Source organism: Oncorhynchus mykiss, chromosome 17 (assembly GCF_013265735.2).
Source record: "Oncorhynchus mykiss isolate Arlee chromosome 17, USDA_OmykA_1.1, whole genome shotgun sequence".
Lineage (NCBI taxonomy): Eukaryota > Metazoa > Chordata > Actinopteri > Salmoniformes > Salmonidae > Oncorhynchus > Oncorhynchus mykiss.
In genome coordinates, this window is record NC_048581.1 from 47,262,604 (window position 1) to 47,334,692 (window position 72,089).

At 42.9% G+C, this 72,089-nt stretch overlaps 3 protein-coding genes across 4 annotated transcripts in view; 2 read left to right on the forward strand and 1 right to left on the reverse strand.

Moving 5' to 3' along the window:
• Positions 1-24,323: 24,323 nt before the first annotated feature.
• LOC110493983 (syntaxin-18) lies at positions 24,324-45,586 on the forward strand. Of its 2 annotated transcripts, XR_002469224.2 has the most exons (12): positions 24,324-24,566; positions 34,069-34,136; positions 35,308-35,423; positions 41,249-41,326; positions 41,434-41,500; positions 41,832-41,944; positions 42,386-42,483; positions 43,896-43,954; positions 44,082-44,151; positions 44,274-44,354; positions 44,580-45,229; positions 45,312-45,586. XR_002469224.2 is itself a non-coding variant. In XM_021568627.2 (11 exons), the coding sequence occupies exons 1-11, from the start codon at positions 24,414-24,416 to the stop codon at positions 44,673-44,675; spliced, it is 999 nt and encodes a 332-aa protein (XP_021424302.1). In that variant the 5' UTR covers positions 24,324-24,413; the 3' UTR covers positions 44,676-45,586. The 2 variants fall into 2 exon arrangements, 1 of the variants encoding a protein (XP_021424302.1); XM_021568627.2 differs by having other exon boundaries at positions 44,580-45,586.
• Positions 45,587-45,837: 251 nt separating this feature from the next.
• LOC110493984 (neuronal vesicle trafficking-associated protein 1) lies at positions 45,838-55,449 on the reverse strand. The gene is made up of 5 exons (XM_021568628.2): positions 55,275-55,449; positions 54,796-54,949; positions 54,377-54,493; positions 52,667-52,777; positions 45,838-47,437 (listed from the first exon to the last, which is right to left on the reverse strand). Exons 2-5 carry the CDS (start codon positions 54,922-54,924, stop codon positions 47,246-47,248), a joined length of 549 nt encoding a protein of 182 aa, XP_021424303.1. The 5' UTR covers positions 54,925-54,949; positions 55,275-55,449; the 3' UTR covers positions 45,838-47,245.
• Positions 55,450-65,698: 10,249 nt separating this feature from the next.
• Positions 65,699-72,089, forward strand: part of lyar (Ly1 antibody reactive homolog (mouse)) — a 12,930-nt gene continuing 6,539 nt past the window's right edge. Inside the window, exons 1-4 of the mRNA XM_021568629.2 lie at positions 65,699-66,274; positions 71,247-71,361; positions 71,450-71,557; positions 71,726-71,809. Of these exons, the coding sequence (XP_021424304.1) occupies positions 66,153-66,274; positions 71,247-71,361; positions 71,450-71,557; positions 71,726-71,809 (429 nt within the window). The 5' untranslated portion in view covers positions 65,699-66,152. The remainder of the gene's footprint in view (positions 66,275-71,246; positions 71,362-71,449; positions 71,558-71,725; positions 71,810-72,089) is intronic.

Genomic DNA, 72,089 nt, shown 5'->3' on the forward strand with positions numbered 1-72,089 from the left:
TGCATTTGACCACAACCATTTTTGTTCACACACCCTTCAATCCAGTTCTTCTATCCTGCACTCATTGCTTGCAGTGTAGACACATATATCATTGCTCCCTTACCAATGGTCTCCAGCACTACAGCTGTCTTCACTTTGCACTTTATTGTGTACTCTTTTCATTGGCCTGGCAGCCATAGTACACTAATAGCCATCAGGCTGACTTTACACAAACCGCCATTCTCAAAATCATATATAACACTCAGCGCAAAAACTGAGGGCTCCATGGACTCTCACCCCTTTTGAGTTGTATAGCGAAAGTAGCTGTAGACGCGAAAAATATGTATTTATTTGGTGACAGCGTCTTTCTCTCTGTCTGTATTCCCCACAATTCAAAAAGTGACATAATAAATGGTCAGATGAAAGTTGTGAAAAATAGACACTGAAAGAGATGTTCTACTGCCAGACGTTTCACAATTCTCAGCCATAAAACTGAATTATTATGCTTCAAAAAACATCTCATCTCATCTCAAATGACCGTGACTTGATCTGCTGTGGTGTGGACAGATACATTTGAAGATTTAACACATCTGGGACACTGAAGTGGATATCAGGTTGTGTTGATGTTGTTCTGTATACAGTTGATCATTATTGCTGTCATATATGACGCAGTCAGGCAGTGCTTTGACAACACCAGCCCCTGCCCTTCTCTTACACATTGAAACCGTACCTAGGTGTGCGTGAGTAAACATTGACTCTATTTCATTGGCCCAGAGTTATTCGCCCCTCTGTTTCATAGCCTCGTCATTGTGCCCCACTGCCCCTTCCTTTCTCATTCATTCCAAAGGACCCCTTATGACTTTGTCCCACCCCCCAGCCCTTTAAAGTCCTAAAGTCCCCCCCCCCCCCCCCACTACCCCCATGAGTCTGTCAAGCACTGAACAGGACCTGCTTTGACTGTCAGTTAATTACACACCGTTTTACTCTGCTGTTTACCAGTCAAAGGTAAGGCTGGCGGGGGCTGCATGGGGCCTGCGTGGCATTCCTTCTATCAATGTCGGCAGGCCCACAAAGGCCACAATGGGGATGAGTCCCTTAAAGCCGTGGCGTGTCCACCGCTCAAAGCCACCCATTCCTAATTGCCTTCAGAGATGGCTGATAATACCTACTTTGAAGTGAAAATGGGCCCTAATGAGAGGAGAGGGAGAAGGGAAGAGGAGGGAGGGATGGATGGAAGGAGAGAGGGGAGTATCCAGTATCATGAAGTGAAGGAGTGGAGGAGGGGGAGGCAGGGGGCGTGGTGGGAGAGGGAACGGTATAGGGACACTGTCCTGCTTGCAGCCCCCACTCTGTGCTCATGGGAGCGCGGAGGAGTCGAAGACGGGCCCCTGAGACGCACTCCCAGCGGGGGTCCTTCTCCATCCATCTTTCGGGCCCCTGTCAGCCCCTGTCTCCTGCCATGGCCCACAGGCGCCTGACCCCCCCCCCCTCCCCGCCATCGTTAGCAGCGCCTCTCTCTTTTCTCGCCCTCTCTCTCTCCTTCGGTCCCACCCTCTTCCTCCTGCCCTCCCGCTCTCTGTGTGAAAGCCTCAGAGGAAAGGGTGACAATAGCACTGCCACTAGGTCTGGCGACTGGAGTTCCCATCAGAAGTACATTCTCTTCACCGTCTTGCACGGTGTTCAGGAGCCTTGCAGTTGTAGACTGCTGAAGTTGCATGCATCACATTTTTTATCCTCACACTTCGTTATCAAGCTCTTTGTCTGCTCTTCTTACCTTGTTGTTGTTCTCATTTAGCCCACCCTTTAATCTTCTCTTTTCATCTGACTTGGTTTAACTCTCAATAAAAGACTATGCTTATCAACATAAATCTTCCTAATCTTCCCAAAGCATATCCTTACACACAACAGATACAATTGGGTGAGATGACACATCCTACAGGTTTAACATCTACATTTTCCTAACGTTAGACCTACGAAAGGACAACAGAGTCAAAACATACATGTACAACCGCCGCTTTCTAACCTGATACAACCCAACAATAGGGTTTCATGGACTGTGTGGCAAGATGCAAGTCATCCCCCTTTGAACAGGGAGTATTCGTCAGTTAAGAGCCTCTGTGTTGCGACCTGCCCTTGTTACGCCATAAAACAGAACTTGTTTGGACAATGAAAGACTCAGTTAACTATAATCTCCCTTTATCAGGCAAAATCAGCCATTGTGATCCACCTCGGGTTGTGTTTTCCTATGGCCTGCCAATTCAAAGGAACTCTCTGCTCAGACAAAGACCAGAGCCACTGGGTTTTAAATGACAATGCTTTCAAGAATCAGTCAGTATTTACTACCGGAGCAGTACAGTGCATTAAGGCTCAGGCCTGATTGTCTGCTCTGTTTGCCTGTACTAATTGCTTAGAAAGCAGTAATCAGAAGGAAGGAGAGGAGAGGGAGGCTTACGTGGGGAATGTATGCAGAAAACTTGCAACCGCATAAGGCGTGACCCATACAGAAGACAGAGCCTGAAACAGTTCTTATACAAAGGTAGATGCGTCAGGCTCCAAGGTGTGTAAACCCGGTTCATTGCATGTAGAGGGGAAGCGTGGAGGTGAAGCATAATGCCTATGATGATGCATGCGTCAATGCATGCGATTATGAGACCCAGTGGCCATAACAGGTTCAGCGTTTTCTAACACTGGCCTGACAAAGCAGATGTATGCTGTAAGTAGGTCCTCAGAGGGAAGGTCAGAGGTGATATTATCCTTACGACTGTGCTTGGTTTCTGTAATGGGTAATTCAGTGAGAAAACCATAAGTTGCCTTCTGAATCATTATTCTTCATACTTCATAACTCAATCATTTACATTAGGACTGAATGATAATATTTTCTTTCTCTGTGTGTTGCCTTTGCAACACTTTCAGGGGTCCCTTGTAGTCACATGCCCTGTCCTTCAGGAAACCCTTAGAGGTTGTCACGTCAAAACATGAAGGAAGGGAAACAAACGGCCAGCGGACCTGGTTCCATCTAACCACTAGGCTCTAGTCTAGTTGGTAATCAGGACAAGCTGTGCGAAGACTTGGCCAAGATCCATAAAAGTCCAACCACAATTTCTGGCTCCGGGTGGGAAGATGAGGAGAAATAGTAGAAAGAAAACAGTTGGAAAATAGTAAAGAATTATGCTGGAAGAGCAGAAAAGTAGCCATTCTTGTGATGTTTATGGAGAAGGCAAGCCACAGGTCTAGACTGGGGAGGTGGGGTGGTATGGAGGCGTGCATCAATTCATTTTTTTGCTGACGCAAGCCCCTGGAAAACAGAGAAGCTACTCATCAGATTCTAGGTCAGAAAGAGCCCAAATTGACTGTGTGACATACAGTGAAGGGTAGAGATGGGGGGGGGGGGGGGGGGGGGGGCAAAATAAATCTATGCTAAAGCCAAAAAGGCGGGTTCCAAAATGGTCATGGTTGAAACTAGTATTCACAGCGAATTTCCGGCCACAGTGCCATGTCTAAGTCCCCTGATTATTTTCTGGTTCAGAGGTTGCTTCATTTCAAAGGCCCTCTCTACCCTCATCTACAATTTGGTATGTTTAAGGGGCCTATAATTCATTGGAGAAACACACAGAGAGACTAAATTAAATTAAAAGTGACTATCAATCACACAGGGTCCACTGTACTCAGTTGCGGTGCAGTGTATACCTCAGTTCACAGTCTGTCTAACATGTACTAATACAGGTATTTGCTGAGTGGGGTTTTGCAAGAGAGATATATAATATATACATACAAAGGCTTAAATTCAACCTTGTTACATTTTCCAGTTCAGATATTCACTAGTGAGAGGGGTGATATATAAAGCGTGATATAAAGCTTATTTCAGAGGATTCTTTTTATTTTTTAAATAGGCCCTATCAATTTTGTCTATTCAGACCTAGGGCCAGATCAGTGGCAGTCGGTGCCGTTTAAGATCAGGTAGGAAAATTCTTTTTTTTTATGAGCATGTCCTTATTTTAGGGTTAGTATCACATTCAATACTGCCTTGCACACTCTTGCTTGCATCTAGATGATCTAGGGTGTAACCGTTAGTCCAACAGTTGCAAACGAGTTTCTATTGGACAAATTCAAGTATGTTCATCCCCGTTTCGTTCCGTTTGCTTCTGTTTAAGAAAAGCTTTTTTAAACAGAATCGGCGGAATGAATACACCTTTGATCACATGCAAACAGTTCACTTTCATAACAACATACAAACAGCTTGTTGTCTTCCTTCTCGAATATACGCGTTCTCCTCTTCTCACCTTTCCCTTCGCTTGTGGACTTTAATGCACAACACATCAGCTGTCTGTGACCAGGTGAAAAAACCTTTCCAAGCCAATCCGTCAAATTATAACCGCTACCCACAGCCAGTCCACCTGGCCGTGCTGCTGCTCCAGTTTCAACTGTTCTGCCTGCGGCTATAGAACCCTGACCTGTTCACCGGATGTGCTACCAGTCCCAGACCTGCTGTTTTCAACTCTCAAGAGACAGCAGGAGCGGTAGAGATACTCTGAATGATCGGCTATGAAAAGCCAACTGACATTTACTCCTGAGGTGCTGACCTGTTGCACCCTCGACACCCACTGTGATTATTATTATTTGACCCTGCTGGTCATCTATGAACATTTGAACATCTTGGCCATGTTCTGTTATAATCTCCACCCGGCACAGCCAGAAGAGGACTGGCCATCCCTCATAGCCTGGTTCCTCTCTAGGTTTCTTCCTAGGTTCTGGCCTTTCTAGGGAGTTTTTCCTAGCCACCGTGCTTCTACACCTGCATTGCTTGCTGTTTGGAGTTTTAGCCTGGGTTTCTGTACAGCACTTTGTGACATCAGCTGATGTAAGAAGGACTTCATAAATACATTTGATTGATTGATTGACATCGTTATCACCATATTAACTAAAGTAACATCATAGTCAACATACCTAATAGAACTAATACGTTAGTAAACCTGCCACAATCTTGCAGTACAGTGTACAGTCAGTAAGAAGTTCAGCAGTTACACCGACAGTTCCCGGTGGCAATACATTTGAAAAACCAAAAGCTTACCTTGACTTGGAAGAGTTCCAGTGTTGGATAGTCAAAGCCAGCTAGCCAACATAGCATCCCTCTATTTGAGCCGGGTGTTTGAGTAGGCTAAACTAGCTAGCTGCATTTGCTAGCTAAGTAAGTGATAGTGAAAGTTTTAAAAAATTACGAAATATAGCTACATATCTCTCTTTCTCTCTCTTCACTCTTTTTATTATTTATTATTATTATTTATTATGACATTCACTGAGGAGGATGGTCCTCCCCTTCCTCCTCTGAGGAGTCTCCACTGAGCCAGATTCAATCAGATTGCATTTTGTCTGCTATGCATATTCATGGTAAACGGTAATTCATGTGTTCTGGCTCAATCGGGAAAATGGCCTTTAAATGTCAATCGTGCTATAACGCGATCTTCCGTGGTCCGGATTGAATCTAGGCTCAGTATTGCCACTGTAAAATTTGTAGAAGTGAAAAAAGGGCAAAGGAGTGCTAATTTGTTATGGCTAGAGATTGTCTTTCTCCAAAGGTCATCACAGGGTAAAGGAACGGCACTCCAGTGAGTGTGGGAAAACATATCAAACTTTAAACGGCAAAGCACAAGTCATCAAGAGATAAAATGACAAAAATGTGCCATTCAGATGAAGGTGGCAAAGCCATTTCCTCCTCAGATCCCACATGTACTTTTAAAATCATGATCACTATGTTCTTTGCCTAGCCACGGACTGACCTTCTCCGCTTGCAGTCTGTTCATGAATGACTCTGACATGACACAGAATGGAGATTGCTCAGCTCTGAGGGACGGCCACGCTATATTGTCACAAGATTAGTTACTTTCTTACCAATACCCATGTGGTTCTAGTCACATATTCGGGTTCCTCTCCACTCTCTGCCTATTTATAAATACATTGAGTCTCTAGCAAATATTTAGCCTTGGCCAGTGGGGGCCGGCCTGAGGTTAAAAATGAGAGAAATCACGTAAACACAAATGAGTTCTAGTTTAGTTTCCTTGTGCTGCAGAGGGCTTTGGTTTTGCAGCAAGCGATTTAGTCGAAAGTGTCCATATAACTTTAATATCACTCACTGTTTTCTTAATGTTACTTAGGTCCTTTTTCACTGAGAGAAGCCTACTGTGCATTCGCGGAAACAAAAGAGTTCTACTTTTACTGACCTCAAAATGGGCCTGTTGTAGTCGTGGTAGATTGAAGTGCTGAAGTGACTGTGCTGTTCAGCATCATGTCTTGACATGTCTTAACTTGTCCCGTCTGCTCTAACGGATCAAAGACTCAACATACAGTAGCTCATAAGAGGGGTGGCAGGTAGCCTAGTGGTTAGAGCGTTTGGTCAGTAACCAAAAGGTTGCTGGATTGAGTCCCCGAGCTGACAAGTTTTGAAAAAATGGTTCTGTCCCTGAACAAAGCAGTTAAACCAACTGTTCCCTGGGTAGGCTGTGATTGTAAATAAGAATTTGTTCTAAACTGACTTGCCTAGTTACATTTTTATTTTAATAGAATAGTATTCCATTATCAGAATAGATATAGATTTTATGTGCACCTTGTGCTCTGATGTTTGACTACAATCATACTTTCTGTATGTACTTTTTTGCAGCCATCAATGCACTGAACACTGTAGCTACCTTTTCTTTGTCACATACATGCAGTGAAATGTGTTGTTTTACAGGGTCCGCCATAGTATTACGGCACCACTGTAGCAAATTAGGATGAAGTGCTTTGCTCATGGGCACATTGACAGATTTCTGACCTTGTAGGCTAGGGGTATTTGAGCCAGTAACTTTACGGTTACTGGCACCATGTTCTAACCGATAGGTTACCTGTTTCCCATTGACTTCAGTAAATAACCGTAAGTGCCTAAATGAGTTCATATTTCAACCATTTGTTTTATGTGAAAGCTGTCCTATTATGGTGAGGCAATGGGACAATCTATGATCCATTCTGTACATTTCTCTGTAGAACAGTTTTCCCTCTAAGGGTATTTTGTCATAATGAATAAACACTGTGTGCTAATTTAGTTGTTACAGGTAGCTCACCAGAGACCTGTTAAGACGTAGCTGCCCTCCAGGAAAAAAATGGATTGAGTCAACATTGTTTCAGCATTATTTCAACTCACCTTAGTGAGGCTAGTTGGTGAGAATTTGCAAGTCATCAATGCACACAGGTTTTGTTTAAATGAGATGTCAACCACAAATAAACAATAGGGTTTCAAGGTTTTATTTACATTATAGTTGAATTCTGCAGTAAAACAAACTTGCTGCAATACATGAAATTGCTGCATTTAAAATTGGTACATGAAGGAATGAATGAAGGAATGAAGGAAAGAATGAGACAAACATAAAACTCAATACATTTTGTGATTAACAACTATATTGCGTGGATTAGTACACCACATCTCTGTAAAACAAGTCAGTGTTGTTTGCATTGTGAATGAAGGTAGTGCTCTCATACAAAGGCTCATGTCAATTACATTAATTCAGGACCAAAAACATGTTGCTATCGAGGATGTCAGACCATTTTCTCACGATTGCTTGATGAAAGGTATCATTTAGAACTGCCACGGGAATTCAAATTCCCCTAATGTCATACTACCTAGGAATGTGAAAAAATACCATGCATAAATTATGCTTTTTATTTTTACATACATTTTTTTTTTAAACATTATATAGGGGGAAATGATCTATTAGTTTAATTACAAAGAGGATCCCCTATCATTGGTGGGCTAATTGCTGTCCAGTTTTAGGACTGACTATTCCTATGAAAGATCAAGTAAGGCACAACTGATCTGCTCTGCCTGGATGTATTGCATTGTACACTACCAGTCAAAAGGTTTAGAACACCTACTCAAAAGTGAAAGTGAAGTGAAAAAAAAAAAACGAAATATAGCTACAGTGGGGAGAACAAGAATTTGATACACTGCCGATTTAGCAGGTTTTCCTACTTACAAAGCATGTAGAGGTCTGTAATTTTTTATCATAGGTACAATTCAACTGTGAGAGACGGAATCTAAAACAAAAATCCAGAAAATCACATTGTATGATTTTTAAGTAATTAATTTGCATTTTATTGCATGACATAATTATTTCATCACCTACCAACCAGTAAGAATTCCAGCTCTCACAGACCTGTTAGTTTTTCTTTAAGAAGCCCTTCTGTTCTCCATTTTTATTTTTATTTTTTTTATTTTTTATTTCACCTTTATTTAACCAGGTAGGCTAGTTGAGAACAAGTTCTCATTTGCAACTGCGACCTGGCCAAGATAAGGCATAGCAGTGTGAACAGACAACACAGAGTTACACATGGAGTAAACAATTAGCAAGTCAATAACACAGTAGAAAAAAGGGGAGTCTATATATACATTGTGTGCAAAAGGCATGAGAAGGTAGGCAAATAATTACAATTATGCAGATTAACACTGGAGTGATAAATGATCAGATGGTTATGTACAGGTAGAGATATTGATGTGCAAAAGAGCAGAAAAATAAAAATAAATAAATAAAAACAGTATGGGGATGAAAATGGGTGGGCTATTTACCAATAGACTATGTACAGCTGCAGCGATCGGTTAGCTGCTCAGATAGCAGATGTTTGAAGTTGGTGAGGGAGATAAAAGTCTCCAACTTCAGCGATTTTTGCAATTCGTTCCAGTCACAGGCAGCAGAGAACTGGAACGAAAGGCGGCCAAATGAGGTGTTGGCTTTAGGGATGATCAGTGAGATACACCTGCTGGAGCGCGTGCTACGGATGGGTGTTGCCATCGTAACCAGTGAACTGAGATAAGGCGGAGCTTTACCTAGCATGGACTTGTAGATGACCTGGAGCCAGTGGGTCTGGCGACGAATATGTAGCGAGGGCCAGCCGACTAGAGCATACAAGTCGCAGTGGTGGGTGGTATAAGGTGCTTTAGTGACAAAACGGATGGCACTGTGATAAACTGCATCCAGTTTGCTGAGTAGAGTGTTGGAAGCAATTTTGTAGATGACGTCGCCGAAGTCGAGGATCGGTAGGATAGTCAGTTTTACTAGGGTAAGTTTGGCGGCGTGAGTGAAGGAGGCTTTGTTGCGGAATAGAAAGCCGACTCTTGATTTGATTTTCGATTGGAGATGTTTGATATGGGTCTGGAAGGAGAGTTTAGAGTCTAGCCAGACACCTAGGTACTTATAGATGTCCACATATTCAAGGTCGGAACCATCCAGGGTGGTGATGCTGGTCAGGCGTGCGGGTGCAGGCAGTGAACGGTTGAAAAGCATGCATTTGGTTTTACTAGCGTTTAAGAGCAGTTGGAGGCCACGGAAGGAGTGCTGTATGGCATTGAAGCTCGTTTGGAGGTTAGATAGCACAGTGTCCAAGGACGGGCCGGAAGTATATAGAATGGTGTCGTCTGCGTAGAGGTGGATCAGGGAATCGCCCGCAGCATGAGAAACATCATTGATATATACAGAGAAAAGAGTCGGCCCGAGAATTGAACCCTGTGGCACCCCCATAGAGACTGCCAGAGGACCGGACAGCATGCCCTCCGATTTGACACACTGAACTCTGTCTGCAAAGTAATTGGTGAACCAGGCAAGGCAGTCATCCGAAAAACCGAGGCTACTGAGTCTGCCGATAAGAATACGGTGATTGACAGAGTCGAAAGCCTTGGCAAGGTCTATGAAGACCGCTGCACAGTACTGTCTTTTATCGATGGCGGTTATGATATCGTTTAGTACCTTGAGCGTGGCTGAGGTACACCCGTGACCGGCTCGGAAACCAGATTGCACAGCGGAGAAGGTACGGTGGGATTCAAGATGGTCAGTGACCTGTTTGTTGACTTGGCTTTCGAAGACCTTAGATAGGCAGGGCAGGATGGATATAGGTCTGTAACAGTTTGGGTCCAGGGTGTCGCCCCCTTTGAAGAGGGGGATGACTGCGGCAGCTTTCCAATCCTTGGGGATCTCAGACGATATGAAAGAGAGGTTGAACAGGCTGGTAATAGGGGTTGCGACAATGGCGGCGGATAGTTTCAGGAATAGAGGGTCCAGATTGTCCAGCCCAGCTGATTTGTACGGGTCCAGGTTTTGCAGCTCTTTCAGGACATCTGCTATCTGGATTTGGGTAAAGGAGAACCTGGAGAGGCTTGGGCGAGTAGCTGCGGGGGGGGGGGGGGGCTGTTGTCCGAGGTTGGAGTAGCCAGGCGGAAGGCATGGCCAGCCGTTGAGAAATGCTTGTTGAAGTTTTCGATAATCATGGATATATCGGTGGTGACCATGTTACCTAGTCTCAGTGCAGTGGGCAGCTGGGAGGAGGTGCTCTTGTTCTCCATGGACTTCACAGTGTCCCAGAACTTTTTGGAGTTGGAGCTACAGGATGCAAACTTCTGCCTGAAGAAGTTGGCTTTAGCTTTCCTGACTGACTGTGTGTATTGGTTCCTGACTTCCCTGAACAGTTGCATATCGCGGGGACTATTCGATGTTAGCGCAGTCCGCCACAGGATGTTTTTGTGCTGGTCGAGGGCAGTCAGGTCTGGAGTGAACCAGGGGCTATATCTGTTCTTAGTTCTGCATTTTTTGAACGGAGCATGCTTATCTAAAATGGTGAGGAAGTTACTTTTAAAGAAAGACCAGGCATCCTCAACTGACGGGATGAGGTCAATGTCCTTCCAGGATACCCGGGCCAGGTCGATTAGAAAGGCCTGCTCACAGAAGTGTTTTAGGGAGCGTTTGACAGTGATGAGGGGTGGTCGTTTGACTGCGGCTCCGTAGCGGATACAGGCAATGAGGCAGTGATCGCTGAGATCCTGGTTGTAGACAGCGGAGGTGTATTTGGAGGGCCAGTTGGTCAGGATGACGTCAATGAGGGTGCCCTTGTTTACAGAGTTAGGGTTGTACCTGGTGGGTTCCTTGATGATTTGAGTGAGATTGAGGGCATCTAGCTTAGATTGTAGGACTGCCGGGGTGTTAAGCATATCCCAGTTTAGGTCACCTAACAGAACAAACTCTGAAGCTAGATGGGGGGCGATCAATTCACAAATGGTGTCCAGGGCACAGCTGGGAGCTGAGGGGGGTCGGTAGCAGGCGGCAACAGTGAGAGACTTATTTCTGGAGAGAGTAATTTTCAAAATTAGTAGTTCGAACTGTTTGGGTATGGACCTGGAGAGTATGACATTACTTTGCAGGCTATCTCTGCAGTAGACTGCAACTCCTCCCCCTTTGGCAGTTCTATCTTGACGGAAGATGTTATAGTTGGGTATGGAAATCTCCGAATTTTTGGTGGCCTTCCTGAGCCAGGATTCAGACACGGCAAGGACATCAGGGTTAGCAGAGTGTGCTAGAGCAGTGAGTAAGACACACTTAGGGAGGAGGCTTCTGATGTTGACATGCATGAAACCAAGGCTTTTTCGATCACAGAAGTCAACAAATGAGGGTGCCTGGGGACATGCAGGGCCTGGGTTTACCTCCACATCACCCGCGGAACAGAGAAGGAGTAGTATGAGGGTGCGGCTGAAGGCTATCAAAACTGGTCGCCTAGGGCGTTGGGGACAGAGAATAAGAGGAGCAGGTTTCTGGGCATGGTAGAATATATTCAGGGCATAATGCGCAAACAGGGGTATGGTGGGGTGCGGGTACAGCGGAGGTAAGCCCAGGCACTGGGTGATGATGAGAGAGGTTGTATCTCTGGACATGCTGGTTGTAATGGGTGAGGTCACCGCATGTGTGGGGGGTGGGACAAAGGAGGTATCAGGGGTATAAAGAGTGGAATTAGGGGCTCCATTGTAAACTAAAACAATGATAACTAACCTGCACAACAGTATACAAGGCATATTGACATTTGAGAGAGACATACAGCAAGGCGTACAGTAATCACAGGTGTTGAATTGGGAGAGCTAGCTAAAACAGTAGGTGAGACAACAACAGCTAATCAGCTAGCACAACAACAGCAGGTAGAATGGCGATAGATTAGGCAGAGAGGGTCGGATTAACTACACACAGAGCCTAAGTGACAGATAAAACATAAACAAGCAGAATGGATTACCGTGAATTAATGGACAGTCCAGCATGCATCAGCTATGTAGCCAAGTGATCAGTGTCCAAGGGGCAGCGGTGGATGGGGCAGGGAAGCTGGACTGGCGAGTGTTATCCAGGTTAGAAAACTAACAATGACTAAATAGCTTGTAGCCAGTTAGCTGGTTAGCTTCTGAAGGTTCTTGAGTGTGTTCTAAAAATGTAAAGATAATAGCGGTTCCGTATCACATTGGGTGAGGCAGGTTACCGGAAGGTATAAACAAATTAAAAATCGAAAAGGGATAGAAAGTAAATATGGGTTCAGTGAGTGTTTGGGACGCGGCGATTCAGATGGTTAGCAGGCCTGTGCTAACAAGCTAACAGTTAGTAGACGGTGCTAAACACGGTAGCAGTTAGCGGACCGGGCTAAACAAGCTAGCAGTTAGCAGGCCGAATTTGCAAGCAAGGCGATAGCAAGGGCTAGAGAGTTAGCCTTTGGGGACGTCGCGATGGGGGGAGTCTGTTTATTCCTCCTCATGCGGTGACATCAATGGCCCGGTCGTGGGTCTGGATATTGTAGCCCAGGAGCTCAAAATGTTCCGTTTGCGATGGGAATCCGGGGGTGAAAAATAAAAATAAAATAATAGATAGGTCCGTTATGCTCTGGTTAGAGTCGCGTTGTTCGAACTGGCGAGAGCTTTCCGAGCTAAAGGTTAGCTGATGACCGGTTAGCTGAAGACCGCTAGCAATGTTTTGCTGAAGCTGGTAGTTAGTTGGCTAGTTGGCTAGCTTCAGTTGAGGGGTTCCAGATCCGAAGTAAATATAAATACTTTAGGAAAAAAGCTACGTTGGGTGAGGCGGGTTGCAGGAGAGTATTTAGAAGAAGTTGAGGTTCAGCAAAAAGTTTTAAAGATATGTGAAGAAAAAAAACCGAAAACGAAACGAAAACAAACGATATATACAAGGGACACGACAACACGACACGTCCTACTGCTACGCCATCTTGGACTACTACATTCATTACCTGTATTAACTACACCTGTTTGAACTCGTTACCTGTATAAAAGACACCTGTTCACACACTCAATCAAACAGACTCCAACCCCTCCACAATGGCCAAGACCAGAGAGCTGTGTAAGGACATCAGGGTTAAAATTGTAGACCTGCACAAGGCTGGGATGGGCTACAGGACAATAGGCACGCAGCTTGGTGAGAAGGCAACAACTGTTGGCGCAATTATTAGAAAATGGAAGAAGTTCAAGATGACGGTCAATCCCCCTCGGTCTGGGGCTCCATGCAAGATCTCACCTCGTGGGGAATCAATGATCATGAGGAAGGTGAGGGATCAGCCCAGAACGACACGGCAGGACCTGGTCAATGACCTGAAGAGAGCTGGGACCACAGTCTCAAAGAAAACAATTAGTAACACACTACGCCGTCATGGATTAAAATCCTGCAGCGCACGCAAGGTCCCCCTGCTCAAGCCAGCGCATGTCCAGGCCCGTCTGAAGTTTGCCAATGACCATCTGGATGATCCAGAGGAGGAATGGGAGAAGGTCATGTGGTCTGATGAGACAAAAATAGAGCTTTTTGGTCTAAACTCCACTCGTCAAGTTTGGAGGAAGAAGAAGGATGAGTACAACCCCAAGAACACCATCCCAACCGTGAAGCATGGAGATGGAAACATCATTCTTTGGGGATGCTTTTCTGCAAAGGGGACAGGACGACTGCACCGTATTGAGGGGAGGGTGGATGGTGCCATGTATCGCGAGATCTTGGCCAACAACCTCCTTCCCTCAGTAAGAGCATTGAAGATGGGTCGTGGTTGGGTCTTCCAGCATGACAACGACCCGAAACACACAGCCAGGGCAACTAAGGAGTGGCTCCGTAAGAAGCCTCTCAAGGTCCTGGAGTGGCCTAGCCAGTCTCCAGACCTGAACCCAATAGAAAATCTTTGGAGGGAGCTGAAAGTCCGTATTGCCCAGCGACAGACCCGAAACCTGAAGGATCTGGAGAAGGTCTGTATGGAGGAGTGGGCCAAAATCCCTGCTGCAGTGTGTGCAAACCTGGTCAAGAACTACAGGAAACGTATGATCTCTGTAATTGCAAACAAAGGTTTCTGTACCAAATAGCAAATATTAAGTTCTGCTTTTTTGATGTATCGAATACTTATGTCATGCAATAAAATGCAAATTAATTACTTAAAAATCATTCAATGTGATTTTCTGGATTTTTGTTTTAGATTCCGTCTCTTACAGTTGAAGTGTACCTAAAAATTACAGACCTCTACATGCTTTGTAAGTAGGAAAACCTGCTAAATCGGCAGTGTATCAAATACTTGTTCTCCCCACTGTAGCTAGCTATCTCTCTCTCTCTCTCGCTCTTGCTCCCCCTTCATTTTTGAAGAAATGTATTTGTTCAAAACTGTTCAACTATTGTATTTTTCTCTCTTTGAGTCAACTACTCACCACATTGCATATACTACAGTGCTAGCTAGCTGTAGCTTATGCATTCAGTACTAGATTCTTTAATTGGGTGGACAGCATGTCAGTTCATGCTGCAAGAGCTATGATAGGTTGGAGGATGTCCTCTGCAAGTAGTCATAATTACTGTGTAAGTCTATGGAAGGGTGTGAGAACCATGAGCCTCCTAGGTTTTGAATTGAAGTCAATGTACCTAGAGGAGGTTGGAAGCTAGCTGTCCTCTGGCTACACCTTGGTGCTACCCTACAGAATGCTGTTGAGGCTACTGTAGACCTTCATTGCAAAACAATATTTTTTTATCAATTATTTGATGACATTAATATATTATGTATATTTTCACTATTTTTATTTTTATGGAATTCACTAAGAAGGATGTTTTTCTCCTTCCTTCTCTGAGGAGCCTCCGCTGATCTGATGGAGTTGTTTTTGAACATGTGTGATATGTGACATAGTCAACATATTGCACATAGGACCTTTCGTAGATTTATTTATCGAAAGTTCCTAGAGTAAGATGTGTAGCAGAGGAAAAACGCATGGTATTGGAGACAATGAAGAAATTATCTTCAGGGTTCTTAATGAAACATGGGCCATTGGAAAGTTTGCATTCATATTAAGCATTTTGTTTGTGCGTGTGGTAAGGCATTAAGACACAACCAATCAAGTATAGGCATACTTTGTTGTATAACCTCGTGAAGGTTTTCTTTCATTTCAAATTGTTTTTCCTATTCTTGGCTGTCACTGGGGCCAACAAACAAAAAAAACGTATAAATTACAGTTAACCTGGAGAGCGACAGCAGTGCGCCTGCAGTCTATTGGTAATGTCTAGTAAAAGGCAATGCCCTTTTAATCGAAGTAAAGCTAAGCATTTTTAACAGCCACCCTTCAATGTAAAATCCTATTTGTGATTGCAACATCTGCTAACCTATATGGTTAAGCAACAGATTCTTCGTTCATCTGAGCTGCTGAGCGACATGTCTTTTCCATTCACATTTTTTACAGCACACTGTGTGTCGCTGACCTTGCTCGCAGAGATTTGTCATACTGTACATGCAAAACACGGCCCAGTTATTATGGCATTACGCATTATATTATTACATTATACAGTGTTATACATTGTTGCGTTGCATTATATTACATTGAAAAACATGTAGACGTGCAACAACAGACATGTATTCATACGCGTGGGAAAACAACTCGCAATTGGTCATATACTTTGTTTTTAAAAATAGTAATCAATGTGTCAATATGAACAGTTTGGGAGTTTACAGGGATTGGTGTCTGGGTACCTGACAGCTATGCTCGTGCCAACTCAGTTCATCTATGACCTAACTCTCTGAAATGACTACCATGACTTCCTTTCCTCATCTCCTTGCTGTCATGACAGTTGATCTGAGGGGACTATAGATGGGTTCAATCCCATGACGGCAGGGCGGAGTCGCCACCCCCGCTCTCACCTGTCAAACACTGTCAGACCATGGGCCACGAAAGGAAGCAGACGGAGAAAGGAGGTCATTGTAAGACTATTGGGACTAAACCAAGAGTTGATTCGTCAGTCGCTGAGGCTGGAGGGGTGTGGCGACTAAGCATCCACCTCAACGTCAGTGGACGTCAACGCCTTACCAGGTAATCGGTTACCATCAGATCTAACCGCATGGAATTCCTCAGGAGCTTGCAGAAACTTAAGGAAGCCATTAACTCGAACCAGGGAAGGTGTTGGTTATAGGGATCACTGTCTGCATTCCAGTAAAGGTCTTTGAACACCCATTTCAGTCTATGTATGAAGAAGAAACTCAACTTAATCTTGGGTTTAGATCGTTACCATTGTTTTAGCTATTATCAGGGATTGAAAGGTGACAAAAGTGTTTTGGTTGAATTCATACCTTATTCCCAACTCTACCTCTACCTGCTAATGTTCTGAAGTATGTCTTCACACAATTACATATGATGTATATCCAAAATATGAGATGAACCAGCAAACAATATCCATCCCAAAACGTTGCGTTCAAATCCTGAAACCATTCCAACTGGTCAGAAACAGGAGAACGTAGCTGCAGGGACCAAAGATAAGGGCCTTTGATATAATCTAGCCATGTTGAAACAGTCAATAGATGAGCCCTCTGAAGATAAAGTGGCCAGGACTGACAGGCCAGATAATAGTCCAGACAAAGAGAAAGTGAAGATTAAGGGTAGGAGTTAGGGCTCCTTTTCAGTGAGTTAAGTGGTCTGCCCAGAGGACACTCAACAACATGGCTCATCTGTCACAGAGAGAGTGACTGAATACTATGACCAAACTACGCTTGTCAAAATAAAGATATATATCAGGGTATTTCTCTATCAAGCATATCACCTACTTTTCTTTTTGGCAGTTCGTGGATTTCATGTCACATGGTACTGTAAATCAGTCCCACTCAAACCTTGTAGAGGACCATTTTTGTTTGGGATTTATATGAAAATACTAGAAGGTGCAATTGATAGAATCCCTTTCTCTATTCAGCGAATCTGCAGTTGATAGCCTGTATATGGAATGTAAAGGCATATCTTGATATCCTGCTCTGCAATTCATCTACCTTCTTTACTTAGTCATAGACATGACAAGGCGGAGGTTGTATGTTGTCATGAGAAATACTTTGTCTGCAATCAAGTCAGATAATTAACAATGGTACAGTAGGTTAGGCTGCCAGTGCTAATTTGTTGCCAAGCTAACCACCCACCCTGACATATCATGACAGAACATAACTGCCACATCTACTATGCTAACGTCAAGCAGCCTTGAAGTTGGAGTGATCATGTAAATAGTTTTCTTTTCCTTTTTGTCTTTATATTCCAGGATGGTTATTTCTCCGCTGGGCATTCTTGACACCACTGAATGGTCAAGGTGGCTTAGCAAGAACTACCATGGCTCTTAAAGAATGCATGAGTTTCCTCTATTTAGAATACCATGGTTGGATACCCCTCCAATGAACATATTGGGGGTCAAACCACCAGTCTTGTCACAGTCTTGTGTCCATATAGCCTCGTTCATTAAAGGACTATCTCTTTTAACAGCTCTGGTTTTCTTTCAATATTTGAATACTTCCTTTTTTATGTGTTCAAAAGCATGACATTCAAAAATGTAAATTCAATCTAATATACTGGGTTTCATTTACTCCGTTTTCGTAATATTTACTCTCAACTTAAGAATTGTACGTTTTTGCATGTGGCTCCGTTTTTAGAGGGTTGTGGGTAATTCAACATTTTTAGACTTTACTATACTTTTACACAACGTTATGTGGACGTTTGAAGAAACAAAAGCATACTTCTATAACAGTATTAAGCAGAATGTGTGCTATGAGGCAGTGTTGCATTACTCGAGTCCTAGACTAGGCCTCGAGTCCGTCTCAAGTCTCGATTTTCATGACTTTTGACTTTTGGTGACTCGCCTTCCCGTGACTTGTATTTGTACTTGGACTGGATAGGCTACTATGATAAACAGAATATTAGCAGCAGTGGGGTGTGCAGCAGAGCAACAAGGTTCTCTTGCATTCATCCCTTCAAAACATCATTAGGCCACCGTTCAAAAGTTTGGGGTCACATACAAATGTCCTTGTTCAAGAAAAAATATATATATACTGTCCATTAAAAAAACATCAAATTCATCAGAAATAGACTGCAGACATTGTTAATGTTGTAAATGACTATTGTAGTTGGAAACTTAAGATGTTTTATGGAATATCTACAGAGGCCCATTATCAGCAAACATCACCCCTGTGTTCCAATGGCATGTTGTGTTAGCTAATCCAAGTTTATAATTTTAAAAGGTAATTGATCATTAGAAAACCCTTTTGCAATTATGTTAGCACAGCTGAAAACTTGTGTTCTGATTAAAGAAGCAATAAAACTCAACAGTGAAGAGGCGACTCTGGGATGCTGGCCTTCTAGGCAGAGTTGCAAAGAAAAAGCCATATCTCAGACTGACCTATAAAAATAAAACATTTAGATAGGCAAAAGAACACAGACACTGGACAGAGGAACTCTGCCAGCATCCTGGAGTCTCCTCTTCACTGTTGATGTTGAGACTGGTGTTTTGCGGGTACTATTTAATGAAGCTGCCAGTTGAGGACTTGTGAGGCATCTGTTTCTCAAACTAGACACTCTAATGTACTTGTCCTCTTGCTCAGTTGTGCACCGGGGCCTCCCACTCCTCTTTCTTTTCTCGTTAGAGCCAGTTTGCGCTGTTCTGTGAAGGGAGTAGTACACAGCGTTGTACGAGATCTTCAGTTTCTTTCTATTTCCCGCATGGAATAGCCTTCATTTCTCAGAACAAGAATAGACTGACGAGTTTCAGAAGAAAGTGCTTTGTTTCTGGCCATTTTGAGCCTGCAATCAAACCCACAAATGCTTATTCTCCAGATACTCAACTAGTCTAAAGAAAGACAGTTTTATTCCTTCTTCAATCAGGACAACAGTTTTCAGCTGTGCTAACATAATTGCAAAAGGGTTTTCTATTGATCAATTAGCCTTTTAAAATGATAAACTTGGATTATCTAACACATTGGAACACAGGAGTGATGGTTGCTGATAATGGGCCTCTGTACGCCTATTTAGATATTCCATTAAAAAAATCAGCTGTTTCCAGCTACAATGGTCATTTACAACATTAACAATATCTACAGTCTATTTCTGATCAATTTGATGTTATTTTAATGGACAGTGAGCCCAGTGATCTCAAACTTCTGAATGGTAGTGTAACTATATTAAAATAAAATGTGTGTGAGCCTGTGCATGAAGGACTTCTTTGTTTCATAGGCTATTATTTGTTTGCGGGCAATTATGACCAGAGGAAAATCTTTGCTTGACTTCAATGGTCACATAAAAATCTTCCCGCTAGCCCGCCACTAGTCGTTGCTAAGCAGATTTTCTCTACCAAATCCAGGCCAAATCAATAAAAGTGTGAATCTAGAAACAGACAAGCATCGAACCAGCAAGCCGGCAGTCTAAGCAAACAAAAAAACAGCAGTAACCAAACTACCAAATATGTCTAAAGTACACAGAATCAGTTGTTTCGCTTCCAAAAGTTAAAAAAATATATATGTGCACACAAACCAATGCTAATGTGGTATTTTTTGTTAAACAGACCCAGCGACTCAGACTTAAGCACTTGGACCACTGGGACTCGGACTTCAGCCATAGAGACTCATGACTCGACTCGTGACTCGACCATTGATGACTCAAACTTAATTCGGACTTAGCCATAGGGACTCTTGACCCGACTCGAGCACAGGAGACTTGGGACTCGACTTGGACTGGAGGTTTAATGACTCGACTACAACAATGCTATGGTGTAACGGGTCATGATGAATAGATATCAAAACCATCCGGCAAATTGACATTCAAAGATGAGACCCCCCAGTCCCACCATCAACAACAAGCTCATTGGCACAACTGCACACAACCTTTAATGCTAAAGGCACATGCAGCATCTTAAAATGCTTTCAGTTCTACCTCCACTGACTACTAGTGGAATGAGAGCTGTGTTCAGCAATGCCTGCTTAAGTGGGGAAAAAAGGCAAATAATTGAAGACTTTTTTTTTACAAACATTAAGACATGATCACTGAAATTAACTGATCAAAAAGACGAAGTAGATGTTGTGAATAATAACAATTTTGGAATTGATCAAATTAAGTTGGATCTCAGCAGCAACAACAAATATGCTGGACTCAATATATTAGTGTTTGTGAAACACCAAAAGCTAAGTATATTATACACAAAGAACACCTTATGTTGGAAATACTCAAAAAGCTGATACAAATTGTTACCTAATTTTTTTTTTTAAAGTAAAAGTAAAACCAGCTAAATGTTTTTTTACAGTGCAGACTCCTTTAGGGGAAAAAACATCTGAGATGTAAGCAGCTGAGTGCTGAAGCTGCAGAAGAGGAGACAGTCGCACCACTCTACTGTTTGGCACAACACTAACAAAGGAAATGAGCAAACCGCACAGCAAATAACAGTATTTTATTCAACACGTTGGGCTTCTACACTTACATCTAGGTGCCAACCCAAGTGAGAAATATTATATACAAATTACTACATTCGTCTAGACAGGACATTATTTTAGTTTTACTTAACTTGGTAGCGTTGTAGTGTCATTTTTTAAATAAATATCTGTATTGGTGTATGTCAAACATTTACAACGTCCAAATATGCACTTAAGTATACATCACATACCTTAGCAATTAAATGACTTCAGCATTCAAAATTCTACAGTGTACTTAGGTAAGAATCCTATAGCAGCACTGAAACTCTTTGTCAATTGCCTGAATTCCTAGCCTGGTAGCCTGGTAGCCTGGTTGCCAAGCTAGCAACAAACTGGTTACCATGTTCTCAGAACTTAAGATATTAATGTTCTAGAAATGCTTCATGGGTCATTTTGCAAGAACATTTATTTGTCCAAATAAAAGGTTATTACACATCAGGTCTTGTTACTGTGTTTGGTAATCCACTGATCTATTCATAGATCCTTGTCAATACTCAAACACAGTGCTTTTTACTTACATGTATGTATTTATTTCTCACTGTGTCCTTCCCTGGGATTTGAACTCACAACCTCTTGATTCACAGTATTCTGAGCTTCCTGTAACCACCATGTCCATGTATCAGTTAATCTGACTATTCTCATCATTTGATTTGATTTACTTATTTCAGCAATTGAGGTGCTTTCTGTATAGTTGTCTAATGTTGGTGGGGGATATGAACCTGTTTAAATGACACTCCTGAATCCATATGATCAATAAAATATTTTTTTCTGGGGTGTACTTTTAACACAGCTACGATTTACAGTACTTCAGAGTGCATTCTCCCTATTGCTTGCACCTATCAAGTTGTTTCAGATCTAAACAAGTGCCTAAGGAGGATGGTTTCTGGTTTCTTCTGGTTAAATATAGTTAAATAAAGGTTACGTAAAAATTCAAAAAAATACTGGCCCAATAAGCACAGGGCTTGGATATACTGTGTCCCTTATTGGGACAGTGGTTAGGGTGTTTGTTGTTGGTTCTGGTGGCCTTGGTTCAAGAGCTACGAGGGGAGTCTCACATTTTGATTGTTTATTTGGAAATATTAATTATGCATCTTTGTTTATTAGCATAATGTGTATAGATTTCTCTTTTTTTTATGTATATAACACGACGGTAGAGATATGCATCTGAAAGTAATATACGGGTTACTTGAAAAAGTAACTAATAATATTACAATATTTGAAGACAGTAACTCGTTATAGCTCTGTTACTCATAAAAGTAAAATATTGCCGTAATATATTCTGTTGCAATTTTGTGAAACTCTGTGTTGTGTATTGTTTTGGTATAACTGGTATCATCATTGCTTAAATGGCAAATGTGAGAAAGTACAAATATGCTACTGTAAATGTACACATTTCTGGTATTCTGAGAATATGGCATCCATGTTCTGGGTATGTTTCTATCAGGAAGACACACTACCACCTGGGCCATGTTTCGGCAACAAATTAGGAACGTTACAGATAGAAATGCAATGATGATAGCTGATGATTCCTTGAGACACATGTTTGTTCTACGTGGTATTTGTGGTGTGGATTTCAAAAACACGATAGAGAGTTCTCTGAGATGCTCAGCTATCTAGAATTATACCAATTCCCATTTTTTTCAATGAGAAACCATTTGAATTATATCAGATAGGTGTGTTGTAACTGTTGTGAAATAATGACATGAACATACAGTATATTACTAAGAATGTGAGAGTAGGGTGACTCAAACCCAGGCCAACAGCCCCCATGACAAACACCATAACCACTGTGCCAATAAGGGATATCATTAGGGTATGTGCTTATTGGGCCAATATCGTGAGGCCCTGTCCAGTATTAACCCTAACCTCTACTCCTTGGGCACTTGTGCAGATATGAAATAACTTGTTAGGTGTAAGCAACAAGATGAACGCACTTTTAATTCAATCTCAGCTCTGTTAAAAGTACATTCAATATTTTTTTCTTCTGTATTTTATTGATGTTGTATAATAATTACTGTATAAATGAACATGCACAATGTAATCATGTGTGTCAAAGTCTGTCAAATATGTGTGTGTGTGTGAGTATCCCTTGCCAACAGACAAAAAGAGCTGTGAATAGATCAGTGGTTCACAAATCAGGGCTTGGCAACAGTAACAAGATGTGATGTGTAGTGAGTTTTTCTGGGGGGGGGACGTTTCTTTGGGACCATCAGGCAACTGACAACTGATACACAGAAATGTTCTTGCAACATTCCCACGAAACATGTCTATTCTCAGAACATTGTAACCACATTGTAGATAAGTTTGGCTTGACATTAAGGCAATGTTCTCCTAACTCTAACACCAAAACCTGCTAAAAAAGCTTCTCAGAAGGTTTTTAGCTATCATAAATAGAATGTTCCCCTAACTAACAGAAAACTGGAGACTCAAACATTAGGGGAACATTACAGATAACATTACAAAAACATTATCTCCCTAGAATTGTTAGCTTGGTCTATGCTTTAGCAAAATTCATTCATTAATTTTAAAATGTGGTTAATGTACATTCTAAACATTAAGACCACCCTTGCATAATAGTCAGCAACTCTTCCACAGAATATTGGGGTGAAATACATGCTATTCATTTTATTATTTTTCTGTTGCACTTTTGATCCATCAATAGTCTTTTACTGGAATGCTGCACACGTGTCAAAGATTTTTTATAACTCATTGTTCTACAGTATCTGTGCTTAATTATACAACGGGTGGTTCTAATCCTGAATACTGGTTGGTTAAAACCACATTCCCGCTTATTTACTCTGTTCCATCTGACTGCTCAATCCACTGTCTCATCAGCCCAGCCAGGCAATTTATAAACTTGATCTCCACTGTAAAAAGCATCTAGACATTATCTCACATTGCACACTAACATTTAGTTTTCAACAGTGGACATTTGTGTATAAACCTTGCTATCTGTCTCTCCGACATTTGCAACATTGTTTCAATATTCAAATTTGATCTCCAGCTGTCCCATAGTAATGAACGTGTAGGCAGTCTGGATGAGACAGACAGGCATTTTTATGGATATATACAAATAAATGTAAATTAAAAAAGGTAAAACAAAATGAAGTGCAGCTAGTTTGAATTCTTTCCAGCTTCAGTTTGAAGTGATTGTGTTAGCTGTGTTGTTGGCTAGCTCCTCTGAAAAATAGTGTCCTGATGAAGGATCACATTTTCTATATCAGGCGAAATTGCGCTTCATTAGCTCATTGTAATGGATGCGTTGAAATAAATCTCACTAGAAAGCAGGTTTAAACAAATGCAAATGCAGCTACTGTTGTTATTCTGGCTGCACTGTTTGACATGACTGTAAATTAACTGTAGTTGGCTAGCTAGCAAGCAAGGGATAAGAACGTTGGCAGCCAGTATGGCAATGGAACATTTAGAACGAATGACTGGGTCGCGTCCATAGATACAGAACAAAAAGACTGAACAACTGGGTCGCAGCTCTGGCAACTGAATCGATAGAACGAATGGCTTGGGTAGCAACCCTAAATTTGTGTCAGGACTGTATCATGTGGAAGGATAAAATACTATGAATAAATTCAACAAAATAACCTTTTTTTAATGAAAATATGTCAATCATTATTTAAATATGTTGGTAACCTTTTGTATAAAAGTAATAATGCCCTCGAACCCAGTGTTTGGAGGATATATTTGCACGGTTTGCCGACCATCCATTTAGTCTCGGGCCTAACAACATCCTGCCAATATATCCTCCAAACACCGGCATCTCCGGCATTGTCACTAAAGTGGCCAACCATGCATGTTTCGAACGCACCCATACGTCGCAAAAATATGACGTTGAATGTGGTGACGTGTCGCTGTTGACAGTGGCGTGTGCTGCCGTGCTACTGACAGAAATGGCTGTTGATATAACTGTACTGTTCAAAGCCAGTGTCAAAACGGTAAAAACACGAAATAAAGCTATCGGAGTAGGGTTTGATTTGCCTAAAGATGAAATCTTCAAGAAGAGCAGACCCAAACATGGATTTTCTCTCAAGGCGAAGGAAGTGGTGAGTGACATTCACTGCACAGGCTAACGTTAGTTAATGTAGCTAATTTATTTTAATAACAGTTGTGTAGAGATGGAAATTGATAGAGTTCGCGTGCCGTTATAGCTAATGGTAGCTAGCTAGCTCGTCAGATAACGTTAGCCGAGTCAGAGGCTAGCGTGCTAACGACATTAGTCAAACGTATCTGGAAGTCGTGAAAGTTAACACCTAACGTTAGCTAACAACTAGCCAGCTATCTAAAAAGGCCTAGGTCTATGATGTGCTCGCTACTTATATCGACCTCTAAGTAAACAATAATACTTTGCTCAAACGTTCAGAACTTGGCATGTAACTTAGCTAACCACCTACTACTTTTTGCATTTGACAGGTTAGTGGTGCGTTCCAGATCGCTTACATACCGTCAGTGTATTCTACTAGCTAGATAGCTACACATTTTCTGCGCAAAAGTGGACAGTCACAGATTGTTGGACTGTTGCCTCATGTTGTTGTGGTTCATGAGACTAACATATTCTTGAGCACAATTCGATTTACTGAGTACCACTCTCCATATTTTCAAGCATAGGTGTGGCAGCATCAGGTTATGGGTATGCTTGTAATCGTTGCGAATAAAAAAAACGGAATGGAGCCAATCACAGGCAAACTCCTAGAGGAAAACTGCTTTCCACGAGACACTGGGAGATTAATCCAACTTTCAGCAGGATAATAACCTAAAACATAAGGCCAAATCTACACTGGAGAAGTAGAAGACTGAATGTTCCTGAGTTAGTTTTGACATGAATCTATTTAAAAATCTATAGCCAGACCTGAAAATGTTTGTCTTGCAACGATCAACAACCAATTTGACAGAGCTTGAAGACATTTGAAAATAATAATGGGCAAATATTAGGCTTGGGTGTATTTGGAAATAGCCACAGGATGTTTTTTCAATACTGTTTTGAAATGTTTCTATACATTTTACTACTTGTAGCTACTTTTTTAGGAAATACCTGCCATCAACTTGTGCAATATGTTAGAAGATAGAAGATGACCGATTACCTTCTTCATTTCACCTGTCACATTATTTTGCATTATGAAGCTTACCATAGTTCCCCAGAACAGTTGAGCCAGTCACGTGTTTGTTTGTAAATAGCACAACTGGGGAAAGCAGGAGCAGTCGAGTCCAGCTGTGTATTGACAGGGGTCACATTTTATATTGAAAGTCGTGTTTTTTTTGTTGTTGCTTCAATAGAGTTATCGGATGTACAACTATAGTTTTTCTTCACAGAAAGTACTTTAGTGCAAGCACAAAATTAGTCTGATGCCGAGCAGAAATTACAATAAGAAGCATTTTAGATCTGCGTTTACAAAACGCAGCAAGATATGTATTATGCGTTTAGAAAAAAAAATACTGCATGAAAAATGAAGAATTCTGCGTTAACATGACCCCTAAATGCTACAAGCTTGGAACACCTGTATTTGGGGAGTTTCTCGCATTGCTGCACAGCTATTTTCATGTCTGTCCGGAGATGTGTGATGGGGTTCAAGTCCAGGCTCTGGCTGGGCCACTCAAGGACATTCAGAGACTTGTCCCGAAGCCACTCCTGCATTGTCTTGGCAGTGTGCTTGGGTCGTTATCCTGTTGGAAGGTGTACGTTTACCCCAGTCTGAGGTCCTAAGCGCTCTGGAGCGGGTTTTCATCAAGAATCTCTCTATGCTTTGCTCCGTTCCTTTCCCTCGATCCTGACTAGTCTCCCAGTCCCTGCTGCTGATGCTGCCACCACCATGCTTCACCGTAGGGATGGTATTGGCCAGATGATGAGCGGTGCCTGGTTTCCTCCAGATGTGACACTTGGTATTCAGGCCAGAGTTCAATCTTGGTTTCATCAGTCCAAAGAATCTTGTTTCTCATGGTCTGAGAGTCTTTAGGTGCCTTTGGGCAAACTCCAAGCAGGCTGTCATGTGTTTTGCTACCCATCCCCAGATATGTGCCTCGACACAGTCCTGTCTCAGAGCTCTACGGACAATTCCTTCGACCTCATAGCTTGTTTTTTTTCTCTGACATGCACTGTCAACTCTGGGTCCTTATATAGACAGGTGTGTGCCTTTCCAAATCATGTCCAATCAATTGAATTTACTACAGGTGAACTCAAGTTGTAGAAACATCTCAAGGATGTTCAATGAAAACAGGATGCATCTGAGCTCAATTTCGAGTCTTATAGCAAAGGGTCTGAATACTTATGGAAATAAGGTATTTGTTTTTTTATATATTTAATACATTTGCAAAAAATTCTTAACCTGTTTTCGCTTTGTCATTATGGGTTATTGTGAATAGATTGCTGAGGATTATTAAAAAAATATATATATATATTTTAGAATAAGGCTGTAACGTAACAAAATGTGAAGGGGTCTGAATACTTTGCTGAATGCACAGTATGTAGTGTGTGTTGGGTTGTCAGGGTAAGTATGTGTGGGTCGAGTTCAGTGTATGTGCATAGAGTTCGTGTAAAAATTGGGTCAATGCAGATACTCCGGGTAGCCATTTAATTAGCCTTAACCTGTCTCGTTTGGTAGTCTTATGGCTTGTGGGTAGAAGCTGTTCAGGGTCCTGTTGATTCCAGACTTAGTACTTAGTGCATTAGTACCGCTTGCTGTGCGGTAGCAGAGAGAACAGTCTGGCTTGGGCGGCTGGAGTCTGAAAAAGTTTTGGGCCTTCCTTGATTAAAGCCAGTTCCAATGTTAGCCTAATAGGAAACACCCAGTGATGGACCGTCCTGATGAGAGGCTGTGTTTCCCCCCCCCCCCCCTCCCCCACATCTTCCTCTTTTTTCTTACATGTCATTCAAATGCTGTAGGTTGGGGATAGATCCGTGGATCCTAGATCTGTGGTCTTCCCGGACTTTCAGACTCTCACCACCACATAGTCGCGACCCATCATTGGTGTAGAAATAAAGAGGACTCATTGAAAGCGACTGGCAAATAGAATAAGTGCGCCTCATGCAGCGTGACCACTATGCAGAAGTGAGTATCATGGATACAAGCCCTATCAAAGGCACCTTGAAGAACTCCTCTGGATTTCCCCAGGGACATCAGCTCTTGATCCATACCTGATGTCCCCACCAACCATAGCCAGGAGAAACAAGCCCAGTCACTCAGCTCCACACAACTATGCTTTGTTATGCCTCTCGCACCCCTGTTGCAACGATATTGGAAATGATGGTTTAATGAAAGCAGGGATGCTGATTTGAGGAAACTCAAACCTAGCCTGTGGTGCCCACCCCCCGACCCTGGGCCCCCACCCTCCCGCTGTCTCCCCTGTGCTACCGATATCATCTGAAACAATCTTGGTGAACCAATGTTTGGAGAAAATGAAATTTTGGAATGTCCTCACTGCATACAGTTATGTGGTGGTTTTCATCTGCCCCCACCCCCTCATCCTTTTCTCTGTAAGACTTCAGATACAGGATCCATTTTTTTTCTGTGTGCTAGCCCTCTCTTCACATGTTTGATTCCATAAACATGCTGCAATAACATTTTCTTTCAGCTTTCTAACAATTTCTTGAGGAAAGCCGATCCTCCCAAGAGCCAGTGATTAAAGGTGGAAGATCAAAGCAGAGAAAACATTAAATTAGGTCCCAAGTAACAATGTTGACGGCCGGCCCCTAATGCTGAACATATGTGGGCGCCCTCCAAGACATGCACTGCCTTCTCAGTTCCCAGTGACACTTCACAAAACAGATAGGGAGGAAAAACTTCAAAGTAAACAAATTTAAAGTAGCATGTATGGGTTGTTTTTTTTCTCTTAAAACTTTACCCTTTGCAGCAAGTGAACTTTTTTTATGGCGAAGCAAAATGCTTGATGGACTAGTAAGAGCGGCTAGTAAGTGTCTGGGGTGCGGTGATCGGGAGGGAATCTTTTACCTCAGGGGTCGGTTTGGGGCACTATGATCTCAGTTTCACCGCTCTCCTCCTCATCTCCACAGCAGGCTGCTCTTCTCGTGTTTAAATGCAGGAGGTCACCCCGAAATTGTTCAAGTCAGGAGCGCCGTTCCACAATGGACTGCTTTTTACTGTGTTTTCTTTGAATGTCCGAAAAGTGAGGTGATCAGCCAGCACTTAGAAATATGTGTTTATTACCCAACTCGAGCGAGGTAGGGGTTGCCCTCTCATGGCGTATTTTGAAATGGAAATTATAATCTGGTATATTCTCAAAACATTGAGTTACATTTTGATAACCTGGGTGCATTTTCAGACTTTATTTTTCTGTTCGCAAGTGAACTGTCAATGTCTGAGAAATTCCCTAAAGCAGTCTCTCCTATTGGGGGAAAAACACTTTCTGTCAAAATCGAAGGATTTGAAGTGCTTACACAGGGCAGTAAATGTGATGCTTTGATGGAATGTAGCTGCTCTAAAAATAGAAAGCCATAGTCTAACTGTTAGGTTAAGAGATAAGGTACAAGCCTAGGCTATATTTTTTGGCCCCATTACCTGAGAATCACACACCTAATTTGAACAAATCTCTTCACCCCATTTGCTTCCTCTTCTCCCTTTTGACACAGAGCAAGTTTTTGCATGTCACCCCACAATAATTGCCATGAAGCTGCATCCGCTGTCCTGATCAGTGATTTATGTTTTATAGTCTCACTAGTCTTATCTCCCACAAAGTTATTTTCTTTATTTTTTTTTATAAATATATCTATATTTCTCTCACTCACTCAACTGCATTCTCTCACCATCAGGTTGGGATTTGAAGGGATTTACCTGATCTGAATGTCCTGCTAAACACTGTCTTTACCAGTTGGTTTAATCTCTGCTCTGTTTTCGCACGGAGGCCAGGAAAATATCATTTTGAGGCATCAAATGCAAGTGCGGAATACAATCTTATCTAGCATTTCCCCACAGACATTTCAAGAAAGGGGATTTTGCCCTTTTAAAAATAAAGTGTAAAATATGGAGACGTAAATGCACAAACACAGGTCTGTGGACGAGTGTCAAACTTAGGGGGCAGCGAGATGAAATCCAGATACTTGGCAGACTAAACAGTGTAATTGTAACAAAAATACTGTACTGCTTCAGAGACACAGGCTTTATAGGCAAAATTCAGATTGATATGAGCCATAACGTCATTATTTAATTAAGCAATGAGGCTCATTTCTTGACAAATAGGCCTAGGTCACATAAGACAATAAGTCATCAATAGGACAATTGATTACTCAAACATTCTCAATTAGGTTATTATTTAACATGTCTGTATTAAAATAGGCAGAAAAATGTCCTCAATCACAAACTAGGGAACATCCACTCTCCGGCTCAGGGACAACCAGAACAAACCTTAGAGGGGAAAGTGACTTTTCTCAAAACAATTGTAAACTTTTTCAGGGCTTTTGTAATAGGACAAACAAAAAGGAGTGGCGTAAAAGCTTACTTCATTTAAAAAATATAGATTTTCACCTCATCATTTGTTCCGTACAAACCTTTTTCACAAAGACACAATAAACATTGAACATGTGTCAAAGAATTAGGCAAACCTAATTACCAGTTAACATTTGCACTTGGGTAGCCTACATTAGTTTAATCTAGTCTGTTCTACCGTGGGCACCATATACACAGGCCTCGAGGGGAATGTGTTCATCTGTGTGTTTCATCAATGAATCCCTGAAGTGCAACAAAACCAACCATTAGTGTTGCTCAACTACCCAACAAACAACACAACATTCAGGTTTGTTAGTCATGTTTTCCATTAAAGTTCAAAACAAAGACTGGGCTACAATAAGTGAAGGGGTAGAGGTTCTGAGGGGAAGTCTGATGTGTTCCCAATTTCTTTCTCTCTCAATGAAGCTCGAATATGACATTGTTCGCATCCATTGTAGTCAGGAGAGAGCACTGCTTTGAACAGGATTAAACCTCAGAGCCTTTGTTCATCAAGTGAACACGTTCAAAAGGAAAATAATGTCTTTAAATACAGTGCTGTGCACAATGTGGATGCATTTGCAAAACAAGATGCTGCTGTTGAGTTTTCAGAAACAATTTACTTATCGAGGGCAAAAACTCGACATCTGACATTAGAGCAACAGGAGAACGACAGTGGTCTCCTCGTTAAACTTATGCTTTTGTTCTTTGTTTATGCTGCGTTGAAGTATGTGACTCTAAAAAGTCCGATTGGATGGCATGAAAACTCGTGGACTACCGTACGTTGCTTGGCAGTTGGCCTGGCTAGCTGGTTAGAAGAACACGCTAACTTACGGCCAACATTTTTAACTGAATAAATAAAGCACTTTGAACCACAAAGTGGACCCAGGGGATGGTATTTTGTGGCAGAATTTGCTGTCGTCATCTCATTGAAAACAGTGACATCCGGTATCATCCTGCCGCCGTGAGTCTGCTATGGGAACACCGCAGTATTCATAGGCCTAGTTTTAACTAAAACAATAAAACTTATTTTGGTTTTAATGTATTTTTCTCTATTTCTTTTGAAATCTGAGATGTTTAGGAATGATTGCTGTAGTCCAGATTATTACCCTACAAAATGCACATTCTTTGACAATTTTTTTTTTTTTTTAAAGCTCCTAGATTGCCTTTGAATGCGAGTGTAGATTATTGACTGCGTTGCTGTGACTGACCAGAAATCTCAATTTCTAATACTCAAGAGTAAATGCAGTGAAAAAAATCAATGTGGCGACGTCCCCTCCACTGCATAGAGCTTTAAGTGTTTCTCATAGTGTCTTCTTTGAACAATTAGGCTAGTTATAGTCTATAGATCTCAAATCAGATTTGGACAGGCTTCAAAATGGACAGCTCGGGGTCAAGCAATGGAGTCTGGGTGATCATTATCAAATTGTCTCAGTTACCTGGTTTTAGTCAAATAAAGAGCCTACCCAGACTGACTTAAGAAAAAATCAGCTGACTAAGTATTTTTTAATTTTTTTTATAATAATGCACTGTGATGGTTTGTTTGCGCTTCGTACAGGCTGAGGGGCAGGAGAGAGTGAGAAGATAAAGTGGGGGTCCTTGATGATGATGAGATTAGATGTAGCCCGGCAGACTGTCTCCTCCTGCTGCCTCGCTCCAAACACAACATACGCGCACAAGCACATTTCATATACATTCGCATACTTTGGCAGGGACACACACGCACTCTCCTCCAGCCGCAAGCACAAGGCTACCCCCTTCCTCATTGTTTAGGTATTACTAGCTCTTTAGAGTCTTAAGTTACAAGAGCAATTGATCCCGGTGACCCCCTGCAAACCCTGGAGGTTGCAGTGGGAATCTGAGCCCAAATGTATACACACAGGAGACAGATCAACCCCCCCCCCCCCAAACCAGCACTTTTGACATCTTCTCTCTTCTCCTCTGTTCTCTCCTGAAAGCCAGTGGGGCTCCAATACTGGCAGCCTATTGCTACCTGCTGGTGAGAAGGTGTGATACAAAAGCAGAATGTAGCCCATTATTCAAATAGCACATTAGTAATCTAGTGTAGACCAAAATAGGTTTATATATGGGTTTATAGCTGTGATTTATATAGTCAGTGTCTGGGAGAAGAGGAAAATAAAGACACTCAGGCCCACGAGGATTGGAGTTGCCCATCCCAGACAGGGCATTCATCTTGAATCTAACGACACAGACAGCAGACAACGACACAGACAGCAGACGACGATAGACAGCAGACAACAACACACTCCTGCCTTTCAACCATGGGAACATTGTGCTTCACTCAACCCCTTCACAAGTGCTCTGAACAACGATTAACTTTTGACCCCTGATAATTGTATTATTACAAGGGTCGACTCACCGCCACAGCCCTTTACTCGGTTGTCTTAAACCTGCTCTGTTCTAATTGCTCTGAAGCAATGTCACACCTCGAGTCATCTATGCTTATTTGCTTCCTAGGAGAGGTGATGGGTTTCAAGCAAATTGTAGCTCTGTATTTTATTTTTTATTTTTAACCTTTTCTTTTCAAAGTCCTGTCGTTTTCTTCTCGTTGATATTTTTAGAGTCGCCATTAGAGACCAAGACCCAGGTCGTGCTTTTACCACTGCAGCAATTTGGTAATTACGGTCATTAGAAGAAAAAAAAACTGGACCGAAGACGGCGTAGTTTGGCTTTAGAAAAATAATCCCGCTCGCCCTGGGTCTCTGTCACAGTCGAACTCATTGTGTCATTTTCAACATGGCGCTTGTCTGGATTCTCTCATAAGAAAAAAAAGACCTATATTTTCACAAACAGAGCCTGCTGTGTGTGTAGTCTGTCCTTCTTGCGCCCCACTCTGTGGATGGGGAAGCAATTAAGGGTTTTTCGATGTTAACCGAATTATAGGAGCAAATATTGGATTCCACAGAGTTTCCTCTGGTTTTCCTGTGCACACATCTTCCCGGACATTTTTATCTGTGATGCATAGTCGACAGATTATACATTTCAGGCGTATTTAAATGTTTTCTGTCAGGGAGCAACAGTGTATAGAAGAGTATAATTTTATTTACATGAGCTAGGCTAACAAGAAAATTGCCAGTTTGAATTTGGTATGTCCTGCGGTAAACAAATATGAATTTGTAAAATTCAGAATGGATAGAGCGAGACAGATGGACAAGGTGGCCTGTCACAGTCAATGACTGCTAAGTTTGGTCATTTTTAAAGGAAGGCCTAACTTGAGACATGCAAGCAGGGCCTGAAACTAACTCTTTGGTCTACCAGTGAATGAATGAAATCCACCAACCTCTCAGACGTCTTTGCAGCATTCGGCTGTGCGAGACATATAATATTGTCATCTTCAACCTAGCGTTGTTCCTATGGATACACTCATAATGGCTACCAGTCCACCCATTATGCCATTATTGACTTGAATGGGGACACCCATTCTATTCATTCTATTTCTATGGCAGCACATGCAGTCAGGAGCAGAGAAAATGTGTAAAAATAATAATAATTATATACATACATGCATACAGTACCAGTCAAAAGTTTGGACACACCTACTGAGTCAAGGGTTTCTCTTTATTTTTTAAAACTATTTTCTACATTGTAGAATAAAAGTGAAGACATGAAGACATCAAAACTATGAAATAACATATATGGAATAATTTAGTAACTAAAAAAAGTGTTAAATCAAAATATATTTTGTATTTGAGATTCTTCAAAGTAGCCACCCTTTGCCTTGATGACAGCTTTGCAAACTCTTGGCATTCTCTCAACCAACTTCATGAGTTCGTCACCTGGAATGCATTTCAATTAACAGGTGTGCCTTGTTAAAAGTTAATTTGTGGATTTTTTTTTCTTTCTTAATGCGTTTGAGCCAATCAGTAGTGTTGTGACAAGGGTGGTATACAGAATATAGCCCTATTTGGTAAAAGACAAAGTCCATATTATGGCAAGACCAGCTCAAATAAGCAAAGAGAAACGACAGTCCATCATTACTTTAAGACATGACAGGGACAAAATCATGAAGAGGAAAAGAGATGTGGCCCACAAATAGAGAGCGAGACATGAAGACATTGATAGACTTCTGTAATGTGTTTTATCTTCATTTTGACAGATCTCCAACATCACCAAGCTGAAAGACTTTCTGCTGCAGCACAGGAAGGACTATGTGAATGCTGGAAGGTAATCCTCGTCTCAGGTCACCAAACCCTGCCCTTTTTACTGTCTGTTTTCAACTGTGACTTTCATGTGGCTATAAGATGTAGGGCTAATCCCTTTTCACATGTTTGTCCTAAAGAAAATCCTCCAGGAAAGGTTCAGCTCGGCCTCCACGTGGATTGGGATGTATCTAACCTTTTGACAACTTGATTGAGCTTTTTCCTCTTTGAAACATCAGTCTCATAAAGGATACAAAAAAGGTTTTAACCTTCTCAACCCTAGAGCCTTCATTGTCAAAGAAGTAGATGGCATTAACTAATCACCATAAGCCTAAGCAGTAGTTATATAGGCTTAGGGGCTTAAAGTGGGCGGAGCGTCTGTCCTGTCTGTCCTGTCTGTCTCTGTATGTCTCTGTCTGTCTCTGGCTGGTCTGTCTGTCACTCTGTCTCTGTCTGTCTGTCTGTCTGTCTGTCTGTCTCTCTGTCTGTCTACAGAGTTGACTGCAGGCTGTGTTGCAGGCTCTAAGGTCTGACTGGTCTAATTGAGGTGGGTGGTTGGGAAAGGCAGGCGCTGGCACAAGGTCAGTAGCGAGTGGGGTGGTCTTTTGGAGACTCAGTCTAATTGGGTGGAATAATTGAGCTGCAACCAAGTGAAGAGCAAATCACGCCCTGGGACTAATCATAGGCTTCATCTGGTCAAGGCCCCGAGGGCAGTGTGTGCGCGCTCACAGGGCGGGCCTTGAAAAACGTTTTCACATTTTCTTGCCTTAGTTTAGAGCCATCAATTTGGATCTATTAGCCCCCCCCCCAAAAAAATTGTGATTAAAAACCTGTCACATGCATTAAAAATGTAATAAATTAAAACATATTAGTTTACATGGGAAGAAGTACATTATGTGATCTTCCCATATAATTGACTTAAGTATTTGTTTGGATTTTTTAAAATGTATTAAACACTGCAAACAGGAAAGGTCTGGGTGCCTTTTTTCATGTTTCTTTGACAGAAAATGAAAAATGAGCATGTCAGTCATCCTGAACTGAGGGAATGATCTATGAGCTGTAAAGTAGGAACCCACTAGAGGGCAACATAGGCTTAGCACTTTGATTTAACTGCAGAGAATCTGCAGACCTAGTTTACAGCAGACCTGAGTCCAAATATGATTTGTTTCCTTTCAATTGCTTTGTGTGTTTTGTAGTCTCATCTCGTCAGACCTAACCCGGATGACAGACAATGAGCGAGACCAGATCGACCAGGACGCCCAGATCTTCATGAGAACCTGCTCTGAGGCCATCAAGCAGCTCCGCTCTGAAGGTGTGTGTGTGTGTGTGTGTATCCATTGGGTTGCATGTACTGGGCATTTTTATTTTATTTATTTATTTCACCTTTATTTAACCAGGTAGGCAAGTTGAGAACAAGTTCTCATTTACAACTGCGACCTAGCCAAGATAAAGCAAAGCAGTTCGACACATACAACAACACAGAGTTACACATGGAGTAAAGACAAAACATACAGTCAATAATACAATAGAAAAATAAGTCTATATACAATGTGAGAAAATTAGGTGTGATAAGGGAGGTAAAGTTTTTTTTTTTTTAAAGGCCGTGGTGGCGAAGTAAATACAATATAGCAAGTAAAACACTGGAATAGTAGATTTGCAGTGGAAGAATGTGCAAAGCAGAAATATAAATAATGGGGTGCAAAGGAGCTAAATAAATAAATACAGTAGGGGAAGAGGTAGATGTTTGGGCTAAATTATAGATGGGCTATGTGCAGTAATCTGTGAGCTGCTCTAACAGCTGGTGCTTAAAGCTAGTGAGGGAGATAAGTGTTTCCAGTTTCAGAGATTTTTGTAGTTCGTTCCAGTCATTGGCAGCAGAGAACTGGAAGGAGAGGCGGCCAAATTAAGAATTGGTTTTGGGGGTGACCAGAGAGATATGAGATACCTTCTGGAGCGCGTGCTACAGGTGGGTGCTGCTATGGTGAGCTGGGATAAGAGTGGACTTTACCTAGCAGGGTCTTGTAGATGACCTGGAGCCAGTGGGTTTGGCGACGAGTATGCGAGAGCGAGGGCCAGCCAACGAGAGCGTACAGGTCGCAGTGGTGGGTAGTAAATGGGGCTTTGGTGACAAAACGGATGGCACTGTGATAGACTGCATCCAATTTATTGAGTAGGGTATTGGAGGCTATTTTGTAGATTACATCGCCGAAGTCGAGGATCGGTAGGATGGTCAGTTTTACGAGGGTATGTTTGGCAGCATGAGTGAAGGAAGCCAATTCTAGATTTAACTCTGGATTGGAGATGTTTGATGTGAGTCTGGAAGGAGAGTTTACAGTCTAACCAGACACCTAGGTAGTTGTCCACATATTCTAAGTCAGAACCATCCAGAGTGGTGATGCTGGACGGGCGGGCAGGTTCAGGCAGTGATCGGTTGAAAAGCATGCATTTAGTTTTACTTGTATTTAAGAGCAGTTGGAGGACCTGGAAGAAGAGCTGTATGGCATTGAAGCTCGTCTCGAGGGTTGTTAACACAGTGTTCAAAGAAGGGCCAGAAGTATACAGAATGGTGTCGTCTGTGTAGAGGTGGATCAGAGACTCACCAGCAGCAAGAGCTACATCATTGATGTATACAGAGAAGAGAGTCGGCCCAAGAATTGAACCCTGTGGCACCCCCATAGAGACTGCCAGAGGCCCGGACAACAGGCCCTCCGATTTGACACACTGAACTCTATCAGAGAAGTAGTTGGTGAACCAGTCTAGGCAATTATTTGAGAAACCAAGGCTATCGACTCTGCCGATGAGGATGTGGTGATTGACAGAGTCGAAAGCCTTGGCCAGGTTGATGAATACGGCTGCACAGTAATGTCTCTTATCGATGACGGTTATGATGTCGTTTAGGACCTTGAGCGTCCTAAACTGAGGTGCACCCATGACCAGCTCTGAAACCAGATTGCATAGCGGAGAAGGTACGGTGCGATTCAAAATGGTCGGTAATCTGTTTGTTAACTTGGATTTCGAAAACATTGGAAAGACAGAGTAGGATAGATAAAGGTCTGTAGCAGTTTGGGTCTAGAGTGTCAACCCCTTTGAAGAGGGGGATGACCGCGGCAGCTTTCCAATCTTTCGGAATCTCAGACGACACGAAAAGAGGTTGAACAGGCTAGTAATAGGGGTTGCAACAATTTTGGTAGATCATTTTAGAAAGAGAGGGTCCAGATTGTCTAGCCTGGCTGATTTGTCGGTGTCCAGATTTTGCAGCTCTTTCAGAATATCAGCTGACTGGATTTGGGAGAAGGAGAAATGGGGAAGGCTTGGGCGAGTTGCTGTGGGGGGTGCAGTGCTGTTGACCGGGGTAGGGGTAGCCAGGTGGAAAGCATGGCCAGCCGTATAAAAATGCTTATTGAAATTCTCAATTAGAGTGGATTTATTGGTGGTGACAGAGTTTCCTAGCCTCAGTGCAGTGGGCAGCTGGGAGGAGATGTTCTTATTCTCCATGGACTTTACAGTGTCCCAGAACTTTTTGGAGTTTGTGTTGCAGGAAGCAAATTTCTGCTTGAAAAAGCTAGCCTTGGCGTTTCTAACTGCCTGTGTATATTGGTTTCTAACTTCCCTGAAAAGTTGCATATCATGGGGGCTGTTTGATGCTAATGCAGAACGCCATAGGATGTTTTTGTGTTGGTTAAGTGCAGTCAGGTCTGGAGAGAACCAAGGGCTATATCTGTTCCTGGTTCTAAATTTCTTGAATGGGTCATGCTTATTTAAGATGGTGAGGAAGGCATTTTTTTAAATAACCAGGCATCCTCTACTGATGGGGTGAGGTCAATATCCTTCCAGGATACCCGGGCCAGGTCGATTAGAAAGGCCTGCTCGCTGTGTTTCAGGGAGTGCTTGACAGTGATGAGTGATCGCTTGACCGCTGACCCATTACGGATGCATGCAATGAGGCAGTGATCGCTGAGATCTTGGTTGAAAACAGCAGAGGTGTATTTAGAGAACAAGTTGGTTAGGATGAAATCTATGAGGGTGCCCGTGTTTATGGCATTGGGGTGGTACCTGGTAGGTTCATTGATAATTTGTGTGAGATTGAGGGCATCAAGCTTCGATTGTAGGATGGCTGGGATGTTAAGCATGTCCCAGTTTAGGTCACCTAGCAGCACGAGCTCTGAAGATAGATGGGGGGCAATCAGTTCACATATGGTGTCCAGAGCACAGCTGGGGGCAGAGGGTGGTCTATAGCAGGCGGCAACGGTGAGAGACTTGTTTATAGAGGTGGATTTTTAAAAGTAGAAGTTCAAACTGTTTGGGTACAGACCTGTATAGTAGGACAGAACTCTGCAAGCTATCTCTGCAGTAGATTGCAACACCGCCCCCTTTGGTCGTTCTATCTTGTCTGAAAATGTTGTAGTTAGGGATGGAGTTTTCAGAGTTTTTGGTGGTCTTCCTAAGCCAGGATTCAGACACGGCTAGGACATCCGGGTTGGCAGAGTGTGCTAAAGCAGTGAATAAAACAAACTTAGAGAGGATGCTTCTAATGTTAACATGCATGAAACCAAGGCTATTGCGGTTACAGAAGTCATCAAAAGAGAGCGCCTGGGGAATAGGAGTGGAGCTAGGCACTGCAGGGCCTGGATTCACCTCTACATCACCAGAGGAGGAGTAGGATAAGGGTACGGCTAAAAGCTATGAGAATTGGTCGTCTAGGACGTCTGGAACAGAGAGTAGGATGTGAATACAGTGCAGGTAAACCTAGGCAGTGAGTGATGATGAGAGAGATATTCTCTAGAAACTTCATTGAAACCAGGTGATGTCATCACATGTGTGGGTGGTGGAACTGAAAGATTGGATAAGGTATAATGAGCAGGGCTAGAGGCTCTACAGTGAAATAAGCCAATAAACACTAACCAGAACAGCAATGGACAAGGCATATTGACATTGAGAGGCATGCTTAGTCGAGTGATTATAAGGGTCCAGTGAGGTTGGTTGGGGTCACGGCGATTCAGACAGCTAGCCGGGCCATGGGTAGCAAGCTGGCAGAGGATGGAGGTCTGTTTTTAGCCACCTTGTGCGTTTCCGTCGGTAGATTAGTGGGGTTCCATGTGGTAGAGGGGACCAATCCAATTGGCAAAATAGATATAGTTATAGTGACCCAAGAAAATTGTCCAATGGACCTATTCAGATAGCAGCCGATAAGATGGCTAACGATGAGCGGGCCGCAGATAGGCGTTCAAGTAACGTCGCGACGGAGGGGCCAGTTGGTTAACTCCCTCGGGCAGAGTGGCTGATGGAACTCTTCAGCTGGCTAGCTCCGGAATAATTGATGTTTGCTCCGGGACCGACGTACGCCAATAGTCACTCGGATAGCAGCTAGCTAGCTGCGAGATCCAGGTGTAAATGTCCAGAGCTTGCGGTAGGAATCCGGGGATATGGAGAGAAATAGGTACGGTATGCTCTGGTCTGAGTCGCGTTGTACCAAACTGGTGATAGCTTTTCGAGTTAAAGGATAGCTGATGACCGCCAACCGTGGTTAGCTGAATACTAACGTTTGCCAGTGATTTGGCTAGCTTCTGTTGTGGATTTCAGATTTGAGGAATAATAATACTTTTTTTTAAATAAATTGGTGATGCGGGTTGCAGAGTGTTTTGAAGTTGAGTTTTTAGAAGAAAAAAAAAAAAAAAAAAAAAAAAAAAAAATATATATATATATATATATATATATATATATATATATATATATATAGGAAGATATGCGAAGAAAATATGTAAATATATACAGTGGGGCAAAAAAGTATTTAGTCAGCCACCAATTGTGCAAGTTCTCCCACTTAAAAAGATGAGAGGCCTGTAATTTTCATCACTTCAATTATGACTGACAAAATGGGAAGAAAAAAATCCAGAAAATCACATTGTAGGATTTTTTATGAATTTATTTGTAAATGATGGTGGAAAATAAGTATTTGGTCAATAAGAAAAGTTTATCTCAATACTTTGTTATATACCCTTTGTTGGCAATGACAGAGGTCAAATGTTTTCTGTAAGTCTTCACAAGGTTTTCACACACTGTTGCTGGTATTCTGGCCCATTCCTCCATGCAGATCTCCTCTAGAGCAGTGATGTTTTGGGGCTGTTGCTGGGCAACACAGACTTTCAACTCCCTCCAAAGATTTTCTACGGGGTTGAGATCTGGAGACTGGCTAGGCCACTCCAGGACCTTGAAATGCTTCTTACGAAGCCACTCCTTCGTTGCCCAGGCGGTGTGTTTGGGATCATTGTCATGCTGAAAGACCCAGCCACGTTTCATCTTCAATGCCCTTGCTGATGGTAGGCTTTGTTACTTTGGTCCCAGCTCTCTGCAGGTCATTCACTAGGTCCCCCCGTGTGGTTCTGGGATTTTTGCTCACCGTTCTTGTGATCATTTTGACCCCACGGGGTGAGATCTTGCGTGGAGCCCCAGATTGAGGGAGATTATCAGTGGTCTTGTATGTCTTCCATTTCCTAATAATTGCTCCCACAGTTGATTTCTTCAAACAAAGCTGCTTACCTATTGCAGATTCAGTCTTCCCAGCCTGGTGCAGGTCTACAATTTTGTTTCTGGTGTCCTTTGACAGCTCTTTGGTCTTGGCCATAGTGGAGTTTGGAGTGTGACTGTTTGAGGTTGTGGACAGGTGTCTTTTATACTGATAACAAGTTCAAATAGGTGCCATTAATACAGGTAACGAGTGGAGGACAGAGGAGCCTCTTAAAGAAGAAGTTACAGGTCTGTGAGAGCCAGAAATCTTGCTTGTTTGTAGGTGACCAAATACTTATTTTCCACCATAATTTGCAAATAAATTCATTAAAAGTCCTACAATGTGATTTTCTGGAGTTTTTTTCTAATTTTGTCTGTCATAGTTGAAGTGTACCTATGATGAAAATTACAGGCCTCTCATCTTTTTAAGTGGGAGAACTTGCACAATTGGTGGCTGACTAAATACTTTTTTGCCCCACTGTATATACACGGGACACGACAAGACGAATACAAAGGGCGTCTGACTGCTATGCCATCTTGGATGATGACGAGATATACTGTATTACTTGATACTCTTATTTGAGTATGGGGGTTAACCAAATACCCTTTTGTCCTTTATTGTCGCCCTTCCAGCCGAGAAGCAGGTCATACCGACACAGATCAGAGAGCACAGGGGGGCGGTCCTCGACCTCGTCGAGATATATTTGAGAGGTGGGCTCATTGGCGACGTCACGATATATTTGACGTCAGTGCATGTTGTAAGTACTTTGTAATAATGTCGACAATATCGGATTTGTGTTGATCATTCCTGTTTGCAGGAGTATGCAAGCTTTACTCCGAGCAGAGGGCTATAAGAGTGAAGAGAGTGGTGGACAAGAAGAGACTGTGAGTGTTTTAAAGATATTTTTATATATTTTTTTAATTTAAAGTTTAACAAATTGCAATGGAAGGTTAAAGGTAATCACATCTATTATGGAACAAAATACTTTGAGTTATTCATTTATTGACAGAATTCTTGATTTCGGGGACCGTTGAGTTGAATTCTGACAAATGTATATTCATAACACATCATTTATTTGTGAATGATTCTTCATTCATTGACAACATTTTGGCAGTAAGCTATCTCCATAATATATGCTGTGACCTTGCCTTGTGTTTTTTTCGGGGGGGTTTTAGGAAGCCTGACCTTGTCTTTGGTGTTTTGCTATTACTCCAGGTCCAGACTAGAGCCAGAGCACCACCACAGTAGGGTGGCGGTAGAGCGAAGCTCACCGGCGGAGCAGCACAGCGAGGAGAAAACCGCTAAGGAGGAGAGCAGCAGCGGTGGTGGTGAGTACAGAGACCAAGACGAGTTCCCAAAGAGACTCTGGCTGGAAATATTTGAGTCACTACAGCTGACTATTTATATGGTGTTTGTCTTTATTTACAGCCCCACACATCTCTACATGTAACGTGTTATTCTCTCATGGATTTTCATTTATTTACTACTGCCGGTATAATCATTTGACATTTAGCGCTATTTGCACGTGGAAATCTTACAAGTGCCTAAAACTCAAATGTTTGAATGAAAATGGTCGACTTCTGTATTTAAAATAAAGCAAATTGGATAAAGGTAAAGGGATGGTTATAAAAGGAGTGGCTTTGTGTGATAAAGGGAAATGGATAGAGCGGAAAGTAATTGGCTATGACAGTCACAGGAGTGACTTGATGTTTGCGTGAGCTTGAAGTGAAGACGGGGTGTATTTCTCCCTTTTTGTTGTATCCCTGAAGAGCGGAGCGTGACGGAGGTACCGGAGAACAACGTGAGCCTGTGGGAGGAGGGCCAGGGCCGTGTGGAGGACGAGCTCTCGCCTGAGGAGATGCAGATGGTATGGAACTATGGAACAGAGATGTTGTGTATGCTTCTATGTGCTATCCCTCTCTCTCTCTCTCTCTCTCTGTGTGACTTATAAACTGCTCAAAAAAATAAAGGGAACACTTAAACAACACAATGTAACTCCAAGTCAATCACTCTTCTGTGAAATCAAACTGTCCACTTAGGAAGCAACACTGATTGACATAGCATAGTGTCCAGAGCATGGAGGCGCTACCAGGAGACGTGGAGGAGGCCATAGGAGGGCAACAACCCAGCAGCAGGACCGCTACCTCCGCCTTTGTGCAAGGAGGAGCAGGAGGAGCACTGCCAGAGCCCTGCAAAATGACCTCCAGCAGGCCACAAATGTGCATGTGTCTGCTCAAACGGTCAGAAACAGACTCCATGAGGGTGGTATGAGGGCCCGACGTCCACAGGTGGGGGTTGTGCTTACAGCCCAACACTGTGCAGGACGTTTGGCATTTGCCAGAGAACACCAAGATTGGCAAATTCGCCACTGGCGCCCTGTGCTCTTCACAGATGAAAGCAGGTTCACACTGAGCACGTGACAGACGTGACAGAGTCTGGAGACGCCGTGGAGAACGTTCTGCTGCCTACAACATCCTCCAGCATGACCGGTTTGGCGGTGGGTCAGTCATGGTGTGGGGTGGCATTTCTTGGGGGGCCGCACAGCCCTCCATGTGCTCGCCAGAGGTAGCCTGACTGCCATTAGGTACCGAGATGAGATCCTCAGACCATATGCTGGTGCGGTTGGCCCTGGGTTCCTCCTAATGCAAGACAATGCTAGACCTCATGTGGCTGGAGTGTGTCAGCACTTCCTGCTAGAGGAAGGCATTGGTGCTATGGACTGGCCCGCCCGTTCCCCAGACCTGAATCCAATTGAGCACATCTGGGACATCATGTCTCGCTCCATCCACCAATGCCACGTTGCACCACAGACTGTCCAGGAGTTGGCGGATGCTTTAGTCCAGGTCTGGGAGGAGATCCATCAGGAGACCATCCGACACCTTATCAGGAGCATGCCCAGGCGTTGTAGGGAGGTCATACAGGCACGTGGAGGCCACACACACTACTGAGTCTCATTTTGACTTGTTTTAAGGACATTACATCAAAGTTGGATCAGCCTGTAGTGTGGTTTTCCACTTTAATTTTGAGTGTGACTCCAAATCCAGACCTCCATGGGTTGATACATTTGATTTCCATTGATAATTTTTGTGTGATTTTGTTGTCAGCACATTCAACTATGTAAAGAAAAAATTATTTAATAAGAATAGTTAATTCATTCAGATCTAGGATGTGTTATTTTAGTGTTCCCTTTATTTTTTTGAGCAGTATATTATTGCCTTTGTTGTCTGATGGGTCAGATTCTACACAGCATTTACAATACATGTGTTTCACTCTGTCTAGTTTGAACAAGAGAACCAGAGGCTGGTGAGTGAGATGAGCAACCTAGTAGATGAAGTCAGGTAAGTGTCTAATCAGTCCTTCAGACCATTTTTTTTTACCACTACATTTCTAGATATGACTGAGGTGAAGCAAAGATGAAACAAAGGTGAAAAAGATGAGTCAATCTCCTCCCCGAATGTCTTTCAGGCAAATCGAGGGCAAGGTCGTCGAGATCTCGCGACTCCAGGAGATCTTTGCGGAGAAGGTGCTAATGCAAGTGAGTGACCTCCGTTTGGCCATCCCTGAAGGAAAATGCCTCTATTGAAAAGAACGCCCATCCCACTTAATAAAGTGTTATTAGTGTGTGTTACTTATTTCCTGTCGATGCATTGTTCACAGGAAACTGATATCGACAGTATCCATCAGCTAGTTGTGGGAGCCACTGAAAACGTTAAAGAGGGAAACGAGGACATCCGAGAGGTAATGGCAGGTTATGCTAAACAACCCCAGTAGTTTGCCCTACTCATTATACTGTATATTGTTGTATTTATAGATTACGGCAGTATCCATAGATTTCCATTGGATATAACTTTTATGACAATTTCTTTTAACCAGATATTCAGAACTGACTCTTGAGGTTGCTCAACACAGCCAGTGATCTGTTTTAGCTCTGTGTGTTTCATTGTACGCTTAACTTGTTTCCAGGCCATCAAAAACAATGCTGGATTCCGTGTCTGGATCCTCTTCTTCCTTGTCATGTGCTCCTTCTCTCTGCTCTTCCTGGACTGGTACGACAGCTAACCCCCTGAACCTGGCAGAACCAGGAAGTGACATCAGCCCGGGCCTAGCCCTTCACATTGAAGTATATGGTTGGATGGACAGTGTTGGGTCTAGGACCAGCTTTTCCTAAACCCACCCCCCAGAAAACTGACCCCAGACCAGTGCTTTGATGATGACTTCACTACATGTCAACCGTAATTGAGCCACTAGAAGTCAGTGTAAATGCATGTTACTATGTAACTCTTCCTGTTCAGCAAAGCACGCTTTTGGCCGAATACAAAGTGCTGTCATCCACCTGCACTGTGTATATATGGGCAGTCGGTATCGCATACATACTGACCACTATGCTTGTTATTGCATCAACAGCAACTGTCCTCTGCTGTCTTTCTCAAAAGAAGGAAGTGGTTTCTGAACTATTAGTCTTTCTGTATTGAGATCTTGATATTGTGTACTTATGCTTTGTTGAGATGAAGAAAATGTTTTTTTAAACCCTTGTGGTCTTTCATATGTATTTATTTCAATGGTATGTACACATTTAGAAGATATGAGATAATTAAGCAATAAGGCCCGATGGGGTGTGGGATATGGCCAATATACCACGGCTAATGGCTGTTCTTATCCACGGCGCAACGCGGAGTGCCTGGATACAGCCCTTAGCTGTGGTATATTTTGTCATACCACAGCTTTCAGGGCTCAAACCCCCCGGCTAATAATTACTAATATACCATGAGTTAAGGCTAAGCTTTTGCAGATGGGATATTTTCATGAATAGTTATTGAGTTACAATGAGCGTGTAAGCCTTTTGTTTGTGTGAAGATGGTGGTTATGATCAATCAATGGGAGTATTTGTGTTGGTATAACTTCACATTGCACCTTACACTGCTTGTGTAAAAACCTGGTCCGATCACCAATAAAATGAATCACTACTTATGAATGACATTTTTTTTCTTATTTCCCCAAATTACAGCAAGAAATCCACACTTTCACTAGTTGATATATTATATGGATTGTACTTCAGCCATTCTCTAGTCTAGTTCATGGCAAAACAATAGTATCCAAATTATATACAGATCTAGAAATCTGGGCCTATGGCATGACCCACAATCCAAATAATTGCCTTTGGAAATGAGCATGAAGGAACTTCATCGCTTTTTTTTAAAACATATGATGGATTACTCCAAGGTTGATGTGAAATGTGTGCATTTTAATAGATATTTGGTGTACAGTTCAAAGCCAATCCATTTTCCTCAATTGTCCTCAAAAACACAGCATCAAATGTACTTCTGTTTAAGTCATTGTATCGTTGAAAAAACTAATGACACTTAAAAAAAAGTTTTTTTTTAAGCAATGAAGATTTCTCCTGTCAAATATGACGTTTTTAGAGTTGCACTGCACGCTTCCCTCACTCTGGTATATCTGTATGACTTGACTGCCTTTTAGGGTGACTGACTACTACAGAACCCTATTCAATGGCATTACACGTTACATTCAAGAGCAATGCAAAAACATTCAATATCAACAACAAGACATGGGATATGCTATGCAGTGACAATAAGCATTCACATGCTTTCTGAAGACCTTGACATAGTGCCTGATCAAACAGTGTCCACAATAAAGGTGAGCTCTACAGACATATAGTGAGCGTCATATCAGGGCCGTGTTCAGTATAGCACATCGTTGCAAAGTGTTTTGAAACGGAAACAGAAAATGGGCATTTCTTATTGGATAAGTTTAGGTAGTATCTCCCCGTTTCAAAATGTTTTCCCCTGTTTCATGCTTACTGAACAAGACCCAGAATTAAAACTCATCTACAAATTGGAGTCATTTGACTTCCAAAACATCAATAGGACATGATTTTTGATCATCAAAATGCATCTTCAAGTGAGTCATACCCCATTCATCCACAAATAGGGGAGGCAAAACGGTATTTTTTTATCAGCCATTTTAGCTGGATCTCAAGGGCTAAACAGGACATTCTCTGACAGTACTTCATATGTATTTTTGTAACAAAGACAGTCTGCTTGAGTGAAATGCAGAAGTCTTGTAAAGTCATGCGTGCATGTGTGGTTAAACCAGCTCCACAGACACTAGATGGTTCAGTTAGTTTATATTTATTCCCCATTTTACGTTTGTGTAAAAATAAGTTTTGTCAACGAGTATGTGGCAAGACGTGTGCGTGTTCTCCCCTCAAATAATTTTAACTAACCGCAGATGCTATTCAAGCAAAACCAATATCTCTCCAACCCCTATTCCAGTCTGCTTACACAAAGGCATCTGTAAAATAATTGAACTGATTTAAAACAATACTTTTTTTGATATATTGCAGTTCTACAATAACAATTAAAACTGGTGCAGCTCAGGAACAATCATTTTAGCTCCAACGCTTTTCCAGATTTGGAGTTTTTCACAGGGCTAGATGGTGATCCTAGTACAGAAGGCTGCAACGTTACAGAACGCTGAGATAGAAACACATTTTGTAGCACACATATGATTAGCGCTCATGTAGAATTGGGCATCAGGTCAGCTCTATTCATTGCAATTGTATCTGTAACATTCTTAACGTTTCACCTCTCTGAATACAGCCCAGTGGATTAGGCCAGCTTCTGGTGGGTCTCGGTCTCCTGCTGGGTGACCTTCTCCTCTGACATGACGGTCATCCACGGGGACACGGACCGGGTGATGGTCTGCTTGGCCATGTTGTAGTGGTTGATGATGGTGAAGAGACGCCCGCGACCACCAGGGGGGTAGTAGCCGTATATCCCCGTCGGCATGCACCGACCTTGCTGCAAGAGGGAGAGAGCGATTTTAGCATAGGAACAAGAGGCAGAACTCTAAAAATGTGGACAAAATAAGACCTGGAAGTGCTTGTGAAAACCTGTCGTTGTCATTACTGAAAAGAAGATAACATCAAGGTGCCAATAATATTTTTTAAAAAAAGGAGAATTGATTCAAGTTCTGTCTTGAAAGTGCAACTGTATGCTGCATTTTTTTTTTAAATAAGGTCTTCATTGGTACCTACAAGAGGCATCCCACTGGGCAAACAGGGGTTGTTTCAACATAATTTATCAATGCATTGTGATGTGGAATCAACGTGGAAAAATACATTAGATTTTTAAAAAATATAATCCGCCGCCGCCTTTTTCATCTTATTTCAACCAGCGTCGTAAGCATTGAAATAAGAGTAAAACGTCATTATATTGACTAAACCTGACGAACAGGTTGTTACGTCAATCTAATTCCAACATAATCTTCAGAACTATGTATACATTCAAATTGCGTTAAATTAAACATTGAAACGTTGGGTGGTTGAAGTTGTTTCATTTTATATTTGATTAGACATTTTATTTGACCATGTTTCAATGTTGAGAGTCAAATTGTATGTTTTAATCAACGTCATTGTTTCCATCATTCTTAAATGGAAGAAGTTTTGAACCACCAAGACTCTTCCGAGAGCTGGCTGCCAGGCCAAACTGAGCAATAAGAGGGGGGGGGGGGGGGGGCCTTGGTCGGGGATGTGACCAGCACCAAGGACAACCATCTCTGCAGCACTCCACCAATCAGGCCTTTATGGTAGAGTGGCCTGATGGAAGCCACTCTTCAGTAAAAGGCACATGACAGCCCGCTTTGAGTTTGTCAAAAGGCACCCAAAGGTCTCTCAGACCATGAGAAACAAGATTGTCTGGTCTGATGAATCCAAGATTGAACTCTTTGGGCTGAATGCAAAGCGTTACATCTGAAGGAAACCTGGCATCATCCCTATGTTGAAGCATAGTGGTGGCAGGATCATGCAGTGAGGATGTTTTTCAGCGGCAGGAACTGGGAGACTAGTCAGGATCGAGGGAAAGATGAACGGAGCAAAGTACAGAGAGATCCTTGATGAAAACCTGCTCCAGGGCACTCAGGATCTCAGACTGGGAAGAAGGTTCACCATCCAACAGGACAACAACCCTAAGCACACAGCCAAGACAATAGAGGAGTGGCTTTGGGACTCTCTTCGGGACTCTTCGACAAGCCAGAGCCCGGACTTGAAGCCGATCGAACCTCTCTGGAGAGACCTGAAAATAGCTGTTGAGTAACGCTCCCCATCCAACCTGACAGAACTTGAGAGGATCTGTAGAGAAGAATGGGAGAAACTCCCCAAATACAGGTGTGCCAAGCTTGTTGCGTCCTACCCAAGAAGACTCAAGGCTGTAATCGCTGCCAATGGTGCGTCAACAAAGTGCTGATTAAAGGGTCTGAATACTTGTAATGTAAATGTAAATGTAAATGTGATATTTCAGTTAATATTTTGTGTAAGTTTTTGTGTAAGTTTGCAAAAATGTCTAAAGACCTGCTTTTACTTTGTCATTATGGGGTATTGTGTGTAGATTGATGGCGAGAAAAACAAACAATTTAATACATTTCAGAATAAGGCCGTTAACGCAACACAATTTGGAAAAAGTCAAGGGGTCTGAAAAAGTCCATACTTTCCAAATGCACTGTATGTACCCTGCTTGGCTTGGGAAAAAGCTGTGTACGTTTTGGCTGAGCAACATGTTCAGACATTGATCAGCTTCCATACTCATTTGCATAGACTACCTACATAACATTGAATAGTTAAAAGTAACTAACTTTTCTTACACAAGTGTATGTGGGCCCGAGGCAGAGAATAATAATTTTAAAAACCGACAGGAGCCCACTTTCAATGTTCAAAATACAGCAGAGAGCATAATTTTGTTTCTAAAACATAAAAAAAAAAAAATGTGGATTAAATCTTATGACAAGCACATACAGGTAACAGCCAAAAAAAGAGCCCCAGAGCCTATGATTTCTTAATCGGGCCACTTATGAATACCAGAGATAATATCCAAAGTTAAAAGTTTTCTACTAATATCATGAATTTGGCATCCCATTTATAGGGCTAATGGTAACTACTTCGAAAGATCCAATCATCCATGGATCATCCATATGCCATGAACCAATGATTGTCCTTTGGGCAAATCAGATGTCAATGTAGCCTAGATAAACCCAACCTCACTCCGAATTTACTTTCACATACAGCTTGTGTAAGAAACGTTAGAAAAAAACGTAAGAAACGTCATTCTCGGTTTTTACCGATGTATTTGTATCGCCGTTTAATCCACCGAGAATGACCGATATAAAATGCGGAGAAAAGTTCTTTTTTTAATGGAATTAAATGCTTGTTGTTGTTGCATTTTATTATTTGTCCTGAAGAGGGCACTCTTTGCATGGCTATAAGCCTATCTTGCTTTGGTGCGCTACAGCAAGACAGGACACTAGAGCCCTTTAGTGAAGCCAGCGAAATCTGGTGTTATATTTGCTCTTTGCAAAGTGTCTTCCTCAAGATCTGTCATTCAAATTTTTTCAGAGACACTCAAAAAAACATAGCAGATTACAAAGTAGCGCTTCGTAGCTACGTTTTGATGTATGGACTCATTGTCACTTGATACGCACTGGTTCAAATTCACGTTTCACTAATCGCCATTTCCATGACGCGTGCTAACTAACTAGACAGATAACTAACTAGCTGTGTACTTGACGGCGTTCATGGAGGGTTAGTGATATCTGGGATCCTTAGGACATACATATGTTAAACCCGAACCGTAACCATTTTAAATGTCAACTTCAATGGAGTAGGGACAACCCAAGGATGCCAGATAGCAAGGACCTATCACTGAGGCAACGCTGTGCCAGCGGCGCATTTTGTGATTGATATTTTTCCTTTCAAGTGACAACTACCAGAATTCAGTGGCAATAGCCTTACAATTGATGAAAACATAGCTAAATAGCAATACATTGAACATGTGTCCTATGTCGTTTCCCAGCATGAGGCAGCTCAGTTTTCAGAGCCTTGAGAAAAATATTTTTGCTGGAATCAGTGCAGTTTATCCTCCTTTCACTAGAGTAACAGTTTTTCCATTAAATAATATCAGCTTTCTGGTGCACCTAAATTCTGTGTGGCACTTACATTAATGTCATTTCCTCAAATTTAAGAAATCAGCTTTCTGAGTATTGTCGAAGGGCTGTTTTAAGCACAATCCATACAGAAAAATGTTTTATTTTTATTCTAGCTATAATAATAGACATATTGGCAGATATGGGTTATCTGCAAATATTTCCACTATAAAATTTCAAATCCCATATCAAAAACTCTATTTTCAACTATGCAGTGTCATTTAGGTTGTCTACGCAAAAGAGTATGAATACTGATCAATGTCTAAATGTGTTAACATTATAGCTCAGCTGAATCGAACACAGCTTGTTTCCAAAGCTAAACAGGAAACATAGAGGTATGAATCTGGATGGTAGACTTATTCTCACTGAAGTGCATTACTCCTCATATTCCAGTAGGAGTCCCTGTTCAGTCAGAAATTATTGGACTGTGGCTTCACATTTGATTTAAATATATCTATTTCGGTTGATAGAATGATGTTGAAACAATGACGTTGATTCAAATATAATTTTACTAACAACAGTGAAACAAGGTCAAATGTCTAATCAAATATGAAATTCTACAGAACTTCAACCACCCAATATATATTGATGTAGGATTTTTTTTTTAAATAAACATTTCTACATGGAATTGTCAATGCAATTTCAACATATGCATAGTTCTGATGATTATGTTGGAATTAGATCGATGTAAAAACTTGTTAATCAGGTTGTCAATGAATTTAAGTTGACGCTTTACCCTAATTTCAATGTTTACAATGCTGGTTGAAAGGAGATGAAAACAATCCTGGGCCTGGTTTCCCAAAAGCATCTTAAGGCTAAGTTAATCCTTAGAACTTCTGAGCCGTTTCCCAAAACTGTCTTTATTAACGCTGTACTTGAAATTGCTCGTAATCTAATGCCTGCCTCAGACCCCTCGTAGAACAGCTAAGTGCATCATTAGATCACCATTTACCCACTTTACACATAGAAAATCTCAGCTAAACATAGAATGAAGATGTTTATCTGTCTCTCTGTGACCGCCGAAAACGTCATCGTTGAATGGCCTAAAAAGTGTGCAATGTTTTAACCAAGCAAAGCAAGGATAAATTTGCTTTTTTTAATGAAAACTGAAATAGCATAATAATCTAGCTATTATATATTTAGGTTAAATGGTTGACAGCACTTTCGTGTGCAATTGATAGACCTACCTAGCATTTAGCCATTAGGCTACATCTGAGTCTATTCCATATTCGTATCTATTAGGCCTATAGGCTACTATTATCTAGAAGCTGACACGTTTCGTTGTAACCTAAACAATAACCTAAAGGTCAACATATTAGGTCTATAGTAAAGTCGCTTAACTTGCTACTTCATGTTTAATTATTCTATTTGTTTAATGATTTAATTGTAGAATATCTGTTAGGCCTACTTGAAGCCCAATTCCTGCCTGCCATTAGGCTACAATGATTTGTTGAGCAATTACAAAAACCATTGTCATCATATCCTATTTTTAGGTCAAGCTGATATTGTCTATAGCAAACAAACAACTTTTATTCATTCTTGCTCACAGTTTAGACAAACTGAAAAATTCAGATTTTACTTAATCAAAGATTGCTTACAAAAATGGTACGAGTAAACACTTATAACACATGACAAACATAATACAAACACTTACATACATAATAGACTACAGAACATTTATTCTCATGATGGGAAAACTATTGTGTAAAGAAATAACCATAAACAATTTAAGAGCAACAGGGAGCTCTTTAGCCTATATTCTGGAATCATTTTCAGCACAATACAGCTCCTGAAGCGACTCAGTTAAGTTTAACTTTGTAACGAGTGCACTGCGTGTTTTGGGAAACGGGTGTGACATCTTCAGAAGTTATTTTTATGATGCATAGTTAAGCCTAAATTCCATCACTATCGGGAAACCGAGCCGAGGTTGATGACTTTTTTCAAATCCAATGCATTTTCCACATTGATTCCACGTCACAATACGCTGACAAATTACATTTAAACAACGTTGATTCAACCAGTGTGTGCCCAGTGGGATGCTTACTGTAGTAGCTTACCGTGTACATGAAGCCATCTGGACAGGGCTGCTCATACTGGTAGACTTTATAGACCACCAGAAACATCACGCAGACCAGAAATGCCAAAGCACAAATCACCAGCAGAGTGACCTAGGAAGATGAGAGAGACAAACATCATCTCTGGGTTACTGATAGGTCACACCATGCCCAAGCCCAAATCAATCCCTAGACGGCTAGCCACTAGATACTACTCTGTGGTAGATTACTGAACTAGATGGGTGTAAGAAATATGACAGAATCTGCATTTGCCCAACCACAGGGATAGGCGGAGTTATTACTATTTCGCCTCTACCAATCCAATTATTTCATGGCCTCAGTAGAAGGAGTAGGCATGCTGATCCAGGAACAGTTTTCCCTTTTAGATCATAATTAATAAGTTTACATTGACAGGGGGCGATCTGATCCTAGATCAGCTCTCCTACTCTGAATCACTTTATGAATATGGGGCCAGAGGGCTAATTGCACCTATCCTATTACTTCAGCTCTACTGGGACTCATCAAGACATGTCTAAGGGTTTGATTAGGGAATAGGTATTGGACGTTAGACCGAACAGAGTGAGACTCATGATGTCTTTAAAAGAGTAAAAGTACATTGCACTGGCATCTCCAGGGTATTATGCAATGGCTACAGGCGTTTCAAGGAACTGAGGAGGCGGGGAGTGGGAGAGAGTTGTCAGGAAAATCACTTTGTCAAATATGCCAGCCTCAGCTATGAGGCCAGGGCCCGTATTCTTAAAGCGTCTCAGAGAAGGAGTGCTGTACTAAGACCAGTGTAATAAAAAAGGCTAAACTGGTCCTAGATCAGCAACCCTACTCTGGAACGCTTTATAAATATGGGACCTGATTTTGTCTTGATCACGGGCCCAAACTTAGTGTATTATATCATTGATTTTTATTGACACTGAGGTTTACTAAGAGTTCCTTCTGATTTTCCAGGATGTAGATGATGTCATATTTCTCTATTAGAGTTAGAAACATCTTGCGGAAATCATTAAAGAATTGATATCAAGGGCTGCTCTGCAAAACCAGCATGGAGCCAGACAAGAAAGAAACCAGGTAGGGAATGTCCCTTTCAACTACAGTGTGCATATTGCCTACAGAAAAGTAAATGTCTTGCCCTATCTGATAACAGATTATGCCTTAAGACTTCAGATACAAAGATATCAGCATAGCGAGCTGGAAAATACCACAAAGAGCATTTGAGCACTACAGATTGGGAAATCAATTGTGCTACGGGATGTCATGGAATGCATTCGCACCAATGTTTTTGATGGACCACTCTTAGATAGTGAGCAGGTATGGCTTCTTCAGGTGATCTGTAGCCTAGCAATTTGCTTCTCAAAGACCTCTATGTAAACTCATCTGTTGCTGCCATGCTATGTTGTTGTATTAGGTCACTCGTTATGTACTGTTGTGTTGTCTCTCTTGTAGTGATGTGTGTTTTGTTTTATATTTGTATTTAATTTATTTTTAATCTCAGCCCCCGTCCCCGCAGGAGGCCTTTTGCCTTTTGGTAGGCCGTCATTGTAAATAAGAATTTGTTCTTATCTGACTTGCCTAGTTAAATAAAGGTTAAATAAAAAAACCTGAGAAAAAAAAACTGAGTGAGACACGACAATTACAAGACCATTGCCATGGCAACAGTTGGATTAATCAAGGGGGGCTTGGGTTTGGGAAAACATATCTTACTTTAAGTCGCTCAGATACCCCTTCAATGATGCTTATTGAGAATGCTGCTATCTTGGGGGAGTGCAGCTTGCTCTTCTTGTGCTCCCCATCATAGTCTGTTTTGGTCTTTACCACCACCTGAAACACAATGGCAAATGCCAAGATGTAAATAAATAATGCTGATCATAGGCCTGCACGAAGGTGTAACATTTGTAGGCTATATCCTTCATGTGTGTAATGGTGAATAGATTGATAGATTTTTATTTGAGGCTATTGACAAAATAGTGGTTACATTGACACGTTTATTTCTATTGGATCCTTAGTTGGTCACATTCATATTACTTCATCCTGTAAAAAAAAAAACTCCATAAAAACATTGACGATGGGTGGAGTAGATATACTGCACCAATAGGCTTTCAATTCACTCGAATAAATATTACCTTGTCGAGTACAGGGAACTGCAGTTGACTGGCATCTAAGGGTGTTATGAGGGGAATGGTGTCGAATCCATCTTCTGAGACGGTTTTGGCGTTGTTTTTGTCACTTAAATTATTCCCCAATTTAACCATTTTTCGAGACGATAGGGTGTAAAACCTGTTCGGAGAAGGACAGGGCGTTCAATAGTGATTGTATGATGAATACATGTAGGCCTATGCGCCGTCTAAATTATGAATGGCATATGATTGTTTTAGTTTTATCTTAACGTAGGCAATCATTCCTGTGCTGAAACAAAAACACGCCTGCATTTCAAACACACTGCAATTGATAACATAGATAAGGAACGTGGATTATTTTGTTAATTTCATTATAGGATACCAGAAGGAGCGCTCGCAAATAAAACATCCTTTGTAGTATCCATTTTTATCATAATAAGAACGATAAACTTGTATATGACATTGACTAATACATCAACCCTTACCTGCTAACGTTTTTTATTTTAATCCTTGTTGATGGTCGTATTTTATTGTTATAACTGAAACCGCCGGTGTAGGTGTGACTCAGCCGATTTAAGATGTTGTAGATGCACAATATGGACAAGCTCTAGCTGATGCTCCTCAAAGGCGGACCCTCTGAGCGGATGCTGCTGCTGGCAGCCAAGTGATGTAACAACATTAGCCTACACCCCATGCATAGGCTACGCACGAGATAACACATGGGAGCAGGTCTAGGGAGATAATGGTTTTACATCTAAACTTTGAAAGACTATTTTAAATCTAATCAAAAGAAAGAAACATTGATACTGAGCTGAACATGTAATAAAACATGTTTTCCAATGCCTCGCAAAGAAGGTCATCTATTGGTAGATGGGTACAAAAAAAAACGTTTTTAACCTGACAATGAATTGTAACGCTTGTCGTCTGGGGAAGGAGAGGAGGACCAAGGTGCAGCATGATAAGTATTCATATTATTTAATGAAATATGCAACACTAGACAAAACAACAAACACGGCAGACAAACAAACAAACAAACAAACAAACAAACAAACAAACAAACAAACAAACAAACAAACAAACAAACAAACAGTCCTGAAAGGTGAACCAAAAACACTAAACAGGAAACAACCACCCACAAAACACAATGGAAAACAGGCTACCTAAATATGGTCCTCAATCAGGGACAACGATTGACAGCTGCCTCTGATTGAGAACCATACCAGGCCAAACACAGAAATAGAAAATCATAGACAAACTAACATAGACAACCCACCCAACTCACGCCCTGACCATACTAAAACAAAAGAAAAAACAAAGGAACTAAGGTCAGAACGTGACATGAATATCACGTTGAGCATGGTGAAATTATTAATCAAGCTTTGGATGGTATATCAATACACCCAGTCACTACAAATATACAGGTGTCCTTCCTATACAGTATCAATTGCCGGAGAGGAAGGAAAACGCCCAGGGATTTCCTTGGTGACTTTAAAACAGTTACAAATATCAATGGCTGCGATTGGAGAAAACTGAGGATGAATCATAACATTGTAATTACTCCACAATACTAATCTAATTGACAGAGTGAAAAGAAGGAAGCCTATAAAAAATATTCCAAAACATGCATTGTGTTTGCATCAAGGTACTAAAGTAATACAGCAAAATAATTGGCAAAGCAATTCACTTTTTCTCTTGAATACAAAGTGTTATGTTTGGGCAAATCCGATGCAACACATTACTGAGTACCACTCCCATATTTTCAAGCATAGCGGTGGATGCATCATGTTATGGGCAGTGGCGACCCGTCATTCAGGGCAGGTGGGGAATATTATTTTGGCATTAATACGTGTCACATATCAGTTTGCAAAAATACAAACATGGTCTCTTTTTTGTTTTACTGAGTAAGGCAGCTCCAAAATGCAGGTGTTTCAGCCTAGCTCTGTGCTTTCTGTGGTGGTGGGGCAGCCAGTGTATGTCACACTTGATCTTTTTCACCTGTCTTTGTGCTTGTCTCCACCCCTCTCCAGGTGTCGCCCATCTTCGCCATTATCCCTGGTGCATTTATACCTGTGTTCCCTGTTTGTCTGTTGCCAGTTCGTCTAGTCTCGTCAAGCGTACCACTGTTTTTCCCGTACTCCTGTTTCTTGTTAGTTCCTGTTTTCTAGCTCTCCCGGTTTTTGACCATTCTGCCTGCCTTGACCCTGAGCTTGCCTTCTGTTCTTGACCTTATGGACTCTGCCCTGGATTACTGACCTCTGCCTGCCATAGACCTGTTGTTTGCCTGCCCCCTGTTTTGTAAACAAACATTTGTTATTTTGAACTGTCTGCATCTGGATCTTATCCTGAAGTCTGATAGTACGGACTGGCCATGACGGACCCAGCAGACTCGGACCAGCTCCGCAACGTCACCTCCTCCCAATGAGTCACCATTGGAAGGCATGAGGAGTTGCTTCGTGGTGTCATGGAAGGTTTCTAGAACTTGGCCGAACACCATGACCGCGCGCTGGATGCATTGCTGGAGCAATTCTGCGGGTTGTCTGTTAGGCAGCCTACCACGACGGGTAACCTCCCAGCCCCTCAGTTATCCAGCTGTCAGCAGCGCGTATCTCTCCCGGCCACCCCGGCTTCCCGAGAACCCCGCTTACCTCCTCCGGAACGCTTCGCTGGAGAGTCAGGAACCTGTCAGGCATTTCTCACTCAGTGAGAAAGCGCCGCCAGTGCCGCCCGTCTGCCCAGCGCCGCCAGTGCCGCCCGTCTGCCCAGCGCCGCCCGTCTGCCCAGCGCCGCCAGTGCCGCCCGTCTGCCCAGCGCTGCCAGTGCCGCCCGTCTGCCCAGTGCCGCCCGTCTGCCCAGCGCCGCCAGTGCCGCCCGTCTGCCCAGCGCCGCCAGTGCCGCCCGTCTGCCAGGAGCCGCCAGTGCCGCCAGTCAACCAGGGGCCGCCAGTGCCGCCAGTCAGCCAGGGGCCGCCAGTGCCGCCAGTCAACCAGGGGCCGCCAGTGCCGCCAGTCAGCCAGGGCCCGCCAGTGCCGCCAGGGGCCGCCAGTGCCGCCAGTCAGCCAGGGGCCGCCAATGCCGCCAGTCAGCCAGGGGCCGCCAGTGCCGCCAGTCAGCCAGGGGCCGCCAGTGCCGCCAGTCAGCCAGGGGCCGCCAGTCAGCCAGGGGCCGCCAGTGCCGCCAGTCAGCCAGGGGCCGCCAGTGCCGCCAGTCAGCCAGGGGCCGCCAGTAAGCCAGGGGCCGCCAGTGCCGCCAGTCAGCCAGGGGCCGCCAGTAAGCCAGGGGCCGCCAGTGCCGCCAGTCAGCCAGGGGCCGCCCGAGCAGCTGCCCCTCTGTCCAGAGCAGCTGCCGCCCCTCTGTCCCGAGCTGCTGCCGCCCCTTCTGTCCCAAGCTGCTGCCGCCCCTCTGTCCCGAGCAGCTGCCCCTCTGTCCCGAGCAGCTGCCCCTCTGTCCCGAGCAGCTGCCGCCCCTCTGTCCCGAGCAGCTGCCGCCCCTCTGTCCCGAGCAGCTGCCGCCCCTCTGTCCCGAGCTGCTATCGCCCCTCTGTCCCGAGCTGCTATCGCCCCTCTGTCCCAAGCTGCTGCCGCCCCTCTGTCCCGAGCAGCTGCCCCTCTGTCCCGAGCAGTTGTCCCTCTGTCCCGAGCAGCTGCTTCACCTCTGTCCCGAGCTGCCCCTCTGTCCCAAGCAGCCCCTCTGTCCAGTGGGGTCATTGAGAGGGGTGGCCATGGTGAGAAAGCCACGGAGGCGGACAATAAGGCGGACTAAGACAGTGATGAAGTGGAGTCCGCGTCCCGCGCCAGAGCCGCCACCGCGGACAGACGCCCACCAAGACCCTCCCCTATAGGTCAAGGTTTTGCGGCCGGAGTCCGCACCTTTGGGGGGGGGGTACTGTCACGTTCTGACCTTGATTTCCGTTGTTTTGTATTTATTTAGTATGGTCAGGGCGTGAGTTGGGTGGGCAGTCTATGTTTGTTTTTCTATGTTTTGGGGCATTTCTATGTTTTCAGCCTAGTATGGTTCTCAATCAGAGGCAGGTGTCATTAGTTGTCTCTGATTGAGAATCATACTTAGGTAGCCTGGGTTTCACTGTGTGTTGGTGGGTGATTGTTCCTGTCACTGTGTTTGTTGTCACAGGATAGGCTGTATAGGTTTTTCACATTCCGTTTGTTGTTTTGTAGATTTAAGTTATTTCATGTATCGTTCATTTTCCATTAAAGAACATGAGTAACCACCACGCTGCTTTTTGGTCCGCTTCTCCTTCTACAGACAAACGTTGTTACAGCTACCTAAATATGGTTCCCAATCAGAGACAATGACTAACACCTGCCTCTGATTGAGAACCATATCAGGCCAAACACAGAAACAGACAAACTAGATACACAACATAGAATGCCCACTCAGATCACACCCTGACCAAACAAAACATACAAAGCAAACTATGGTCAGGGTGTGACACATTTGGACTTTATTTAACTAATTATGTGACTGATATTACTGTTCTAAAACATGTTCTTGGGTTTAAAATAATAAATACTGAAACTTTCAAATTAAGTTTGTGAGTGAGTTAAAAAATTGCTTTCATTAGCTTTTTCTCTCACTGCCCTGAGTTTGGCTGTTTTGGATCTACGAACATTTCCATTAACTTTTTGCTTAAGGAGAAACATAAGAAACGGTGCACAAAATGTCCAATAACCTTTTTGAGGAATAGCAACTTTGCTTAACTTCCTTCTTAAGTCTATAATTAAGGAAAAAATGGCTGTTAAGAAGACATTTCTCTCTTAACCCCCCTGTTGTTTTCCAGTTGAATTGGACCTATTTACATGTTTTCTCTCTGAAAAATGTAGTTGATTTAATCTGATTGCCATATGGTTCCATGACTTTGTCCACACAGAGCATCTGAACACACAAAATACATTTAGATGATTTTCATTACATTTTGGGTGTTTTATTTAACTTTTGTACACCTGTGGTGTTCCCGGTCAAAAATGACCGGTCATTAGAAATGAATTGGTGAGACTACAATTAGTGTATAAAATTGAGTTCAGGCACATGCACATTCATCAGATGGACACACTTCTTCTCCCAGACCCCCACATGCATGTGTGTTTGAGCACACACACACACACACACCTCACTCCCCTTCTTGGCTTCCATGGCAAACCCCAAGGGGACCTTTCCCCAAAATAATCTTTCCCCCACGGGAACCACACCTGTTGGCATTCTCACAAACAATCGCAACATTGTTTCAATAATATATGGAACTTTTCTCGCAGCTCTGGTATATAAAGCTTTTTTGATGTCTTGCTCACAATTCATTCTGTGGCAGCCCAATGACCAAACGATATACTGTATGTGAGGCTCTTGATCATATCTTTTATCATGACACTGGTGAGGAGGAGAGAAGCCAGGAAACTGACAGGGAAGATGCATTAGAGGAGGAAGTGTCAGAAGTTGAATGCAATACCGAATATGATCAAGACCAAGAGACTACCGATGTGGAACAATCCAGTGATGAGGAAGAGGGCCCTGCTGAGGTTGTTGTTACATTCCGGTCAAAGAATGGGAATTTGTCCTGGTCTTCATCCCCACCTGAGAGGTTGGCTGTCGGCTGAAAATGTTATCAGGATGACCCCAGGGCCATCGAGATACGCCATATCCCAGGTTGATGACATAAAATCCTGCTTCGAGCTGTTCCTGACAGAGTCAATCAAAACTATAGTGATAAATATGAGAAACTTGGAGGGGAGACGCATTTACAAAGACAACTGGAAGGAGGTACACCGGACAGACATCCAAGCATACGTGGGTCTCTTGATTTTGGCTGGTTGGTACAGATCCAGAAACTAATCTACCACGTTTATGGGATGCAGAGTCTGGTCGGTGTCACACCCTGGTCAAAGTATTTTGTGTTTATCTTTATTTATTTGGTCAGGCCAGGGTGTGGCATGGGTTTTTGTATGTGGTGTGTATGTATGGGGATTGTAGCTAGTGGGGTGTTCTAGCTAAGTCTATGGCTGTCTGAAGTGGTTCTCAATCAGAGGCAGGTGTTTATCGTTGTCTCTGATTGGGAACCATATTTAGGCAGCCATATTCTTTGAGTTTGTCATGGGTGATTGTCCTTAGTGTCCTGATGTCATTGTTCTGTGTTAGGATACACAAGTATAGGCTGTTTCGGTTTTCGTTAAGTTTATTGTTTTGGTAGTGTTTGTGTTTAGTGTGTTACTTCCTTAAACATGGATTGCAATAGACACGCCGCATTTTGGTCCGACTCTCCTTCTCATCAGGAAAACCGTTACAGAATCACCCACCACAAAGGGACCAAGCAGCGTGCCAACAGGCAGGAACAGCCCAAAGTGGAATACAGTATGGACTATACTTCTTGGGAGGAGATAGACAGGTGGGCGGTCGACCCAGGGAGAGTGCCGGAGCCCGCCTGGGATTCGATGGAGCAGTGCGCGGAAGGATATAGGAGAATGGAGTTTGCGAAGCAAGCAAGGCGGCGCGGACGGAGGCCCCAGAGTCAGCCCCAAAAATGTATTGGGGGGGGGGCTCAGGGAGAGTGTGGCAGAGTCAGGAGCCAGACCTGAGCCAACTCTCCCTGTTTATCGTGAGGAGCCAAGGAGGAGACCAGAACCAGAGCCGGTGTTGGAGGTGAGCGAAACAGAGACTGTGAAGGAGTTAATGGGGAAATTGGAGGAGAGAGAAATGAGGGAGTTGCTGTGTTGGTGTTTTAAACATGGAATTCGCCCGACGGAGCGTGTCGGGGATTTGATGGCACCTGGGTCAGCGCTCCATACTCGTCCTGAGGTGCGTGTTAGTCGGCTGGTGAAGATGGTGCCAGTCTCACGTACCAGGCCTCCTGTGCACCTCCCTAGCCTTGCACGTCCTGTGCCAGCACCGCTCTCAAGATCTCCAGTACGCCTTCACGGTCTAACCCATCCTGTGCCACCTCCACACCCCAGCCCTCCGGTAGCAGCTCCCCGCACCAGGCTTCCTGTGCGTGTCCTCGGCCCAGTACCACCAGTGCGAGCACCACGCATCAGGCCTACAGTGCGCCTCGCCTGTCCAGCACTGTCGGAGCCCTCCTCCTCTCCAGCGCTGTCGGAGTCTCCCGCCTGTTTAGCGCTGTTAGAGCCTTCCTTCTCTACAGCGCTGCCGGAGTCTCTCGCCTGTTCAGAACTGCCAGTTTGCAAGGAGCTGCCAGTTAGCATAGAGCTGCCAGTTAGCATAGAGCTGCCAGTTAGCATAGAGCTGCCAGTTAGCATAGAGCTGCCAGTCTGCAGGGAGCTGCCAGTCTGCAGGGAGCTGCCAGTCTGCAAGGAGCTGCCAGTCTACATAGAGCTGCCAGTCTGCAAGGAGCTGCCAGTCTGCAAGGAGCCGCCAGAGCTGCCTGTCTGCAGGATGCCGCCCAAGCTGCCAGTCTGCAAGGAGCCGCCAGAGCTGCCAGTCTGCAAGGAGCCGCCAGAGCTGCCAGTCTGCGAGGAGCCGCCAGAGCTGCCAGTCTGCAAGGAGCCGCCAGAGCTGCCAGTCAGTATGGAGCAGCCAGGGCCGCCAGTCAGCATGGAGCAGCCAGGGCCGCCAGTCAGCATGGAGCAGCCAGGGCCGCCAGTCAGCATGGAGCAGCCAGGGCCGCCAGTCAGCATGGAGCAGCCAGTCAGCATGGAGCAGCCAGTCAGCATGGAGCAGCCAGAGCAGCCAGTCAGCATGGAGCAGCCAGAGCTGCCAGTCAGCATGGAGCAGCCAGTCAGCATGGAGCAGCCAGAGCTGCCAGTCAGCATGGAGCAGCCAGTCAGCATGGAGCAGCCAGAGCTGCCAGTCATCATGGAGCTGCCAGTCATCATGGAGCAGCCAGTCAGCATGGAGCTGCCAGTCGACCAGACTCTCCCAGATCTGCCAGTCGACCAGACTCTCCCAGATCTGCCAGTCGACCAGACTCTCCCAGATCTGCCAGTCGACCAGACTCTCCCAGATCTGCCAGTCGACCAGACTCTCCCAGATCTGCCAGTCGACCAGACTCTCCCAGATCTGCCAGTCGACCAGACTCTCCCAGATCTGCCAGTCGACCAGACTCTCCCAGATCTGCCAGTCGACCAGACTCTCCCAGATCTGCCAGTCGACCAGACTCTTCCAGATCTGCCAGTCGACCAGACTCTTCCAGATCTGCCAGTCAGCCAGGATCTGCCAGCCAGCCGGATCTGGTAGATTCATCAACCTGCCTGAGCTTCCTCTCACTCCTGAGCTTCCCCTCAGTCCCGAGCTGCCTCAGTCCCGAGCTGCCCCTCAGTCCCGAGCTGCTCCTCAGTCCAGTGGGGTTCTGGGTGAGGACTACTAGGCCATGGTCGGCGGCGAGGGTGGACTACCCAGGGACGCGAGGAGAGGGGACTAAGACATTGATTGAGTGGAGTCCACGTCCCGCGCCGGAGCCGCCACCATGGACAGACGCCCACCCGGACCCTCCCTATTGTTTTGAGGTGCGTTCGGGAGTCCGCACCTTAGGGGGGGGGGGGGGGGGGGTTCTGTCACACCCTGGTCAAAGTATTTTGTGTTTATCTTTATTTATTTGGTCAGGCCAGGGTGTGGCATGGGTTTTTGTATGTGGTGTGTATGTATGGGGATTGTAGCTAGTGGGGTGTTCTAGCTAAGTCTATGGCTGTCTGAAGTGGTTCTCAATCAGAGGCAGGTGTTTATCATTGTCTCTGATTGGGAACCATATTTAGGCAGCCATATTCTTTGAGTTTGTCGTGGGTGATTGTCCTTAGTGTCCTGATGTCATTGTTCTGTGTTAGGATACACAAGTATAGGCTGTTTCGGTTTTCGTTAAGTTTATTGTTTTGGTAGTGTTTGTGTTTAGTGTGTTACTTCATTAAACATGGATTGCAATAGACACGCCGCATTTTGGTCCGACTCTCCTTCTCATCAAGAAAACCGTTACAGTCGGGCAATTTTTTGTGCCACTATGTCACTCCAAACATTTCACGTGTTGTCACGGGTGATTCGCTTCGACAACCGTGATACAAGACCAGGCCTCCGTCAACAAGACAAGCTGGCAGCGATCAGAGAGATTTGGCACAAGTGGATGGAGTGGCTGCCACTCATCTATAACCCAAGTCCAGACATCACAGTGGATGTGTGTCTGGTCGCTTTTAGGGAACACTGCCCATTCAAATAGTACATGCCGAGCAAACCGTCAAAATATGGAATAAAGATATGGGCAGCATGTGATGCCAGGACAAGTTATGCCTGGAACATGCAGGTTCACACCGGGATACCTGCTGACGGTGTTCCCGAAAGGAACCAGGGGAAGCGGGTGGTCCTGGAAATGACTGCAGGTCTCTAGGGGCACAACATAACATGTGACAATTTCTTCACCTCATATGCTCATGGTCAGGAGCTACTCCAAAAAAAATGACCATGGTGGGCTCAGTCAGGAGGAACAAGCCTGAGTTGCCTCCTGCCTTATTCACTACCAAGGACAGGGATCGTTTTCCCTCTAAATTTACCTTCACCGATACACACACTCGTGTCCTACTGCCTGTCCAACGCTGTCCTGGATTAGAACAGGAACAAAGGGGGAGTTGACAACCTTGTTACTTTTTATCTTTCAAGTCTCATGTATTTTTTTTCCTATTACCAGATTGTTTTATCTGCACCATAAAAATAAGACATGTTGTTGTTTGGTGAAATGCTCATTGAATTTGTGAACAATATGGAGTGAATTCTATTCATTTGAATATGTAAATATTTGCTTGATGCAATTTTTCACGTTACCATGCAAGACATGAAGTATCAATTGCATGTAGTCATTATTTTATTTACTGATTGTTCCACTTCTACAGGTTACTGACACATACTCTTGTAAGAGGATGACGGCACGTTGGCCCATGGTGGTGTTCTTAAACATCCTAGATGTGTCGGCCTACAACACGTTTGTGGTGTGGATGAAGGTGAATCCAGGCTGGAATCAGGGGAAATTCTTCAAGAGGAGACTATTCCTTGAAGAGTTGGGGAAAGCCATGGTGGCACCCCTCATTCAAAGGCGTCAACATCTTCCTCAAACACCATCCTCGGCTGGATTGGTGAGAGATATACAAGGGCCAGAAGCAAGATATACGGCCACCAGAGACAGAAGAGACAAAAGGAAGAGGTGCAAAAGAGATGTCAAAACGAGCATTATGTACCATAAATCCAGTGCATATACTGTATTTGCAAGGCACATGCAACAACCACCAGGGATTGTCCAACATGTGCACGAGAACACACAAAATGTAACCACCATTGATTGACAGATTGTGAACATTTGAATGTTTTTGTTATTGTTAGTAATACTGCTATTGTTACTGTTGTTCTTTAATGTGTTCAGACATTCATTTTGTAATATGGTAAAGTTTTCATGTGTAGTTTTGGGCCTATGTCCTTTCTTTACTAATAAAATCATACCGGTCAGTTTTGACCGTGAACACAACAGATGTTATTTTGTGCCACTATTTAAACATTTGAAATGGTTTCAAAACAAATGTCCTTATTAAACTTTGACACAAAGTAGTCTATGATAAATAGCACAATATGTATTTTTATAGTCAAAATAAATAATAAAAAATGCTCAGGTCAATGAGGTCTACAGGCCATAAATAGCAAATAGAAGTTCAAAACGTGTAATGTTCACAAGAACTTAAGTTGATTAAAAAGATCTAACACAACATTAGGTAATAATATATGTATCATTATGGATTTATAATCAGCTATAATGGGGCGGTCATTTTGGACCGGGAACACATAATGAATTAACATGAAACGAACACAACAAGAGGATTAATTAAGAAGGTTTTGTGAATCTGGGCCCAGGGCCATAAGAAAATATTTAAGATTCATGCCATGAACTGGAACTCCTCAAAACCATCTGCCGCCTTTCCGGAAGGTAAATAATGTAACACTTCCTGGCTTGAAAGAAGTCGCGTGTTTTTAAACTTTTGCACTGACGAACCTACATGGGTTTTTTCCCCCAACGTCTTTGTATTGCTACTACAGCTAATGACCTATGTAGTAGCTTCATATAATTCATATGACGCAATGTTAGTTTGAAATGCCGTTGTAACTTAGTAAGTAACAAGCTTGTTCCTTTCATGACTAGTGTAAGCTGGCTAGCCGGCTAACGTACGCTAGCTACCGCCCGGTAAGTTAGTTCAGGATTTGTTGGCCCCTGCCATGTGTCTCACTCTGTATCGATTAAAACGTAATTTGGCATAGTATATAGCAAGCAAGGCAACGTTGTCCAAAAGGAATTTGTTTTCATTGAGTTCATTGACTTGTGTTAGTTGGTAGTATTCATTGAGACTTAAAAGAACGGTAGTATCAGCTAACGTTAGTCCAACATGGTCTTCTTCACGTGCAATGCGTGTGGTGAATCACTAAAGAAAGCCCAAGTCGAAAAACATGTGAACATGTGCCGTGGATGTGAAATTTTGTCATGCATTGACTGCGGAAAAGACTTTTGGTAAGTGCTTGTGAATGTTTTTTTCCCCTTCTTGCTGTGTTAGGTACATCGCAGTTTGGTTGCTTGCTTTGCATAGCGAACATTGAACCAGTATCTGTCTGTGCGTTTAGACACCTCCAACGCCCAAAAGGCTCAGATTGAAGCTCTCATTCACTAGCTGTGTAAGCGTTAAAATACGTTATTGCATTCATCAAATACTTCGTAAAACACAGATGTAGACTAACAGTGAAATGCCTACTTACGGGACCTTCCAAACTATGCAGAGAAAGAAAGTATACGAAATAATAGAAAGTTAATAACATGTAATAATAAATACACAATGAGTAACGATCACTGGCAATATACACCAGGTATCAAATCAAGCTGTATTTATACAGCACATTTCAGTTATGGAATGCAAAGCAATGTGCCTCACAGGGAAAAAAGCTCTAATATTACCTCCACAACAAACTTAAAATAATTTTAAAAAACGTGACATATGGAAAAGCAAAGCTAAAAAAGATTAGTTTTAAGATCTCTTTTAAATATTTCCAGTTTTGTCCCCCCTTAGGTTCTCTTGCAGGTTATTCGAGAGGCTGCGGGCATAGTAACTAAAGGGTGCCTTGTCATGCGTTTTGGTCCTAGGCTTTGGGATAGTTAAAAGGCCAGTGCCAGAGGGACCTACTGGGTGCATAACTTAAAAGCATATCTGACATGTATTGGGTTGCACAGTAGTGGATTGATTAAAAAAACCAATAGAAGAATCTTACAATTAATTAAAACTCACAGGCAGCCAGTGAAGAGACCTTAAAACTGGTGTAATGTGTGCTCTCAGTCTGGTATTGGTCAGGGCACTATTATGTCCACTCTAAGGAAATGGGAGACTGTCACAAACACGATGGTGTGTCACGGGACTAGTCTGAAGGTAACCGGTACTGGTTTAAAAAAAACTAATGGAAGTATGAAGGTAGTGTTGTGCTACCCCCCCAAAAAAGGGTTAAATATGTGTTAAAAAAAATATGTATATATGTGTATATGTTAGAGGTCGACCGATTTTTATGATTTTTCAATACCGATACCGATTTATTGGAGGACCAAAAAGGGAGTACTGATTAATCGGACATAAAAAATATATATATATATATATTTGAAATAATGACAATTACAACAATACTGAATACTGTCCTGCTCCCAGGCAGACTAAATAACTTTTTTGCCCGCTTTGAGGACAATACAGTGCCACTGACACGGCCTGCAACGAAAACATGCGGTCTCTCCTTCACTGCAGCCGAGGTGAGTAAGACATTTAAACGTGTTAACCCTCGCAAGGCTGCAGGCCCAGACGGCATCCCCAGCCGCGCCCTCAGAGCATGCGCAGACCAGCTGGCCGGTGTGTTTACGGACATATTCAATCAATCCCTATACCAGTCTGCTGTTCCCACATGCTTCAAGAGGGCCACCATTGTTCCTGTTCCCAAGAAAGCTAAGGTAACTGAGCTAAACGACTACCGCCCCGTAGCACTCATTTCCGTCACCATGAAGTGCTTTGAGAGACTAGCCAAGGACCATATCACCTCCACCCTACCTGACACCCTAGACCCACTCCAATTTGCTTACCGCCCAAATAGGTCCACAGACGATGCAATCTCAACCACACTGCACACTGCCCTAACCCATCTGGACAAGAGGAATACCTATGTGAGAATGCTGTTCATTGACTACAGCTCGGCATTCAACACCATAGTACCCTCCAAGACCCTGGGTCTCGACCCCGCCCTGTGCAACTGGGTACTGGACTTCCTGACGGGCCGCCCCCAGGTGGTGAGGGTAGGCAACAACATCTCCTCCCCGCTGATCCTCAACACTGGGGCCCCACAAGGGTGCGTTCTGAGCCCTCTCCTGTACTCCCTGTTCACCCACGACTGCGTGGCCACGCACGCCTCCAACTCAATCATCAAGTTTGTGGACGACACAACAGTGGTAGGCTTGATTACCAACAACGACGAGACGGCCTACAGGGAGGAGGTGAGGGCCCTCGGAGTGTGGTGTCAGGAAAATAACCTCACACTCAACGTCAACAAAACTAAGGAGATGATTGTGGACTTCAGGAAACAGCAGAGGGAACACCCCCCTATCCACATCGATGGAACAGTAGTGGAGAGGGTAGCAAGTTTTAAGTTCCTCGGCATACACATCACAGACAAACTGAATTGGTCCACTCACACAGACAGCATTGTGAAGAAGGCGCAGCAGCGCCTCTTCAACCTCAGGAGGCTGAAGAAATTCGGCTTGTCACCAAAAGCACTCACAAACTTCTACAGATGCACAATCGAGAGCATCCTGGCGGGCTGTATCACCGCCTGGTACGGCAACTGCTCCGCCCTCAACCGTAAGGCTCTCCAGAGGATAGTGAGGTCTGCACAACGCATCACCGGGGCAAACTACCTGCCCTCCAGGACACCTACACCACCCGATGTCACAGGAAGGCCATAAAGATCATCAAGGACATCAACCACCCGAGCCACTGCCTGTTCACCCCGCTATCATCCAGAAGGCGAGGTCAGTACAGGTGCATCAAAGCTGGGACCGAGAGACTGAAAAACAGCTTCTATCTCAAGGCCATCAGACTGTTAAACAGCCACCACTAACATTGAGTGGCTGCTGCCAACACACTGACACTGACTCAACTCCAGCCACTTTAATAATGGGAATTGATGGGAAATTATGTAAATATATCACTAGCCACTTTAAACAATGCTACCTTATATAATGTTACTTACCCTACATTATTCATCTCATATGCATACGTATATACTGTACTCTATATCATCGACTGTATTCTTATGTAATACATGTATCACTAGCCACTTTAACTATGCCACTTTGTTTACATACTCATCTCATATTAATATACTGTACTCGATACCATCTACTGTATCTTGCCTATGCTGCTCTGTACCATCACTCATTCATATATCCTTATGTACATATTCTTTATCCCCTTACACTGTGTACAAGACAGTAGTTTTGGAATTGTTAGTTAGATTACTTGTTGGTTATTACTGCATTGTCGGAACTTGAAGCACAAGCATTTCGCTACACTCGCATTAACATCTGCTAACCATGTGTATGTGACAAATAAAATTTGATTTGATTTGGAATGAACAACGAACACTTTTATTTTAACTTAATATAATACATAAAATCTTTTTAGTCTCAAATAAATAATTAAACTTGTAAAATTTGGTTTAAATAATGCAAAAACACAGTTGGAGAAGAAAGTAAAAGTGCAATAAGTGCCATGTAAAAAGCTAACGTTTAAGTTCCTTGCTCAGAACATGAAAACAAATGAAAGCTGCTGGTTCCGTTTAACATGAGACTTCAACATTCCAAGGTAAGAAGTTTTAGGTTGTAGTTATTATAGGAATTATAGGACTATTTCTCTCTATACCATTTGTATTTCGTATACCTTTGACTATTGGATGTTCTTATATGCACTATAGTATTTCCAGCCTTATCCCGGGAGTTGATAGGCTTGAAGTCATAAACAGCGCTGTGGTTCAAGCATTGCGAAAAGCTGCTGGTGAACGGAGGAAAGTTTGGTTTGAATGAATGCTTACGAGCCTGCTGCTGTCTACCACCGCTCAGTCAGACTGCTCTATCAAATATCAAATCATAGACTTAATTATAATATATAATCACACAGAAATACGAGACTTAGGTCATTTAATATGGTCGAATCCGGAAACTATCATTTCAAAAATTAAGTTTATTCTTTCAGTGAAATACGGAACCGCTCCGTATTTTATTGAACAGGTGACAACCCCAAGTCTAAATATTGCTGTTACATTGCACAACCTTCAATGTTATGTTATAATTATGTAAAATTCTGGCAAATTAATTACGGTCTTTGTTAGGAAGAAATGGTCTTCACACACTTTGCAGCGAGCCAGGCGACCCAAACTGCTGCATATACCCTGACTCTGCTTACACTGAACGCAAGCGAAGTGACACAATTTCCGGCACCGCATTGATTATATGCAACGCAGGAGAAACTAGATAAACAAACTAGTAATATCATCAACCATGTGTAGTTAACTAGTGATTGTGTTAAGATTGATTGTTTTTTATAAGATAAGTTTAATGCTAGCTAGCACCTTACCTTGGCTCCTTGCTGCACTCACTCGAACTTGCCATGCAGTCTCCTCGTGGAGTTCAATGTAATCGGCCATAATCGGTGTCCAAAAATGCAGATGACCGATTGTTATGAAAACATGAAATTGGCCCTAATTAATCGGCCACTTCGATTAATCGGTCGACCTCTACACCAGATACTGGGAGATTTAATTCAGCAGGACAATAACCTAAAACAGAAGGCCAAATCTACACTGGAGTGATTTTTTTAAAACCCAGATGTGCTTGAAAATGTATGTGAAGAGTTGAATGGTTTTCTATCAATGATCAAGAAATATGACAGGATAATTTAAAAAAAGAATAATGGGCAAGTATTGTACAATCCATGTGTGCAAAGCTCTGAGACTTACCCAGAAAGACTCACAGCTGTAATTGCTACCAAAGGTGATTCTAACGTGTATTATCTCGGGTTCACATTGTCACTATGGGGTGTGTCGTTGGGTGAGGGAAAAAATAAATTGAATCCATTTTGAATTCAGGCTAAAACACAACAAAATAATTGTGGAATAAGTCAAGGGGTATGAATACTTTCTTTAGGCACCGTATAACTAGGACTAAACTGATTAGGTATTGGGATAGATACCGGCCATAATTGGAGTAAATGAAGATGGCTGCTTAGTGAAACTCCATATTTTGCGATCAGCAAATGTGTTTTGACATAACACTTGCAGAGCTGGTGAATGGGAGTTTGAATCTGTGCTTTGTCTCAAACACATATACTGGTTCAAGCCAACATCACACGTTGAACAGGTAAATGATTATGATGGGTACATAGCTATTCTATGTCTTCCCCCAACAGGGGAAATGACTACAAGAACCACATCAAATGCATCAGCGAGGATCAGAAGTATGGAGGCAAGGGCTATGAGGCTAAGTCCAACAAAGGGGATGTCAAACAGCAACAATGGATTCAAGTGAGAAATAGATCGTTCATCTGATTTCCCTCTTTTGTTTCTCAGCACTTTGTGGGGTAGATGATTAATGGATGCTATTTTTCCATAGAGGATCCAAGAAGCCATGAACAAACCAGGAATCGGTGCCAAGCTGAAAGATGTTCTAAATCAAGTCAGTTCGTATGACAATGTCCCACGAAAGAAGTCGAAGTTCCAGGTTGGTTAGTTCTATCGTTGCTAAGGATATGATGGTTTGTTTATTGTCAGTGGTGCGTGACTTTGTGCTGGCCCGCAGTGTCCGTTTACTGCTATTTTATGCTTGGCTTGCTGAAATGTTAAATCACTCTGTTGTAATAATGCTGTCACGTGGTGCTCACTCCATCAGAACTGGATGAAGAACAGTCTGAAGATCCACAATCCCACGCTGCATGACCAGGTGTGGGACATCTTTTCAGCAGCAACCAGCAGCGTGAGTATCTCTTAAAGGAAGGGTGTTAACATAATTAGGGTTATTTAGCAAACACTTTTATCTAGGGAAGCACCGACATTACATTTTTTGGCCGATGCCGATATTTTCCTTGCCAAAAACCACAATACCGATACCCAATATTACATTTTTTAGCAACCTTTTAAGCATTCTAAAACAGTTAAATAGTTGAAACACACACACTGCCCAAATTTATGTATGTCCCTATTACCAGTAAAACATAATCAAAACCTATTTCTTTCACTTACTTGCTGTGCTGTTT

What these genes read in the sequence shown, in the direction of transcription:
- LOC110493983 (XM_021568627.2), top strand. Translation starts at nt 24,414, where the DNA reads ATGGCTGTTGATATAACTGTACTGTTCAAAGCCAGTGTCAAAACGGTA. An exon ending in AACCTAGTAGATGAAGTCAG is followed by an intron (nt 43,955 to 44,081) that starts GTAAGTGTCTAA and finishes AATGTCTTTCAG; the next exon opens with GCAAATCGAGGGCAAGGTCG. An exon ending in GAAACGAGGACATCCGAGAG is followed by an intron (nt 44,355 to 44,579) that starts GTAATGGCAGGT and finishes ACTTGTTTCCAG; the next exon opens with GCCATCAAAAACAATGCTGG.
- LOC110493984 (XM_021568628.2), bottom strand. Translation starts at nt 54,924, where the DNA reads ATGGTTAAATTGGGGAATAATTTAAGTGACAAAAACAACGCCAAAACC. An exon ending in AGTTCCCTGTACTCGACAAG is followed by an intron (nt 54,494 to 54,795) that starts GTAATATTTATT and finishes ATTGTGTTTCAG; the next exon opens with GTGGTGGTAAAGACCAAAAC. An exon ending in GGGTATCTGAGCGACTTAAA is followed by an intron (nt 52,778 to 54,376) that starts GTAAGATATGTT and finishes TCATCTTCCTAG; the next exon opens with GTCACTCTGCTGGTGATTTG.